At 43.5% G+C, this 72,089-nt stretch overlaps 1 protein-coding gene across 1 annotated transcript; it reads left to right on the forward strand.

The window, feature by feature from the left end:
* Window positions 1-1,616: 1,616 nt before the first annotated feature.
* On the forward strand, window positions 1,617-35,964 carry LOC125303519 (zinc finger protein aebp2-like). The gene is made up of 9 exons (XM_048257300.1): window positions 1,617-2,282; window positions 3,354-3,564; window positions 6,097-6,204; window positions 6,791-6,977; window positions 8,989-9,113; window positions 16,442-16,509; window positions 27,759-27,872; window positions 31,844-31,873; window positions 34,610-35,964. Exons 1-9 carry the CDS (start codon window positions 1,738-1,740, stop codon window positions 34,620-34,622), a joined length of 1,401 nt encoding a protein of 466 aa, XP_048113257.1. The 5' UTR covers window positions 1,617-1,737; the 3' UTR covers window positions 34,623-35,964.
* The last annotated feature ends 36,125 nt before the right edge of the window (window positions 35,965-72,089 follow it).

Genomic DNA, 72,089 nt, shown 5'->3' on the forward strand with positions numbered 1-72,089 from the left:
GTACTGTATGTAATGTATGTGAGTGATGACAGTGAAGATGTGTGTGTGGGCGGGAGGGGAGTGGAGCAGTGACTGAAAGGCTAGGCAATCAAGGACATGGGTAGATGGAGGAGAAATCAAAATAATAAATAAAAACTGTGCAAAAGTTGGAGAAAGTCAGATATGTGTGTGTGTGTGTGTGTGTGTGTGTGTGTGTGTGTGTGTGTGTTTTGACGTGTGATGAAATAAGAAAATAAATAAAAGGTCTGTAGCATAGGGAGAGGGATGTAAAAGTGCTAAAAGTCTTGTAGGTGTGTGTGGGTGTGTGTGTGTGTGTGTGGGGGGGTCATGAGTGCTGAGGAGTGAATGAGTGCAAAGTCAGTATAGTGTGAGTTCAGAGTTGGGAAATGTTTGAGAGTGCTGAGGAGTGAATGTGTGCAAAGTCAGTATAGTGTGAGTTCAGAGTTCGGATGGCCTGGGGATAAAAACTTCTCCTGAGTCTCTCAGTTCTGGCTTTGTGACTACATAGGCGTCTTCTTGATTTCAGCGGTAGGAATAATCCATTGTTAGGATGAGAAGAGTCCTTCAGAATCTTTTGGGCTCTTAGGAGTACTCTTCTGGAATAGATATCTTGTAGAGCAGGGAGTTGAGTTCTTATCGTACGTTCAGCTGAGCGCACTACTCTCTGCAGAGTACTACAATCTCTAACTGTGGAGTTCCCATACCAGGTGATGATGCTACTAGTTAGAACACTCTCAACCGCTGAAGTGTAGAAGGCCTTCATGATGGATGTAGAAACTTTGAATTTCCTTAGCTGACGAAGGAAGTAGAGTCGTTGTCTGGACTTCTTCAGAACATATTGAGTGTTAACAGTATGACATGGGCTATATTCTAATTCGCATACTTTTGTAGCCTACTTACAATACCTAATATGTATGCACAAGTGTCCAGTGAGGATTGTTAACGCACTCAGACAGACCCATCATAAATCTTAGACTAAGAATTGTACTTGTTGTTAATGTGCTATATTATCCATTCTTATTTCACGTTTATAGCTTTTATGTCTTTTTTTATTTTTATTACATACAAAAATCACCATACAAATGATCACAAACAGGGGTACAAAAATTCAACACAAAGAGGACATAACATCAGAACATATACATACAGTTCTGTCAGCTTTTCGGCTGTTGAGTCCAACAATAGTGTCCATGTAGAATTTGACTTCATTTTTGAAGGCTGCAAAAACAAGGTTTCCCTCCCCCCCATTCACGTTTATGAATATGACATTTTCCCAATAACAAAAGCAAATTTATCGTAAAGACACTATTTCTATTAATGTCTGCATTTTCATAAAAAAAATGTTTTATTCTTTTCATTCTTTTTTTTGAAAAGTAACATTGCACAACCACACAGCACTACACATATTTTCTAATTCTATCCAAAAAAACCTTGAGTAGATACATTCGTAAAATAAATGACAGTTTCAAGCGCACAACGTATTTTCAGCTTCTGCTCATGTAGAAGTCAAGTTCGTGCCGCTCATATTTTGCGCTTGAGCCTACCACTTTTGCGACATTACGTCAATGCGTCAGTCTCCGCCCCTAGCGTCAGTTTTGGTTCAACCCACCTAGTAGTTTAGCCTACCTGGTGGTGAGTCGGTATACTGTAGGCAGCAATGGCGATCATCAAGTGATTTTTAATGTATAGGTGCTCGGGCTACTGAGTCGCTGCCAAATTAGAGTTTAAGCTGACATAATGCCTTCAACATCAGCCGACAGTAATGGTGAAGATGCCCCAGCGGTCGACGATCCAACTGGCGAGCTACATTCAGAGTTGGTAACGTTAGAGGGGGTTTCGGGCCTGAAATCAGACGATAAGTCGTGCGTCACCGAGGACGGGGAAAGAGTTGAAGCTGATGGCGGGCAGGAAAAACATGAGGATGACAAGAAACCTTCACCTGAGCATGCCGTCGTTAATGACGAACAGATAACGGTGGACTGCAAAAGTGAAATGATAGCTGCTATCAATGAAAACGAAAACAATGTTTCGACGACGCTCGAAAATGACAGTAGTGGTCCTGAACGCGAAGATGCGACACTGAAGGCAGTGAAACAACAGGTATCAGATGAAAATGACTCTCCTGCAAATAAACAGTGCACTGGATGTAAACCAAACGATGATAGTAATGTTACAGACAAAACTGTGAACGAGGGCAGCGAAGATGACAACAAGAGACGAGTTAGCATAGAAATGTCGTCTTCTGATGGAGAGCCACTCAGTCGCATGGACTCCGAAGACAGGTTTGTGTCATTTTATTGGCCCTTTGAGACTCATCACTAGCTACACAGAAAAAATCATGGTCAATGCTGATTCGAGGCCAGCAGCTAGTGTTAGGCCTACTGTAATACACCGTAGGCTATGTCATGTTACATGTGTGAAATAATTGGACTCGAATGGCATACTGTGCAACGAGCTAAAGCATAATACCCGTAATCTCTCATTAAGATTAAGAAAAACGTAGCTTTCAAGCTAACATGAACTAATATCTCAGACTGCAGCTTGACTGCATAGTGGGCCTGTCAAAGTGAAGCAGTGTTATCCAACACATCTGGAATCACCGCAGCTGGATAGCCAAGAGCAGCACGTCAGGTCTTCATCTTTAACATAGACCTTTTTGTCATTAGGGGAATTCCCAGCACGTACCGTAGGCCTAATCATGAACTCTCGTACACCTCTGAGTGGAGTACATTGTCTTTACAGCCAGGATATCATCCACTCTGAATGTTCCTATGTGTGAAAGAGTTTAACCTACCTCTGCCCACCGGACTAACCTCCTAATGAGTTAAGATCTTCATCTGGGTTGATCAGTTGACCACCAGCACCTCCCAATTTTCCTCTCTCTCTCGAAGTTAGGCTTTATGTGTCCACTGTGTTCATTCATAATTTGACGCCATCACTGGCTCCTCATTCACAAAGTTCAATCTTGCCTCAGCTACACACCAAGTTCAGCAGACTCCTGTGTGTTTTCCCCAGGGACTGGTATTTTTTTTCTTCAGTCCATATTGTGCTCTGCATTCAGATTAACGTTAATGTTGCTTGTTTTTGGCAGTAATGTTGTTTTTTTTGACATAGTCTAATTAATGTAGCTAGCAAACTAATCCTATATCGTGAAATCCACCACAGCTGTTCATATTTAGGCTAATGCATATTTAAAGTATTTGTATTATGTTGTGTGTTTTAAAATGTGTTGTCTGATATATTGTCAGTCACACATAAACCACTCAACCATGATCTGCACTAAATAACACACATTTTTCCATCCATCCATCCCTCCATCCATCCCTCCCTCCTCTCTCCTCCCTCTCTCTCAGCATCAGCAGCACGCTGATGGACATGGAGAGCACGGCGTCCAGCGGTCGCTCCACGCCGGCCATGATGAATGGCCAGGGCAGCCTCACACCCACCTTGGGCAAGAGCGTGGCCTACGCCTGCTGCTGGGACCACTGCCTGGACCACCATGGCTCCAGCCCCGACCTGGCGGAACACATCCGCACTGTACACGTGGACGACCAGCAGGGAGGGGTGAGCACACACACACACACACACACACACATGCGCACACACATGCACACACACACATGCACACACACACACAAACATACATACACACACACACATACACACACATGCATGCACACACACACACACACACACACACACACACACACACACACACACACACACACACACACACACAGGTACAGGATTTAAGCATACTTTATTTATTTATTTATTTATTTGTTTGTTTGTTTGTTTGTAAAGCACATTTTCATTAACCTGACCCTAGCCAGATGAATTTCGTTGCGCTTAGTTCCGCCTAGCTTCACTCATCCATCTGGGACCTCTTCCATTGAGAGTGATTTCTGCAACCGACTTCATGGTTCAGCCAATCAGGACGCAGGGCGGGAGTTTCATAGATGTGATATAGCGTAGAAGCGACTGTGAGACTGTTATTAGCGTCACGGGTTGGCTTCGATGTGAGTGGTTGAAGTAGCACGTTAATAGATGACGGACGAGTGGCTTATTCAATCATATGCAAGCATTTTTTGATTAGGCCCATGTAGCCCAGTGCATAAAGGGTTAACTTCTAAAAGCTAGCTGGCCAATGAGAGCACGACCCCTGCGTCTCCACAGCAACCACAGAAAAACTTTTGAATGAAATCAAACGAAAGACACGAACTAACACGAACCAACGAGAATAATCTATCAATAAGAACTCAATAAGAAGAGAAAAGAAACCTGAACGAGAACATAAACCTGACCGGAGGGAAAACGATTGACAGGACTAACGTTAAATCGAATGGATTGAAGACATCCAGAAGACAAAACTTCAAACAGAACTGCAACTTTCTGAACTGCCTGTACTGCATCGAATGCTGGCTTCGGTCAGGTTTTTTTTATAGTGGATAAAAGATCTGAATTGATGGCGAGCCTCCCAGAATCCCGAATCTGAACTTCCCTTCACCTTTCATTTCCCCTCACACCACTGTGGTAGGACTGTAAGACTGACCCAGACTGACCTTTTGACTATTCCCTGACTTAACCATTCCTGATAACTTCTGAATGAACTGAATTAATTGATTGTGACACATTGATCGTTGATATTGATAATACATTTTGTTGAATTGATACACATACATACTATAATACACTGAATATTTATTGTATATATTTTTATTTTCTTGTACCATTGAAAGATCACATTGAATATTTTAGAACTTAGGTAAGATAAGGGTGCACCCGAATATAGAACCGTATAGAACATCTGATATTGTTATTTATTGCACTGCACTTTGTATTCTATTTATTTCAACCTATTCATTGTACTTATTGTTATTTATACCATTGTATTCATTCACTCCTTTTACTTATTAAATGTCATCATTATTCTAACATAAACTTTAGCTTGTTGCATCCATCTACCTCCAGTAGTCTTATCTAGAAACTTCTGATTCTGGTCCAAGTAACTAGACATAACCTAGAATATAGTAAATTGAGCCGAGTGCTACACCCAGCCTTCTGAAGCAACACTTTAATGGATCGGTTCCAGATGGATGAGTGGAGCTAGGCGGAGCGAAATTCATCTGGCTAGGGTCAGGTTACATTTTCATACCCAAAGCAACTACTTGATGTTCAGTCCACTGGATGAGTGGTGTGTGTGTGTTCTGCTATCCATGATTGTCCTGTGAGATGTCTTCTGCAAACTGCACAGGAAGCTGCACGCTTGCAGTATGTAGGCTTAGTGCTTTCCTCCTGTTGGAGCTGATTCGTCATTTCTTGATGTATCATCTTTTCAGTTGATCTAAAGGAACCTCAGAGGTAGAATTTAATGTACTCCAGATGGTTAGGAAACTGATATTATTAGTTTAAAGGTATATTATGCAGTTTCAGGTATTTTTGGTGACTGTAGAGCTCCCCTGATATATTTACATTTTACTCTGCTGTTGTAAATAGCCTACTTCTCGTGGCTTGTTCCCCCTGTACACAATGAAAATGCTTTTGTTGTGAAGGTGAAGGATTAACAGCAGAAAAAAAATATATCTCCAAAGAGCTATATCTACTGACAAGGTAATGTTTAACGATTTTCGCAAGATGTCTTGGGGTCGACTATCTTTTTGAAGTTGCACTTGTTCTCTTGTTAGCAACTCGCTACTGCTATGCTGTATGGCTATGCTAGGTGAACAATTCCCCTATTACAAGTTTGTTTACCAGCAAAAAAAGGCTTGGTAAAGGTTATATTAAAGTCAAAATCTTGCATAGTGTACGTTTAACACAGTGTCTCAACATGTATGCCAAGGCCGTATGCCGTGTGAGTGTGGCTGTGAGTGTGGCTGTGAGTGTGAGTGTGAGTGTGTGTGTGTGTGTGTGTGTGTGAGTGAGAGTATGAAAGTAATAATCTTCATTGGGAATGCTTTTCCGGACAAACTGGCAATTGCTGTGAAGCTATCAGAACTTCATTGACGCAATGCCATCCCATTCCCCCGTGTTCCACTAGAAGAAATGTGCTGTGTTGTGTTTTGAACTGCTCTCTGGTGTTTTGTATTGTCCCCCCAGGAGTTCAGGTGTCTGTGGAAGGGCTGTAAGGTGTACAACACACCATCCACCAGTCAGAGCTGGCTGCAAAGACACATGCTGACCCACAGCGGAGACAAGCCCTTCAAAGTAAGACAGGGCTCACACATACACTGCTCACACACACACTTCTCACACACACACTTCTCACACACACATGGTTCTCACACACACTGTCTGCCTTTCAAAGTAAGACACGGCTCTCACACACACACACACACACACTGTACGATACGGCTCTCACACACACACACACACACACTGTACGATACGGCTCTCACACACACATACACTGTACGAAATGGCTCTCACACACACACACACACTGTATGATACGGCTCTCTCTCACACACACACACACACACACACACAGTATCCATCTTTCAAAGTTAGACACGACTCTCACACACATTGGCCGTACTTATATACTGTGGTGTAGATGGAACTAAGTTTGGAGTACAAGCTGATTAATGAACTGAAGTAGGTAATGTGTGAATCTGCTCTCTCTCTCTTTTTCTTTCTTGCACTCTCTCTCTCTGTCTATCTCTTTCACGCTCTCTCTCATTCTCTCTCTCTCTCTCACTTTCACACTTTTTTTTCTCTCCATCCTGTCTCTCTTTCTCTCTGTCTCTGTCTCTCTACCCCCTCTCTCTACCCTGCGTTCCATGGCTCATAGTGTGTGGTAGGAGGCTGCACTGCGAGCTTCGCCTCTCAGGGTGGGCTGGCGAGACATGTGCCCACCCACTTCAGCCAGCTGAGCTCATCCAAGGTGTCCAGTCAGGGCAAGCTGAAGGAAGAGTCCCCGTCCAAGGCTGGCATCAACAAGAGACGCAAGCTGAAGATCAAGCGGAGGAGATCTCTGCGTAAGTATCGGATGGTCCCGTGTGTGAACAGTGTGTTTGTTTTGGTCATACACACTCACATGCGCACGCACACGCACACGCACACGCACACGCACACGCACACGCACACACACACACACACAAACAGACAGACAGACAAACATACACACTCACACACATACCAGACTCTCTCTCTCACACACACACACACACTCACACACAAATTCTCTCTCTCACACACACACACACACAACCATTCTCAGTAGTGCAGTGCCTGTAATGTTAGGCCCCGATGCCCTTGATTAGGCGGGGGATTCTTAGCCTCTGTCCCCTGGCTTTGGATCCTCGGACAGGGCTCATATTTGACCTTGAAAGCGGAACCATCCCCACGCATTATTTTGAAAGGTGATTCATTCATGTGGCCTCCACGGGTATTGGTGTCAATCTTACAGGCATGTCTGTCATCTACAGTATATACTGAAAGGCTCTTTTATCAGGGAATTTCCCCGTCTCTCGGTGCTAACGTCTGCATTAGCAGGTCCCCAGAGAGCTGCCAGCCCGCACAAACTGAGATGCGGATGTCTGTGCAGAGCAGTTCTGTTACTGGAGCCTTCTGTAGCAGCAGCCTTCTGCTGATAGATTTAAAACAAACATGGTTGGTGTTAAAGTCAGCCAAAAGTTTAGTAAATCAGCTCTGAGTGATTCCTGCCTACGTAAAAGTCACTGGACTGGGAAGATCCATTTCAAGAATGTTGGAATATTTCTTTGCGGGGCCCCAATATCCCCGAGTCCTCTTTAGAGATTGCCATGGCTGACAAAATACCAGACAGTTGAGCACATAATATATGGGTGTACAGTAAACAGAAGTTCAGATTAATTTCAGGCTTGTCGGCATTGATTGGATTGTCTTTGTGGATGTCGTGCCTTTTGGTGATTGCTGCTATAAACTGTGAAAGGCTTTGGGTAAGATTAAATGGCTTTCCTGACTCTGCAGAAAGTTCCGGACAGCGTCTAGACGAAGGTGCAACCCTATCTGCCATGTGATACGCCCCGTCACACGGGGACACATGTTGCTGTACCAGATGCACCAAATGTTCCTTCCTTGCGTCCATAGTTATTTGACATTTTTGTTGTATAATTGCTGAATGAAGTATTTTGGAGGCTTTTGATGTGATAGTAGTCTGCTGTGCAAGGATAAGCAAGTTTCACCCGATTTATGGAAATCCATTGTACAGTGTACATCAAACACACAGTGTGCACGACACTTATAGAGTTTGGCCAAATAATTCACTTTCCCTCTGTTGTCTGAGATGGTGCATGGGGAATCTAGACACAAAAGTGACCGCTGCATTGTGTAGGCTGTGTATTCTGGGGTGAACACAGTTGCTGCGGCGATGATTCTCTCCACGTAATGTACAGTGTGTGTGTGCACTGGTCAGGGTTTGTCCCTACATTGCTTTAAATTCATGCTAAGATGGCTCCATTTTCTCAGAGAGGGGCTGGTGTACAGTAAGTGGGAATCGGAAAAACAAAATTCTTCACAATAAGTTTTGTTTGACTGTACCTGATTAATAGCAGAGCGTAAGAACTCTGATGAGCAATTCCATCTCATTCGTGACTGAATGAAGTTATTTCTAACCTACGAGTCCACAAACAAAAAGCCACTTCACAGATGAGCGTGGTTGTGCACATCTCTACTTTCTCTCTCACACAAGAGTAACCCTAGAGGGACAGCTTTTAAGCATGATTCAGTCTTGCATGGATGAGCTCGACATTATGGAACAGACCTCAAAATTGTGTAGTTGAGAGCAGAGCCAGAGATTGTCATCTGGGCGGCGCAGTTCAAACTGTCGTCTTTGTGGTCTGATGATACTCCTCATTTGCGTCATTTGCCGTATCCATTTTATTTCCGTAAGTACCCAGGCAGGATTTTTCTTTCTTTTTCATACCAAATAGCATTGTCTTTTTTCCCCTTCTCTTCACTTCTAATGCTTGTCCACCCCCCCCCCCCTCCCTCTCTCTCTGTCCTCAGCCCGGCCGCACGACTTCTTCGACGCGCAGACCATGGACACCATCCGGCACCGAGCCATCTGCTTTAATCTGGCGACCCACATGGAGAGCCTGGGTAGTGGGCATAGTGTGGTCTTCCACAGCACGGTGAGTATGCGCGCCTGGCAGCCTCCGAGTCGCCTGTGGGCGGGCGCGTGGTCCTCCCTCCGCGCTCTCCCGCCACGGCTGCCTGCCTCGCAACACCCCCTCAGGGGTTTTTCCGTGGTGCGCCCACAGCCACAGCCGCAACCACGCAGCCCCTCTGGGCCCCTGGAAGAGCGAGAGAGAGACAACAAGTAAGAGTTTCACACTGGAGGGGTGCCACTCCGTGTCACACTTAACAACCCACGTTAGACGGGTCGAGGTGGACGGGTGCGCTCTGCTCCGACCACAGCCAGGGAAGAGGGAGGCTTTTTCTGCAGCTGACGTACAAAAGGGCTTACGCTGCACTCAGCGTTATTGCTGCCGCTGGAAACAAATCCTCCTCGTCCTTTTTGACTTTCACTAGTGCAAAAGGGGGCTCTATATGTCCGGTTTGAAGTTTCGAGTTCTAGGCAATGTGCGTATCTTTTTTTTAGAGAACATTCCCTTAACTGGAATGCATTACTCAAATCAAACAGCAGGTGTCGTCTATGCTGGATAGACCTCTGTGCATAACTGCATGCCATACCCTTGTTTACAGTGGTATACTCCACCTAATGTGTCCACTTATACTCCATACTCCATGTGTATACTGTGACGATAGCCCTTAATCTAATTCAAACCTTAGTTCTGATTAGCCCTTAATCTAATTCAAACCTTAGTTCTGATTAGCCCATAATGTAATTCAAACCTTAGTTCTGATTAGGACATCAACATTATCTCAGCTCTTATGAAGTACAGTACTGTATATTTGATGGTGTATGAAGAAATAATGAATTAGAATCATATAATCATAATCATCTACAGAATCGTAATCATCTACACTGATACATTCTGTATATTTAATCCCTCAATACACGTTCAGAACTGAAGAATTTCAACTGTGTGTTTTATTGTTGTCATGTTTATGTCGCCATGCTGATTTACGGCAGTCTATATAACAGAAGTGAAGCTAAGGGTCATGTGCTCCAGCTTATATAATGCCTCCCTGTGCAGGGCATTCAAAGGGCACCTGCGTTCATGATGAAGGGAAAATTCTGAATATGGGAAGTCTTTGGGTTAAAATACCTTTCTGCAGGGGTGTTTGTTGTTCTTCTTGTTGTTGTTTATTGGTCACATTAGTAGTCCCTCATGTGGCCCGTCTCAGGTGTTACGTGTTAGCCGCTAGTCTCTGACCGTGGTGGTGTGTGAATGAATACTGTCCAACAAGAGGCCGGCGCTCTCGCCTGTGAATGGCTTTTTGAGCACAGGGTTTTTTTTTCTCCCTTTCGTTTTTTCTGAATGGCTTGTAATTTCCCATTAGGACAGCAGAGGGCAGTATGTCACAAGTCGGAGACGATACAGTACAGGGAACAGCAGAGCCTCCAACACCCCCCCACCCCCTCTCTTTTTTCATTAAAGAGGATCAGTGCTCCTTGGTTCTCCCGCTTCTTCTCCTCCTACTCCTCCCTGGATGTGCACTGATATGCTGCAATCCTGTCCTCAATTCACTATTTTCTTTATCTGGATGAGAAGCACATGCTGCTGCTTAGTCGTGTGTGTGTGTGTGTGTGTGTGGTGGGGGTACATGCTTCTGTTTGTTCATTAGTGTGCATGCATGTGAGTAACAGAGTGTATTTGAAGGTCCCTGTTATTGGTGTGTGTGTCTGTGTGTTTAGGGTGGGGGGTGTATGTTTATGTTTGTTCATTAGTGCGCATGCATGTGAGTAACAGAGTGTATTTGCAAGTCCCTGTTATTGGTGTGTGTGTGCATGAGTTGGGGGTGGGGTTAACACGTGCCTTAGTGTCAGCATGCATGCATGATTGTGTGTGTTTGTGTGTGTGTGTGTGTGTTTGTAAATTAATGAATGTGTGTGTGCAGGAGGCAGCAGCTAATGATAATTCTAGCTCTGTGCTCTTTAGCAAGGTGCCAGTGTCCCACGTGGGACAGTGCTGGCAGGATGTCTCTGGGTGTTCTTTTCTCCAAATGGGGGTATGGTGTGTATTTGCATGTGTGTGTGTGTGTGTGTGTGTGTGTGTGTGTGCGTGTGTGTGCGTGTGTAGTTGCATGTGTGTAGATGTGTGTGTGTGTGTGTGTGTGTGTGTGTGTGTTTGAGCGCAGTAGGACTGCGGGTGGAGAGCTCCCATATTGACTGGAGAGCATGTTAGAGACTAGAGTGAGGAGAGAGCTCAGACGGGAGGCTTTGAAGGTGACAGCGGTTTTGTTTGAGTTTCTCTCCCTCCTCTGCTTTTTCTCCCTCTGTCTGTCTTTATTTATTTATTATGCTGCTGCTGCTGCTGCTGCACATACACACACACACACACACACACACACACACACACACACACGCTGCTGCTGCTGCTGCACACATACACACACACACACACATACACACACTGCTGCTGCTGCACACACACACACACACTGCTGCTGCTGCTGCTGCACACACACACACTGCTGCTGCTGCTGCTGCACACACACACACACACACACACACACACACACACACACACACACTGCTGCTGCTGCTGCTGCTGCGTGACTCACACACAGCGCTGTGACTCATCAGCTCAGCCGACGTACATGCAGAATGGAATCTCTCTTCTAGAGGACAGGAGTGCACGTACACACACACACACGCGCGCGCGCACGCGCACACACACACTTACACACATAGGTATAATAGGCAAATAGAGGTAGCATGATGCCTATCAAGTCTGTCGTATGAGGCTGCTTGTCTATTGTTTGTCCCAGCCACGATGAGACAGATGGGGAGACACTGCAGAGCTGCAGCCTGCTTTGCAGAGGGAAGCCTCCAACCCCCCACACACACACACACACACACACACCACCACCACAACCATCATGGGGGGTGTGTGTGTGTGTGGGGGGGGGGTTGGAGGCTTGGGGGTATTAGCGCTATGGCTGTCTCCCTTGAGCTTTGCCTGTGGTATTTCTCCACTGCTCTCTCTCTCTCTCTCTCTCTCTCTCTCCCTCTCTCTCTCTTTCTCTTTCCCTCTCTCTCTCTCTCTCTGTTTTCCATCTCTACCGCTTCCCTTTCTTTTCCCTCTCTCTTTTGTTCAACCTCTTCATTTTTTCTCTCTCTATCCTTCCCCTCTACCTCTTTCTTGTCTTTTTCCCCTCTTTTCCCTGTCTCTCTTGCTCTCCCTCTTTCTTTTATTTCCCCCCTCTCTCTTGCTCTCTATTTTCCCTCTCTCTGTCCTTCCCTTCATCTGTGCTCTAGTTCTGGCATGCTTGCAGCACACTGCAGTCCAAGAATTTTTAAAGGGGATTGGGTGGGGGGTGTGGGTGAGAGAAACCCATGAAGATGAAGCTTAGGAAGAGGTTAGGAGAGGTGAGCACGCTCTTGGCCAGGAGAGGGGAGGAGTGGAGCATGCCAAAGGGGGGTCGGCTTTAGGTGAAGTCTGAAGGTGAGCGATTGGTCAGGTGATGGCAAAATGGAAGTCCGCCCCTTCCCTCTCAACTGTTGCTAACCCTCAGGGCTGTCGTCGGTTGGGGAGAGATATAACAGAGCTGCTCACTTTTGTGCTGTGCGGAGAGATATATTCAGCTTGGGGCAGGCTGAAGATGGGGTCGGTGTTGGTGTTGGTGTTGGTATTGATGTTGGTGTTGTTGCTGTTGCTTAAAGAAGACAGCCAGTCCACTTGATGAGATCAGTGGAAGGTGACGCCGCTTCCACACGCGGCAAGGTTCTGACGACGTGCCCAAGTGCGTCATCATCGCGCTCACGTCTGTCACAGTGCCAGGAGTCCCAATTTAGACATTTCTCATGGTTTGTCTGCATCACCTCTCCTACCTTGTGCGCTCGTTCACCTTTTCTGTTTTTTATTCTTTCTGCTGCAGCATGGCTTTCTTCCCCTTTTCTTTTTTCACTTTCAAAATGGCGTGCCTTTGATGTGCTCAAGTAGTTTGACGTCTCACTCATTTGCCCCAGACAACACACACACACACACACACACACACACACACACACACACACACACACACATACACACACAGACACACACAGAGCAGCAGTAGTATGTACCCTCCTTGGAAGTGTGTTAGTGTGTGTTTGTCCCTGTATGTAGCCATATATGTGTGCTTGCACGTGGAACATATATGATTGCACAATGATATGTCGTAGACGTTGTTTGTAGACTTGTAAGTGCTGTGATTTTCCGTCTATTAACCGAGGTTTATACATTGATTTTGCAAAATTTCTTCAGCTATGAGGTTAACACACAGGGGCAGGCTATACATGGGAATGCATTACTTTTCTTCATTCTTCTGTATGATTAAAGCACAATCTGATTTGATTCACTGGGCTATTGGGCACTGCGGTTAATACACGGGTGTGCTTAATACATGGCTTTGTTGTGGTGTGGGTGTCTTAAGTTGTCACCTCTGGGTGTGGCGTTGGCTCTTTGAGGGCAGTGGACGCAAATTAGCGGCGCTGTGCTGTGCTGCCGAGCCCCCCAGGCTGAAGACGGACTCTCAGGCCTCGCTAATTAAAAGGGCGCTGCAGCAGCTGCCAGCGTGCCGCAGCCCAGCTGTACGCTGCTGACGTACGTGCCGCGGCCAGAGTGCTGCTGGGCCTGTTGTTTTTGGCCGGCCGCGCCAAACAGACCGCCTCTCTTCCTCTCCACACATAGCTGGAGTTCCTCGGCACCGTAGCCAAACACAGAGAAGTGAGAGGCCTTAACCGAGAGAGGTAACCACTGCGAGAGCCGTCGACCCAAGCTAAACAACACTTCACTCTGACAGGAGGAGACAGGAAGCAAAAAGAAAATGAGGGAGAGGGGGAACGAGAGAGGAGGTGGGAGAGAGAGCTAGACGGAGGGAGAGGGGGAACGAGAGAGGAGGTGGGAGAGAGAGCTAGACGGAGGGAGAGGGGGAACGAGAGAGGAGGTGGGAGAGAGAGCTAGACGGAGGGAGAGGGGGAACGAGAGAGGAGGTGGGAGAGAAAGCTAGATGGAGGGAGAGGGGGAACGAGAGAGGAGGTGAGAGAGAGAGCTAGACGGAGGGAGAGGGGGAACGAGAGAGGAGGTGGGAGAGAGAGCTAGACGGAGGGAGAGGGGGAACGAGAGAGGAGGTGGGAGAGAGAGCTAGACGGAAAGGAAATGTGTTTGTTTTTGGTAGGATATCTAAGCGATATCCTTGTTTTTCAAAAAAAGGAGGTTGTCCCTCCTCTCGTATGCAATCAGCTGTTGCAGAGTGACCCCCCCCATCCTGTTTATACAACACATATTTTGATGGGAGAAATTCCAGGCATGTGTGTGTTCGTGTTTGTTAAAGTCCAAATGAAAGCCTCCTCCCACATGTCATACAGTCGTCCGTTATTTCATCCATCAATCCTAGAAGGCATGACACCACAACAAATTTGAAAAGCTAGCAGGAAGTGTGTGCACGTCGGATAAGTGTTTTGTTTACTGTCTGTTCTCCGCAGTCCAGAATGTACTGTGCTAACAGAGTCTTTGATGGAACGATCGGCACCAGAGCAATGGATCCCCCAAATAAGGCTCAAGTGTGACAGTGTTACTGTAAGTCCGACAAGTGGACTGCAGGTTGCGGTGTCCTAGAGTTAACCCAAAAGACAGTGCTCTGCGCACCATTGCTCAGATACCCAGAGACAGAGAAAATAAGAAAAACAAACAAAACGGGCTTGTAACCGTGTCTCCTCCACAGTAAGGCCAGGAGAAAGTTCCAGAAGGGATGGCAAACATAAATAAATGAGGAGTCAGGCAGTAGAGCGGTAGGAAGTGTTTAATGAGCCTGGATCTGGGAATGAGGGCACAGGCCACCTACAGCATCTACTGGAAACTCCACTGCATTGACAGCATTTTCCAGACCATTTTAATTGGTATGTTTTAAAACCACTATATCCGTGTCTGTACCCAAAACTGTGTCCGTGAATAGGTGCTCAGCCACATTTATGGCTGAAATAGCTTATAAAATTTGCCACAAAGTCAGTTTGTGTAACATGAGAGTAAAATCCTCCTGACTAATTTGCATGACTGTTTTTTTTCCCCTCTTCAGTGTGTATGTGTTTGCACATTTCAGGTTTTTCTATGTACGCTGTCAGAAATGAGTGGGAACCATTCTGGAGGTTATTATTGTTGCCATTTGTGTACTTGTGAAAGTAGCCGATTTCTCAGGCTGTTGTGCGTATTTACTGTGGTGGCCCATAAGCAGGGCCTGTGGTGGCCCAACGGTCCCATAAGTAGACGGTCTCCCAAGAGTCTTTAGATAAGGGCTTCTTCACACTGAAGAATCTAGAAGTAGTTATAAACAAGCACAGGACATGTAATTATGTTGCATTTTGAATACGTTGAGTCTTGTTACATGTACATGGATGATGTTTGTTGTTTTAAGCTGAAGTTGAAAAAGCACACAATCCATGTGTTTTGTGTAGGTACTTAAAAGTGTTGTTACATTGTGTCTGAGTGTTAATGTATGCTTTATTTGTGTTCCTGCGCTCCTAAAAAGTACAAAAGTTTATTATTCACTGGTCTCAGGATGCTAACAAAAACATCAGCACTTGCAGCCTAGCATTCAGTAGACAAGTGCTGCCACCACTAATTGTCAGCCAATGTTTTGTCGCCTCTTTTGAGAGGTTTGTACTCTGACATGTGAAGAGCGTGCCTCTAGGGAAACGACAATTCCGACTGCAAGGTCCCTAAATATATAGCCTTAACTCAAATCAGCTGTTAGTCTTATGCCATTTTGATCTGTAAAAAATGTCACATGCAGCCATGCTTAAATTCTGCTCACTGCACATTTATTATAATGTATTATAATATAATATTCAGTATTCATTATTGAATGCTTAGCTGGAATTATGTTTTTCCCTATCATCCTATTTTTAAAGCATGTCGACCTACGGGCATGTAATTGAGCTACGGGTTTTCTACAGGAATAGCATGTCTGAACGGGCACTGCACTAGTCCCAAATTAAAAGCATTCAGCTCTCACTGGAATCTTGGCCTGTAGTTAGCCTGCATGGAGTTCTTTACCATTGCTAAGATGATATACTTTATCGTTACATACTTTATATACTGTAAATATTTTTCAAATAAATACTTTATATAGTAACTTACATAATTTACTATGATATACAGTATTATGTGCATATATATTGCCAATACCTCCATCACTGAGAGGATACTGTGACCGGACACACCTTTGCTAGTCTGGTAAACATTAGTTGGCTGGTTTGAAAGTTTTTTAAAATCCTGTCTATGCCCTTGAAAGTTGTTTGAAATTCCTGTTTATCCCCAAATGTGTCCCTTAACCCACTTTGCTTCATTTGCAGGTAACAGCCAGACGGAAAGAGGATTCCGGCAAGGTGAAAGTTCTGTTGCACTGGACGCCAGAGGACATGTGAGTTCTACTCTGATCTTTTTTGGGTGGGTTTTTGGGGACAGCTACCTGATGTTGACTGTCTTTATTCTCTAAATGCAGAGTCTTGCTCAGATCTTCGGTTCTTTTTCTACATGAATGCTTCCAACTGTGATGACCGCAGTTTTGATAGTTGAAGGCGTGTTAGTGTGTCGTTCTTAACTGATGATCACAGCAGTGAGAACCAGCTGCGCTGTAACAATTCATAATACATTTTATGTGAGTTTATAGTGTTGACTATTGCTCTGCGTTGACTATTTCTCAGCACATTTATCATGGTTTATGGAACTTTTTAATTGGCTGTAACTTCTAGGTGACACCTGAACACAGTTTGACGTATGAAGATCTTCCCTTGTTGGTGAGATGGGCAGTACAGGGCTGAGTTGTAAAATCTTTCTGGAACTACCAGCAGAATGTATCGGTCTGACTGCAGACATCTTCAACCATTTTGCAGGGTAGGAGGAGTCTGGCAGGAAGGTTTTTTAACGATTCACATCATCCGTTCTGTTTGACATGACAAGCTCTGGTCTACTCCCCGTAACCTCGTCCAGCTCTCCTCCTGCCAGCCTTTTTCATCCGCAGTTGTGCAAATATTTGTGATGGACGGATCCCAGTCTACAGGACTCAGTCCCTGTTTCTCTTGCGTGTGAATGGGGCTCGTAGACTTCTGACCTGGTTCCTCATGCCAGAGTCCATCTCCCTGCATACTGGGATCACAGCATTGTTGCTTTCCTCAGATCACATTTTCCTTAGATTCGACCGACTGTTTTCACAACCCAGACACCAGGGTGTCGACGTTACTGTTGAAATTGGTGTGGAATTGGCCGCACCTGTCTGGTGAGTTTAGACGGGCAAAAACAGTGTCGAGTTTCAGTGCCTCCCCTTCACCTTCACGTCTGTGGAGAGGGACTTAAGAGTTTGTTGTAGTACAAGCAGATCCAAATGAACAGGCTTTCAAACCACAGCTTATAAAGTTCGAACAGCATATTCACACAGCGCATACCCATAATGTTAAAAACTCTTTTTTAACAACATTTTCAAAAGCTATTCAAAAAGTGCTAAACTAAATGGGGGAGAGAAATGTAGAGAATTGCTTGAGTGTGCACTTGCTAGTGAGGTGCTGGACGCTGGGCTTCTCTGCCTGAGCCACTCTGAGAGAGTTACTCTAATGAGATTGCCCCGTAACCAGTATGGAGAATCTTCTCTCTGTGGAGCCTCATTGCTGTAGCCTGGGGGGAGACCTCCTCCATGACGCACCCGTAGACACAACTCCGCGTCTCTTCCCTTTCATGAGAGAGGGGGGGGGGGGGTAGAAGGGTAGAAGGAGAGTTTCAGCAGCACTCCTCTCTGGAGGGAAAAAAAACAGGGGGTTGATGCAGCATGAGCAATATTGCACCTGACAGCTTCCAATGAATGGATGGGTCCACTCCCTTCCACCCACGCCTAATATCCCCTCCTCCAGCAGCCCCTTCCTCCCTGATTAGAAGAGATGAACTGTGAGCCCAGAGAGAGAGAGGGAGAGAGATAGAATTAGAATTCAGTGATGGAGATGAAACAGTTTGCGTTGATGGAGGAAGCTGCAGATTAAAAATGTCAGCCATTGTTAAACGCGAAGGAGGCAATCACTGGCGCTTGTGTAGAAATTGCTATTGTAAATACATAGAACAAGGAAGTCTGGGCGAAAAAGCATGCATTGCTGTAGCCTTTCAGATGTACAGTAAGTGATCATAGTACTGAAAGTGTTTGAACGTAATTCAGTAGTACATAGTGACCGTGTTCTGTCGGCTGCATATGGCTGATATGGATAAAGAACAGAAGAGCTCTTTGTGACTAGCTCATAAAAAGTAGTTCCAAAACTGGGGGGTGATGGATAAGTCATGGGCTCGATGAGGGGTGCACTTCAAGACAGATTGTTATTGCTGTGCAATTCTGTGTGTCAGTGTAGCTTCATGAAGATTGTTGACAACAGATAGGCCTGTGTAAACTAGGGTTGGCACAAAATATCGGCACATCAATTTATCATACAGTATATTGACTTTTTGTGATAAGCTGATGCCAAATTTTACTGAAATAAATATATTATAAACAGACTCGTATGACAGTTTGACTTACCAGATTGAGTGAATTATCAAATGGATGATGATAATCCTCTACATGGTCAAATTAGTTTTTATATTTTTAAGAACCACTAAGCTAAAACTATGCACTTTAAACACTTTCAGTTCAGTTTTAAAATGTTGTGAATAAATACATAATTTAAGCTTTTTGCCTTTTTTCTTTTACTTCATTTACACAGATACACACATGTATCGTAGATTAATCTTTATATATTGAGTATTGCTGCATTGTGATATTATCGTTGTTGTGGACAAAGTATTGTGACATTCTGTTGATCAGCTTTTACAAACAGTCAGCATGATCAATCGGCTAATCACTGATGGCTAGGTAGTTCAACAAGCTACTGAATTGTTTAAAAGAAGACTGAATGCAAACAACATGTTTGAGCAGATGGTCAGGAAGTTGCCATTTAAGTTGTAGGTCTGAGTGCAATAACCGATGTCCCGATTTGAGAAGTCATTGTGTGAGTGAGATGCGAAGAGCAAAGCTGCTGTGCTGGACATGGAGAGCACAAGAATAAATCTCCCTAGAGAAGTCACTAATCACTGTATGAGAAGTTATTACTGTAAAGATTTAATATAATAAAGATGTTAATGTTTGTAAAACTATTTCCAAGAAAGTGGCGCAGTGTTAAAATCCTGTGAAGATTTCGCCTGACTCTTGAACCCATTCTCTGGAAATGCCTCACATTCCTGTTGTTCATCAAAAACCCAGCAGTCTGTGTTAAAAGCTCCGTCGGATTTCCTGTGTTGAATGATGTGCCATTCATCCACATGTGACATCCTTCTCCTAAGAGGTGGGATTGGTGTCCATGGGGCTCCATACTGGCCTTCTTGATCCCTCGATTACTACACCGAGCCTTGCAAATAGCTCAAGTGAAGAGGAAAGGTTATATTAATTATACTAAAATATTATATTAAATGAAACTAAAAGGTAATATTAAAGGTTGTGTTATTAAAACAACCAGATTAGGCTATTGGAACTGTAAGAATAATGTTTGCACTGGCACATGTGAGCTGGGGTACATTTTCTTGCACTGATGTAGTTAGAAGTAAGCTGGACATCTTGCCGAGATGTTTCCTGTTGCACACAAGACGGACGCAGTGCTCAGTCTCGTATTTATCCTCGTTACATGAAAGCATGTGTTTTCCCCTTAACAGTGCCTTTTTGAAGGCATGAAGCAGGCCTTGTGGTGTTCTACCTCATGCTTTTCCAGTTCATGTAGGGACTGACTGATTGATAGGTACTTTATTTTTATCGTACGGGAAACTGTTTGTCAGTGGGTAAAACATGTCAGGTCTTTGTTGGAATGACAACACAAGCAGGATAAACACATAAGACTCTTTGAGCATTCCACATATATGCACCAATCATATCATAGCGTTAGTATTGCACTTAATCCGACTTGATTGAAAAGTGTAGGTTCCACCATGTTTTGCCTTTTGTTTTGAGAGAACTTGGAACAGGAAAAGAAAGCAGATATCACTGGTGTGATGTTGCCTGTTCGCCGAAGTCGCATCTGGAACATTTCTTCTAGCAGGCACTTATCCATTCTGGTTTCAAAGGAATGGTGTGTCAGAAATGTGGGGTGTTTTGGAGTCCATTAAAAAGCAGTCACACTTGTACAACGAAGTCACAACATGGTGTGTTACTTTTTGTCTATGTCTGAGAAAGTGTGTGTTTTTCATGTTTGTTTATTTCAGAGACAGAGAGAGTGTGTGTCTGTGTGTTTGTGTGTGTGTGTGTGTGTGGAGAAAGAAGGCTGAACACAGATCACAGATGAGCAGTTCTTTGTTGGCTCCCCATCAAGCAAGCAAATGGATGTCTTGTTTGGTGAGCGCTTGCCGGTTTTGGACTCCGGTTGAGTGCACTTCTGCTATCAGCCTCTCTGTGCATGAGCCCATCCTGGTCTACTGGTCTGTGCATGAGTTTAGCCTGGTCTACTGGTCTGTGCATGAGCCCATCCTGGTCTACTGGTCTGTGCATGAGTTTAGCCTGGTCTACTGGTCTTTGGGCCTAATGAATGTGATCAGGCTTTAGTGGGTAACCAGAGCCCACAGTCGGTTTACTATGACACATGCAAAATGATGAGGGGTGTGGCTGTGTGTGTGTGTGAATTTTAGGACGTCACGCATCCTGTCCCCACATACATACTCTCTGTATCTGGTTCTGTGTTCGTGGTGTTGTCTTCTCATGATTCATCTGGACGGTCCTCCCAGTCTGGCAGTGTCATGACTCTGAGATTACTGTGAAAGAGTAAAGTGTGTGTGTGTGTGTGTGTGTGTGTGTGTATACTGTGTGCCTGGAACTGTTTGCTTCATCTTGTCGTCACTCTTACCAAGAAACGACAATTCATTAAATCCCCCACGTAATTACAGAGGCTAGAGAAGCATTGGACTTTCCTGCTGTCAAGTTTAGTTGAGTTGAGTTGAGTTGAGTTGAGTTGAGTTGAGTTGAGTTTAGTTCAGTTCAGTTCAGTCGGGCTGAGGGTGACCCAGATCTGTTTGCTTGTTGCCATTTAATCACCATTAGCTGCCTCATGGATGGGGGACTATTTAGAGAGCATTAGCAAAGGTGTTAGACCCGTGTTTTAATTAACATGCAGTGTATGGCTGGACACAGCAGGAACCCATTGAAGCAGCAGTCCATTAGGTCCTCTCACCCTCACAGTTCCTCATCCCCCACTGTCCCCACTCCCTCCAGTGATCCTCATCCACTCCTCGGAACAGTACGGAACGCCAGCTAATCACTTCAAAAGCTACGACAGCCATGCTGTGGCTAGACTCATGGGGTAGGATGCAACTTAGGTCATTGATAATAACAGGTGTGGTGGGGCAGTGGTTACGTCACCGACTGACAGGTGGTCCACCTGGGTTCCATTATCGCTTTCGTTTTTGAGGCCATGTCGCTTTGGATAAAAACACCTGTTAAATATCAGTCAACTTTTAACTTTATAAAGATGTAGTCAAAACAAACAAATCTGGCTCCTTGTTTGGAACGTACCCACATTTCACAAATGTACGCTGTTTAAATTTGGCTGCGCTTGGCCTTCACATTACATTGGTTCGGATTCTCTCATATTAACTCATATCAAATTAACTGAAGAATTAGCATAAGTAGAGTCACTGACAAAGGTAAAGTATCACACATGAATTTCTTTCTTGAAAAGTGGCACATGCTGAAATGTTTTACCTGAGAAAAATCATTCCTATAGACTGTTTCAATGACGTAAACAATAACAAAGCTTCTACCAAAGAGGGTTGATAAAGCTAGGCAATCTTTGCTTCTACTGTATGTTTGGTCCCAGAATACTTCCAGTGGCACAGGAAGTTAACGGTAACTTGGTTGTAAACAACAGGCTAGGCTATCTTGTAATTTCAACAGATTAGATATGAACATAAGTTATCAGTAATTGGACTGCATGCTACACAAGTTTCATGACAGTTGAGACTTCATAGTCAACAGCAAGTGAAGTGTACATCCATGTAAAATCAATAATTATCTGGAAAAAATAGATAGATCTGGATTTTGTCCAGATAATTACAGATTATACATGGGCTGTAACTTTTGCATTTTGTACTATTGAATAACCTACATTTGGTCTGACGTTAGTGATTGTTTTGATTGGAGTGGGATAGCACCTGCAGAGACATATTTACTCCTTTCCCAGAGCAGAAGGGGCTTTGACTGAAGTCCAAAATGGATGTCAGTTACACATAATTTTAAAAATCTATTATAGGATTTTTTTAATGAAACATGGCTAATTGAAGGCAGTTCTTGAATCATCTTTCTTCCCTCTGAAGAACACACAAGGAGAATCCAGAAGCTAAGGCAATTATTCTGTGTCTCCAGTAATACTCCAAAATGGAAAAGGGACATAGTCCAAGTGTTTGTCAGCCAGCACCAGTAAACTGTCCGCTGTTATCTTTACCCAGTGGATATGGTAGGAGAGGCCTTGCCAAATCTCCCCCGTTGTGCATTCAGTGCTCTCGATTTGGAACATAATTTACATGTGATTTGATCAGTGCTCTCAAGAGAGTCGCAGAGTGTGAATTGTGTGCCCACGGAAATGTGTGCACTTTGTGTGAAAAACACACAGAGTTTATTTGTTTTGGTTGAGGAGCTTTCACACATTCTGTGTGTGCGTGTGCATGTGTGTTTGTGTGTATGTGTGTGTGTGTGTGAGTGTGTGAGAGAGTCTGGCTGTGCACAACCCCATACTAAGTAGGAGATACCCCCTCAAAGTTAAAGGTCGATGAATCATTCTTAGGAGGACATTGTTAGCCGACTAATCACATTATTAATGCCATTGTTTGTTTATTTATTTATTTCCCTCCATTAAATACACGGCAGCAGTTAATCCACAAATTGACAGACGTAGCAACTCTATTTAAAACTAATCTCCATTGTTCTTTCCTGACCCATAATATGAATCATGCAACATGCTGGCGGCTCCTTGAAGCATATGGTAGAGCACATTCATGCTTCAGAAATGCTGAGAAAATCCTTCACATGGAAGTTCTTAGGAATTGATGAACACACAGTCCTTAGAGGTTTAAGAGGTTTGAAACTCGGTGAGTGTCTGAGCTCAACATCCTGTGTGCCGTTTTAAGACCATGACCGATGAAAGTCCACTGAAGCTAACCTTCCAGAATTCTAAGGTGTTTTTGTGCTAGCCTGGTTCTACCCACCTTTTGTGTGTGTGTGTGTGTGTGTGTGTGTGTGTGTGTGTGTGTGTGTGTGTGTGTGTGTGTGTGTGTGTGTACGAGCTAGCCTCGGTCTACCCATCTATCTCTTTCATCTCAGGTCTTGCTGTGATAATACAATTTTGATAATCTATTAGATTATTTTTTTTTTTCATTCTATATACGTAAATTATACCAAGATCTAAGGCAGGGGTCTCAAACTCCCTTTATCTGATATTTATTTTATCATTATTTTATTTATAAGCTAAGGTTGCTATCACAGGTGTCTAAAAATAGATTAAAAGACTTGCACTTTCTGTTTGTAGTTTTGTGTTTGAAAATACAGTATTTGAAAAAAAAACCATTGCATTTTAGGAACATTTTTTTGTATTATTCTTTAATACTGACGTGGCCCTCCAATCAGATGACATTGGCAGAAGTGGCCCCCAGCTCATTTGAGTTTGAGACCCCTGATCTAAGGTTTGTGTAATAGCCATCTTTTTTCGTAAGCAGTCATGGCTCACTGGGTTGCTGACCGTAAACTTTTTTTAATCAGATTTTGAGCTAAAGCCTTGCTTCCTTTTCTGATGTCAGTAGTAGCCTACACTATAGCAGATGAACTCGCATGCAGGTCAACTTCGCTGCATTGCAACGCAGGTGGAGTCCATCTTAGCATAGAGCAGACTCTAGTGCAATGTGCATATATGTTTTTGGTCATGCTGTCGTTGCACCGTCATTTTTAGATTTTCATTTGTTTTCTTTCATTACATCAAAGTGACATACTCAAGCTACCCAATTAGATAAAAAACGCTTTGTCTGAGCTAGTTAATGTGTGCAAGTTCAACAACGTGTTTAATGACGCAAGCAACTAATCCTCTCTTCCACTAATCCTCTCTTTATAAAGTATTAGAAAGCCAAATTTTGTTGATTAGTTTGATGCGTTTTGGCAACCCTTGTAAACCTTGAAGAATTGCAGCCGGAGCAAAACGAATATGTATAATTATTCATCAAGGGCAAAGACAATGATCAGGGTTTTATGAAAGCCTAATATATCAGCTAGCATAGTTAGCGGCGATGAAGGAAGTATAGGAATCCTATAGTGGTCAACGCCCATTAGGGTGAAACAATGGGAAACGATCCCCAATACAGCAGGCTATTTTGGTGCATGGTGCAGACTAAACGCTCCCCAATACAACAGGCTATTTTGGTGCCCGGTGCAGACTAGATTGTGTGGTAAAAGCCGTCACTCAGGGTGATTTGGTGGGATGGCTGGTTCGGTCTGCCATCAGACTTAATTTGATGATGTTGCACACAGTTATGAACACCACACAGAGCTGCTTTAAGAGGACTGGCACAGGAATACTACCTGGAACTAGGCTGGCGTGAAAATGGTAAAAACATCTTCTATATTCAAAAGCATGTTCTGTGAATTATTCTGGATTTCATACCTTGTTTCTGTAGAACTGTAAGTAAATATACGTGAGTGTGAATTTGTTGAAAGCCAGGGCTTCTGATCAGCTGAGAAAATTCTTTGTCAAGGGATGCTCTTGCAACCGATGGGGTGATGGGAATGTATGCAGTGTATTTTCCCACTTTGTGCGTGTGTGTGCGTGTGTGTGTGCGCATATGTGTGTGCGCATATGTGTGAGAACTGTGTACCTGGCTGCAGAGGCTGCAGCAGCTGAAAGGCTGTAAGGCGTGAACTGGCTGCCTGCCCACCGCCCTGCTGAGGGAGCGGTCCAGAGATGGAGGGGGGCGGGCGGAGTGTGTGTGTGTGTGTGTGTGTGTGTGTGTGTGTGTCTCGGGGGCTCCAGGAATGACGCACACAGTGACGGGGGAAGTGAGGGGGAGACGGGCGGAGGGAAGGGGCTCAGACTCATGCAGGTCCTTGTGCCAGCACTCCTCTCTCCCTCTCTCCTCCTCCTCCCCTCTCCCTCTCCCTCCCTCTCTCTCTCTCGCTCTCCCTCTAACATACCCGCTCTCCTCTCTCTCTTTCTTTCTCTTTCCCCTTCTCTTTGTCTTCTCTCCTCAGTTTTTCAGACATGTTCTCACTTTGTCACTTTATTTCTCTCTCTCCCTCTCTCTCTGTCCATCTCTCCCCCCCCTCCATCCCTTATTTCTCTTTTTATTTGCGGCAGTGTGAGCGCATGCTGGCTAAAAGGATTAGAGGTTCAAACCTCTGCACTTCCCATTGTTCTCCCCCATTTTGTTTCTTTTCATTTTGCCAGCGTGTTCTGTGGCTGAAAGGGCATGGGAGTGGTTTGGTCGGAGGCAGACAGGGGACATGGTGGGGATGGAGAAGTTCCGCTGGCCAGGTGTGAACGCTGGAACCCTCTCTCTTTCTCTCACCCTCTCTTTCTCTGGAACCCTCTCTCTTTCTCACTTTCTCTCTTTCTCTGGAACCCTCTCTCTTTCTCACTTTCTCTCTTTCCACTCGGCTCTGTTTGTTTAGTCTCTCTCTAACTTGGCCCTCTACCCCCCTTCCTCCCCATCTCTGTCTCTCCCTCTCTCCCTCTCTCTCCATCTCTCTCTGTCTATCTTTCTCTCCATCTCTCTGTCCACTTCTCCATATCCCCACTTCAGGCTTTCCCTTGGGACACCTCTGCCAGGATTCGAACATTGCAGCATTTTCTTTAGAATTTTGGCTTTAAAAAACACCCGTCTCCTCAGTATTGAGTAACAGGCCATGTGGAAAAGATAAAAAAACGGCGTTCCAGCCCGACGCAAGATGTTTTCGGTTATGTGTCAGTTAGCCGTCCGATGAGTCACACAGCCCCACTGTCCTGTCCTGGTGCACTCCGCGTGGCCCGCTAAGCAGATCGGCAGCTCGGCAGCTCGCACAGCGGAAAGGCTTCTGGCCGGGGCTTGGGTCAACTTTCTCTGTCTCTCTTTCTCTCACTCCCTCTCTCCCTATCGCTCTTTCTCTGTCTCTCCTTCTCTCTCTCTGTCTACCTCACCCTTTTCTCTCTTTCTCACTGTCTCTCCCTGTCCCTCTCTCTCTCAGACACTGTCTGTCTGTCTCGCTCCCTCGCTTTCTCTGTTTCTCCCTGTCTGTCTCACACACTCTCTCTGTCTCCCTCTCTCTCTTTCTCTCCCTCTCTCTCTCTCTGTCTCCCTCTCTCTCTTTCTCTTTCTCTCTCTCTCTCTCTCTCTCTCTCCCTCTCCCGCCCTTTCTGGGCCTCTGGTCTGCTGTGGCCAGGAGAAGTGCCTCTTGTGGAAATGCACCCACACGTTGAGGGAGGCAAGGCGTTAACATGTGTGCTGGGCTGTCTGCCTGCTCTCAATGAGCCTCTTTGTCCATCATTAACCCTCGCTCTGCCTCTTACACTCTCTCTCTCTCTCTATCTCTATCTCTATCTCTCTCTCTCTCTCTTTCTCTCTCTCTCTATCTCTATCTCTATCTCTATCTCTGTCTCTCTCTCACACATACTCTCTCTCTCAATTCAATTCGATTTCCAAAGAAGCTTTATTAACATGACAAGAGTGCTTGTGTTTTCAAAGCATGTACAAACATTCAGTATCAGTATGTATGTATCAAGTATTCATCATGTATGAAAAAGGTAAATATAGAAGACAAACAAAGCAATGTTGATTAAATAATAATAATTGCAATTATAATACAATAAAATGAAAAATATGTTTGATTAGTTGAGACTAGGATTAAGGTATCTGCAATCTGCACTTTGTCCATAATGTATCTTCTCTTAGTTTGTGACACTGGGCTGCAAGCTCTAAGGTTTGTTCCTCTTCACCTAAGAGGGATTTCATTTTAGAATGAGAATCTAGAGATTGAAATTGTGTGTTTTGTCCTTGAAATTTTGGGTTAAAGTTGTTCTTCACTAAAATAAAATATACCTCACCTCTCTCTCTCTCTCTCTCTCTCTCTCTCTCTCTCTCTCTCTCTCTCTCTCTCTCTCTAAGGGGATTCATTTGTTCACCCATGTTTTCTTTACTTCTGTTTACCTCTGTAAAAACACCCACCTGCCCGTCTGTCACGCAGACGCATGTTTGCACACAGCCACACACACACTCTCACACACCTCAGTGCATTGGACCGTCTGTTGCATCTCCAGAGGTGTGGTAATAATATTAACCTTGCTCAAAGTCTTTCTTGCTCTTGAAACTCCCATTCCAGGTGACTGTCCACTCGTGTCGCACATTCGACATTCACACTAACGCCGAAATTTGATGAGAGCTTGACATGCCGCAGCTTTTGTTACGGCTGACAGTTGACCGCTTTGGGACACCTGGCACCTTATTGTGACAGCAAACCAATCAAACAAACAGTACAATCCAACCACAAATCACTGAGAGCCCTGGAATTGATGCAGCGTTTTTGTCTGTTTTTGTGTGTATGTGTGTGTGTTGTATGATGTGTGTTTGTGTTTGTGTTTGTGTGTGTGTGTGTGTGTGTGTGTGTGTATGTAGCCTGCCAGATGTGTGGGTGAACGAGACTGAGCGAGGCCAGCTGAAGACCAAAGCGGTGCACTTATCCCAGCTGCCCCGGGACACAGCCGTGTTGCTGGACCCCAACATCTACCGGTGAGTGAGTGGACCACCCACGGGCCATCACACACATGTACGCATACAGACACACACACAGGTGTACTCATACACACACACACACACACACACACACACACACACACACATATATGAACACACGCACATGCTCACAGACACACATGTACACACACACACACACACACACACACACACACACACACACACACACAGAGACAGTATCTTGGAAAAGCTTGGGCAGTATTAGTGTGTCCTCCACTCATCTGCCAGTAAGTTGATTTTGGCAAAAGGCGAGCTGGTGGGGGCCCCTCTGGTAGCCTACAGAAGGCCCCTGTACATCAAAATATGTTTTTAGATATTATTGCATGTGTGTAACCACAGGGTATCTTGACCATGCACTGCGTTACAAAAACATTGTCACTGCTCTCACACATAAATTAAGGTTTTATGTGTTGAATTGTAATTTTTAAGGAGAGCAAGGCGCTAAACGATGAGGTGCGCCTTTAATACAATATTGTACAAAAATGACCGTCACAAGTTTCGGTTACACTTTACTTGACAGTATCGACATAAGAGTGACATGACACTGTCATGAACATGTCATAAACAAGTCATAAACGTTTATGATATAACGCTTCTGTTATTAAGTGACATTCGGTTTTTGTCATAACAAGTTAGGGTTAGAGTTAGAGTTAGGGTAAGGGTTAAGGCCCATTCACACCAAGAACGATAACGATAACTATAAATAAATATCGTTCTCGTTAATATGAATGACCACGTTCACACATAAACTATAACGACATGAAGAACGATATCTTTGGGGATCACTAAAAAAACAGAGCGATTTTCAGAACGATAAAAAGCTAATAGCCAATCAGAACCCATCGAATTTTAAAGCAACACCAAAGAACTTTTCCTCTGTCGCACGCACGCTCCAGCAGGCTTTGCAAATAACGATGTCAGAAAGGTAGAATATGTTGCATGATTTTATGAAAGTACGATGTATTGCGACATCAGATGCAAGTCAAATTTGTAGTTTCTTATGTCTCATTCCATCGAACTACAGATCCGCTACCCGATCTGGCAAACTTACATAGTGCGGTTATAGCCGATAGAGGGCCGCTGTTTAATGCAGAAGTGCCGTTCACCCTGTTACGAGTTGATTAACCACTGAAACGATTTTGGAAACATTATTTTAAGGTACAAAAAACTTTTTGGTGTTGCTTTAACCGTCACATTCATTAACACAAGGAGGGAGTTTGTTTATCGTTGTTCAGTGTAAACGCTTTTATCGTTATGGTTATAGTTATCGTTCTTGGTGTGAATAGGCCTTTAGGGTTCATGTGTCATGACGGTGTCATGTCACTCTTATATCGATACTGTCAAGTAAAGTGTTACCCAAGTTTCATAGAACTTGATGGAGAAGCAAAAGCCAAGCAAAAAAGCCATTAATGTTTGGAAAATATCCGACAGGGGGGCACCTCAAACAAAGCATTTTCTTGTACTGATAACAAAAGTGAAACCTGCACATTCCGACTCAGAGTGCACTAATTTAAACAAAGAATCTTTGTGTAAAGTATTAAATAAGGTATTCATAACCTGATATCAGATATGACCATTCGTGATGGCCTAGGCTATGATAATAATAATAATAATAATCATTTTATATATAATAATTTGTATAGCACCTTTCATACACAGAATGCAGCTCAAAGTGCTTTACATTTGAAGCATGTAACACAATAATAGTCAGTCAGTCATTATCAATCACTTTTCTTCATTGCTGCGGCCGTTTATGATCCACTTAGCAACATATCAAAAATATATAAAATAACATGTCGTGAGAATAACACTCAAATAGTCTTCTGCTCACTCTCGCTTAGAAACTTCACCTCGCTCTCAGTGTATTTTTTCCAACCTAAAACATGTCATGGCTTAAGGCTTGATCATTCATTTTTTAAAATGAATCCATGTTTTAAAAGTTCTCTTCAGAGGTCCTACTGTATCATGCTGGGGAGGCCTGTTATCCTTCTCACTGAATCATCTAGGAACTTCAAAATACTCATCAAAGTATTTGAGTATCCACGTATAGTACTGTAATTAAACCAATCAGCAGGCAATTGATGCAGTTGAATAAGTCTGACTGAAGAGTCACATATGGGCATACTGTACGTAGTTTCATAGTCTAAAAGTCATTAAGAGTGTGACACCTTCACTATTTTGTGTTTAAGTACTATTGATGTTTATTTTTTGTTGATGTTTATTTTGATGAGTTTATTAGTCATGCAGCTCTTTAGGCCAGGTGCTGAAGCATCATCAGTGAACTGACACTGATGACGTAATGACTGAATAGCTGGGCTAGCACGCAGTAGCCAGAAAGGTTGCGTTCAATTCCCGACTGCCACCATTGTGCTCTTGAGCAAGACACTTAACCTGAACTAGCTCTGGGGAGACTGGCCCTTGCAATAATTGACATGTAAGTCACTTTGGACAAACATGTCAGCCAAATGAAATGAAGTAAGCAAGCACTTGTCAGATGCAGAATTAAAACTCACAGTAGGCAGATCCCAGTAGACCGAAACAGCATTCACTCCTAATTTTTTCTCAGAGAATTCTGGCCCATGTGGCTCAGGCTGATTAGCATTTCACAGATTTTTTTTTAGAATTTACAGGGAAATCCGTGCTGATCGCTATTGACGTGTAATTGAAGCCAATGGAAAGATATGACCTCCTTAAATCCAACACTTGAAAAGTCCGAAACCGGACATCCAAGCTATGATTGTCCCTGCCAAAAGTCCAGGAGAGACAGGCGGACTCTGAGAAGTGCATCCGCTGCGCTGCAAGCCATTTGTGCTGCGTTGCAGTGAGAAAGCACATCGGCCTGTCGTACAAGCATTTCAACATCCAGCTAATAAATGTCAAAGACTTCCTTGTCCAGGAAATGAGAAAATGAATGCGAATAACTTGGCTTTTGTCGTAAGCCGATTGTGCCACGGCCGGGGCTGGAGCTGGATCTGGACTGGGACTCACGCTGCGTACAGGGAGCACGCGGAGGTCGGCCGGCAGGCACGGAAGAAAGAGCCCTGGAAAGTTAGGACGAGACGCTAGAGGGATGGAGACTGTGTGTGTGTGCGTGTGCTGTGCATGCGTGAGTGCGTGTGTGCTGGTGTGTGTGAGTGTGCGTGTCTGTCTGTGCGTGCGTGCGTGCATGTGTGTAGGTGTGTGCGTGTGCATGTGTGATTGTGTATGCATGTGTACATGTGTTCCTGCTGGTGTGTGTGTGTGTGTGTGTGTGTGTGCGTGTGCATGCGTGTGTGTGCACGCATGTGTGTGTGTGCGGGTGCGTGTGGGGTAGGGTACAGTTGAAGTACCCATTTATGCCGTTCACCTCGGTCTAAGGACGAGGGGCAGGAGGGAGGCTGAGGGTGATGGGAGAGAGAGGGGGGGAAGAGAGCGATGAGAGAGGTAGAGAAAGTTGGGAAAAAGAGAGGGAGAGAGGAGAGAGACGTTTGACAGATGATGATGATGCCCCTGAGAGAGAGATGCGTTTTGGCAAGACTACAGTGCAGCCTCTGGTCTCATGGATCATTACACAAAAGCCTTTTGGTTAAAGTCGGGGAGGGGGGTGTATGTGGGGTGGGGTTTAAGAAGGTGTTGGAAGAACTCCCAGCCCCACGCACATGTGTGTGTGTGTGTCTGTCTGTGTGTGTGTGTGTGTGTGTGTGTGTGTGTGTGTGTGTGTGTGTGTGTGTGTGTGTGTGTGTGTGTCTGAGTGTGTCTGTACCACTGCTGTAGACGAGGAGCAGGACCTGGTGGAGGCTCTCCTGGGCGACTCAATGCTCAGATTGTCAATTTAGTTTCCTTTGAGGGTTTTTCCAAACACACACACACACACACATACTCCTTCACTAAGTTATGAGTGCACACACACACACACGCTCATACACCCAGACACACACTTCATTGGCATTTTTCTATTGTCTCCTCAGAACTCTTCCCCAGAAGCGACTGAAGCAGAGGTAAGTTAAGCCCACCACTGCACGTCCAGGGCTTTCCAGACTTGTCACTCTCTTACTTCAGTGCTGCTGACCATCCCTCGCTCTGTCAGTTCAGTTCAGTTCAATTCAATTCAATTATTAGCATGACTTAAAGCAGTGATACGGAGCCTCCTCTCACTAATCGCTTTCAGACATACGTGTAAGACCGGAGGTTCTGCCGATGTTAAACGGTGGGGCCGAATATCTGAACGACATAAACGGTCATATGGAAGTCCGAATTTAGCCGGTTGTTCTACTACTCCCCCCCTAGTATTTCCTCCGGACATTATGTAAATGTGCTGTGTCTGAACGACGCGTAGAACATGCGGTTAAAATTCACACCTAGTGAGAGGGCGTGTTGGTGACGTTTCTTTTGTGCGTCCATGTGGTTAGATCTGACTTAAATGCCATTGTTATGAAGGAGTGGCATAGTGCTGTCCAGAAAATCTCCGACCTGGAAAGATGCAGACATCACGGAGCTACTGTCCATGAGGGCATACAACATTTTGATAGAACACATGAAGGGAACGGCACCTTGTAGCCTACAACTGCATGGCAAGGCCAAACAAATTCAAAAGACTGTGCGAGATAAGCAGAAGGCGCTGAAAAGGCAGTAGCCTAAAGCGACGTCGTTGACGACAATAAGTAGGAGTATTTAATAAATTGTTAGCCAACACGGTTTTCTGTTCATTGATAGCCTCCTCATGACCTGCTGAGCTCGCAGATATTTGTTGAGCATATATGCATAGAGAAAATGAAAACGAAGAAAACCCAACTTTGTTCCAAGCTCCTTACGTAAATGCAATAGACACATGGGGAGAGGATGCTTTTGGAAAAAATAAACCATGAAAAAACGAACAACTTCACTGTTATGTTAGTACTTTGTTTGTTGCTTAAAAACGTTGTATGATGGCCTTGAAGTCTTGAGTTAGCCTGCTGAATTGGCTGGTAGCCTACCATAAAGTTTGTGCATGCTCTCTCTCTCAACATAAAACCAGATTTGGGGTTCTATAGCCAAGTAATTCTGGTAGGCTACATAACGTTGAAAACAGATAAATGTGTTTATTCGAAGCACACATAAAAATACTTTAGGTCAATTCCAAGTGCGCACGTGACTAGACTACTCAGCCTACGCACAATAGATTTCTCTTCTTTAGCCTACATAATGCATAGGCTACACTTTGTAAACAAAAAGCAGCTGTGACAGGCAGCGGCCGCATATATTCTGCGTCATGTCTCGCATCTTGTGAACTCTACAAGCCCCCACCCCTCACTCGACAACCACACAGAGATTCTGTTATGTGCGTGTATGTCGTTCACACATACGTCCGTATAAAGTCAGTATAAGGCCCGCAGGTTAGCATCATATCTGAATCATCCGAAGGGTAGGACCTCCGTTTGACAAACCTCCGCATATACTCTGGAGGTTATATCTGAAAGCGCTTACTGTCACACACAACCACACTTATAGGGACATGTTTTCTAAAGGGACATGTGTAACGGATGCTAGCTTAGCTTAGCTGTGCGTGTGGAATGTTGGTAAACCTCACTCTGCCTCAAGAGTGCTGCTGGCATGAAAGCTAGTAGCCAGCCATGCCGACTCCCGACCCGAGGTGCTGCTGTTTCGCTGTTTCGCGGGTTCGAGTCTGGGCGTGTGCAGGTTACACATGTACACACAACGCAGGTTACACATGTAGACACACACACACACACACAACCACACTTATAGGGACATGTTATCTAAAGACACATGTACCGTACACACACACACACACACACACAGCCACACTTATAGGGACACGTTTTCTAAAGATTTGCTTATCAGAATAGTGCAGGACATCATGCCACTGGTGCTGTGTAATTACCTGGCCAGGCCAGTATAAACATTATGAAATGTATTGTGCATGTGGTCAGAAAACAGCACCAGAGGACAAAATGCCACACTATCACTACTTAAATATAAATACATAATATTAATTCAGAAATATAAACTAGTGTTTACAGTTCAATATAAAATATTGACATGAAGTTAATGAAACAAGAATAGGCCTGTGTAGTAGATAAAATTATAGAAAAAATGCACCATGGTTAATTGCAGAATATATTTGATGATTTTAATCGTCACACAAAATCATATAAAAATTATATTGTTAAATGTCAAGTCACTTTATTTATATAGCACATTTAAAAACAACAGAAGTTGATCCAAAGTGTTTGACAAGTAAGGCAGAGAGGTACATTGACTGTACACAAATATCGAAGTGGAGCCCAGAGTTATGACATAAAAGATAAAAACAACGTGAAATATAAAATTCAAGATGAAGGATAAACATATGAATTCAAGTAAAATAAGGATAAGAATATTCAAATAAATAACAATAATAAAAATAAAAGTAAAGCATAACAACATAAGAAATACTAAAATGCAGTTCAGAAAAATGAATAAAAAGGATAGAAGAGCAGAATATTATCATATAATAATCATCTGCAATTACAATAGCTTTGTATAGCAGTCAATATTTAAGGAATAATGCAGGTCTAGCACCGGTCCTTCCTTATTAATGGGTAGAGTTTGTATTTTGTTTAGTTTGTACATGGAATTTCATATTTTGTCTACAGTTTGTACATGGAATTTTGTGTTGAGGTTGTATATAGAATGTCACTGTTGAAGGTATGATACAGGGTGCAGGTAAAGCTGAAGGCCTCCTTTCTTTCCAGGATGCTTCTCTAGCCAGAGGAAGATGCTGCATCAGCTCACCGCAGCCCTTAAGTATACCGGGTGTGGAAGAGCTTCTTCTCTCCGCGTCTCCATCGCCGTATCTATCTTCTCAAACACACATTATTTTGGTTAAACACATTGTTCAAGATGTCCAGAATATGAAAAGTCAGAATTTTTATAACAATTATAATATTTTTTGTCTTCTTTGGTACTTCAGTACTTTCTTCAATATGTGTGTGATCCAGTGGTTGTGTTTTATGAAAGCATGTATGAATGTGTTGCTCATGAACATTTAAAAAATTTATTGTTTAATTTATTTTTCTAACTTGGACTTTGTCATTTCTAAATGATGTTAACTTTCATTTTGATCCGAGAGCTGCTCAAGATAGATCATAAGGGCTTGTTAGAAGCCATACCACAACTCCGGGGCTCTCAGAGGAACCTTGATGGTTCTCCTCCACATGGTTGTGGTGGTGGTGGCAGTAGGGGTGATGACAATAGTGACATACAGATTCTTACAGTCAGTGACATGGTCGTAAAAGATTGCAGGTTAATGTACCTGTGTTTAAAACAAGGCTGACGGCATCTGTCTTGAAACACTGTCTTGTCTGATGTGCCCAACAGGGAGTTTGAGAAGATCTGAGGAGGGGTAATGGCATCATGTAGCTGTGCTTGAAAGTATGCCAGTCGGCTTTCACTGAAAGTTTAAATATGTGTGATATACTTTGTACAGAAGAAAGACAGAATGTTTAATCTAAATGTTAATGCCTACAGACAGCAAAGCTGCCTTAATGTATGTCGCAGCAGTTGGTGTGAAATCTCTCATCTCACCACACTGATCTGTTATCAAGCAAAGGTGAAAAACAACATAGATGAACCTATATGCTATGAATATTTACATCTTATATTTATGATGAAAATTGCAATAACAATGCTACATAAATAATGATGAAGAAAATGTTTTGCTAACAAATTCTCTCTTTATACATACTATTAACGGCTGAACTGGAATGGATGTAAACGCCCATTTTGAATTTGTTTTGGTCAAGGAGAAGTACCCACTTTCAGTATTCCAGATATCTTGACAACATTAACATTCTTATACACAGAGAGGGGGTGTCTTACTACTGATGTAAAATATGAGATTAGAGGTTTTTCACCGGCAACGATATGTTGGTTTCCCAAAACCGAATATCTGTGACCTTTTAAGAAAGTTTGTTCCTCTTTTCAGTCAAAAGGCATATGGCTTCACTGTGCATTAAATGCACCAAAGGGAACCATGTTTAAGATCTGTAAGAAGATTAGTACCCACTGTGGTTCCAATGAGTTGGAATAAAAATGGATGAGTCAAGTATTACAGCCTTGTGTTTTTGTGTGTGTGTGTGTGTGTGAGAACTATGCTCTGGCCAATGTGCTTTCCATCATCAAGTTTGTGAAACGTGGCTGTGAAGCAGTCAAAGAGCACTATCCAGTTTATACACCAAGCAGAGAGAGCGAGAGAGAGAGCACAATGCTAATTGCCCAGTTTTCCACGGAAGCCAACGGCATGTGTGTAAAAGCCGCACTTCCTCCCCCACCAGCGCAGGAGTGTCCAGCACAGGCAGTGGGCATCTGGCAGCGCTCGGCCGACAGATCCCTAATCATCCCATGAAGGAGACAGTGCAGCGCTGCCAGCAGAGCCCTCACTCTCAGCTGCTACGTGCTAATCCTCCTGAAAACACTCTGCCTAGAAAACAGGCTGCCAACTCCTTTGCCCTTCCAAAATATGGGTAGGAAAGAAAAGTTTTTAAAACGCATTAAAGGGTTTCAAGAGTTCTGAAGGAGGTGAGATGTTCTACATTATACAATGACTTGTACATCACTCACAGTTGACTTTGCTTTGTCTTTACATGTTGATGCATAATTAAGTGATGGGATTTGTTAGATGATGTCAGTGATGTTCTTGGCAAGCTTTGCATTTGCTGCTATATTAGCTCTTAGCTATTAGGTCACGTAACAGGAGGTTTGTTTTGAGTTTTTGGGGGATGTGTCGTCCAAATCCTTCTACTTGTGTATGTGCAGTCAGTTACATCTCAGATATGCTACAGTATGTATCAGGCCCAATGATGAGCAGTCACGCTCACACCGAACACACACACACACACTCCCCTACACATGTATCAGGCCTATGATGAGCAGAGCGGGTTTGCATGTGAAGATGCTTTAGATAACAGGTCTAAGAATAAAGAAGCCTGCGTGAAGCTCAAACTGGCATGATGGCGTCAGCTTTCATCTTCCTGCAAAAATTACTTCAGTGTTGGAATGACCTTATGAGCTATGTATATACTTAACGTCTGAAAATACAGTCAGTGTTTCTCGGAAATTGCAATGGTGTAGAAACCGGTGTGTGTGTGGGAGTGTGCGTGTGAATAGAGGTATGCATGATCTCTTTGAAGAAGCAGTTAAACTTATTATCCGTACAAGTAGCCACTGCAGGTTATTATTTACTCATTGTGTTGCAGCTTGAACAAATAAAACACTACAAGACGTCAACACTGATTAAAAAAAACAAAAAAAAACACCTGCCGTTTGAAAAGGGGAATAATTTAATGGCACCATTAATCCACCTCTGATGCAATTATTCAAAGCAGGGTTAATGGCAGCCCACGGTTATTCAAAGAACAGTATGAAACTGACCACTTTTAAACCTCCAAGATTGTTATCATCCTCAAAGGAGGGAAAGCAGCGGTGCATTTCAAGTCAAGCGTGAGCCGAGTTTGTGGAAAATGTGGAGTGTCACGGCACAGGATGCTTTGTTTGGGGCACACAGCTGGAACTTTCCAAAGCAAAGTGGGGTCATGGCCTGAATCTTAGTTGTCGCTGCGAGGAAGACCGAGCCACTCTTCTCTTCAACCCCCCCAAACTGGGAGTAATGTGTGTGTGTGTGTGCACTTGCTGTGGATGTTTGGTTACCAGTCACAGGAAGGGCACGCACAGGCATCCAGCTCGACCACAGAGATGAGAGTAGCAGACGTGATAAGCAGCATCTGCTGTCTTTTCCAATGCTGTTTGTTTCAAACTAAACACCAAGTGTCCTGTCTCACAGCAAGATAGGTTTAAAGTTTATCATAATCTATAACTCGGATGCTATAACATTGCAAACTGTTGTTCAAGGCACAAATGGCACATTACTTAACCTCTACTTCAGAGCAATCTATTAAGCAAGCCTCACTTTTCTTATTGCCACCAGTAGATATTGGCATTGCAAAACAAATGCCTGTATCCAAGGGTGCATTCATGTAAAATAAAAAATAACACATATCCAGTTATATTTTTGGTGTCGATTTGTTCTACTTCTTTAAATAAAGGCTTCAGTTGTATTAGATTCTAAATAGCGGCTGTCAGCAGGGACAATAAAATGAGAGCGCCAAGAGACACTTCCTCTGAAAGTAGACCAGAGTCTGAACTTAGTTCTGTGTGGAGAGAATGAGATCAAGGCGTAGTCAACATGTAAGCTGACTTTTCTGGAACATTTATCCTTTAATCATCAGGTCTAACAAGGTGTTTCCTAGTGAACATACATGTGAAGAGCTGGGTTTGCAGAATCTTCTTTTCACCACTGGACAGAGCTGTTGGGTGATAATGGAACACTAAAAATAGTTATGACCGTCGTGCAAGGCCCCACATGGATGACACTTGCCTCTATCAGCCTCTATTCGATTATATTGGTGTGGAAATATTGTCTGATGAAAAAATGAATAAATATCTTAACTGCTTTTAGTGTCTTCTCTCAGCACTTTCAAATCTCCTTCACATGGCCCAAACCATATGTGACCATGGCTTACATCCAGATTCATCTATGATGTTTAAGACCTCACATTCATGTCCTTACATTATTCATATGGGCACATGATTTATTCAGGGGCCTACAGGCCTGGCACAAACGTGTTTTGACAGTATTTTATTTTCTCAGCCATTATGGGATCCCCTACTCTGTACTGCAGGGCAGTGGGCTTTCTTTGGCTTCTAAGTATAATTATAAGTATATATACTCTTGATCCCGTGAGGGAAATTTGGTCTCTGCATTTATCCTAATTTGTGAATTAGTGAAACACACTCAGCACACAGTGAGCACATAGTGAGGTGAAGCACACACTAATCCCGGCGCAGTGAGCTGCCTGCTACAACAGCGGCGCTCGGGGAGCAGTGAGGGGTTAGGTGCCTTGCTCAAGGGCACTTCAGCTGTTCCTACTGGTCGGTGTTTGAACCGGAAACCCTCTGGTTACAAGTCCGAAGTGCTAACCAGTAGGCCATGGCTGCCCACAGCTCTTCAGAGGTGCTTGCAGTTCTCTGGTCATGTTTCTTTTTAAAAAATATTATTATATTATATTTTTGGGCTTTTTTGCCTTTATATCTATAGGTGGGTGAGAGAGAGATGGGGTGGGATCGGGACATGACCGCAGGCCAGAATCGAACCTGGGTCCCTGTGGTCACGGAGACCCAAGTGTGGTATGGTGCTGCCGCTTGCACCACAGGCCCCCCTCTCTGGTCATGTTTGCCGCTGCGCTGAGACCCCGGCCTGTGCTGACCACCATGGCTCTGCAGATGGACTGACCTGGACTTGGACTTCACTACACGCAGTACAATCGCATAAGCATGGGTCATGAAAAACAGACGATTAAAAAGTGCATGAATTCAGTTGATCCATGTCAGACCTTCTTAGGATTTGGGTCTATGTTTCTTTTTCATGCATCATGTGTTGGATGGCTTCTTAAACGTGTGACTGGAGAAGCAGTTACGGATTACATAAGTAACTGTCCACTGGGTCACGGAGCCCCATTCAGAATCCAGCCAAGATCTTTTACATTGTGGCTGTTAACATACAGTAACCAGATTATGGGGCAAACATTAGGGGCAGTAAAAATGCGTAGACATGAAGTTCTACTCTATTAAAGGACCAGACTTCTATGAAGCACATTTTCAAAAGGCTCACATTTAGATGTGCCAGATTTAGGAGGCCTTTGATGTTCCTTGGAGTTGCGGTCTCTCAGTCATCTTGATGGCATTGCCCATGTGTATGCACAGGACACATTAATATATAAAGGGTTCAAGCCTGTTCATCAGGAAACAACAGAGAGAGTTGCAACTGAGTGAGAGGGCTAAGCAACTCATTGACCAAACAAGGTCATTTGAATCTGTTGTCATTCAGAACTGACTCACTGTTTCTTCCTCTAGTTCTTTCTAGATTTAGTGGAAAATTGCAGTAAGGTTTACACTTATCTTTTAATGTTGAGACATCAGTAAATATGTCTAATCAATGCTTGTTCATTTTTCAGTTGGCAATGCATTATAACGACTGCACAGTAAGTTTAAAATTGTATAGATTGTGTTTTTTAATGTGATACCCTATTAAATGAATACATGAATAATAGGTCAGGTATCCATATATTTGTTGCCTCAACATTGCTATTCTGCAAAAGTCCCGTGGGTTCCAATTACCAGCAGAAAACAACATAGCAAAATAGCTGAACATGGTCAACAATAATAATAATAATAATAATAAAACAACAACAACATAAACAGACCCCAAACAAGACCTTATGTCCGAGCTTGCATTATCAGCCAGGCCGGACAAGCTTGTTTTGTTCTTTTGGTACTGAAAAAAAAACAGACAAAATAGCATCCACAGTTTACAAGCCCAAAATAGATGAGGAGCTAATGAATGAGAACGCTAGCCCAGCTCAGGGCAGCAAGTCATCACCATAGCTGCAGGGCCCAAGAGGAAGAGACTGGGCTTTGGTATTTACAGCATGGCTGAACAGGACCCTCAGATACAATCACATACATCATTTTCACAAAAATCTCCACTCAGTGTGCAGTTCACAAGCAACATAATGAACATATGCACAAAACAAAGCTGTAGACATCCGCTATTTGTGTATACACAGTAGGATATTTCATCAGTGACATCTATATCATGGATCACATCACGGACCACAAGATGCATGAGAGTAGGCTGGAGAGGCAGCAACTGTACTGGTCCACTTGCTGACTTTTGTTGCCATTGCCCAACAAACAAGTTGTCTAACTCAGTCTAACTCTATAGAAGAAGCAGCGGTGGTGTTTCAAACAGGACACACTCAGTCAATACATTTTAGATTTTCAGAATCCATTGCTAGACTGTGTAGACGCACACAGGTAATGACTTCATGACAATATGGGGCTACCAATGCATTTGATTTTTTTTTTTACATGTTTATGTTCAAAATCATAAGCATATGAAGCTTTCCTTATGTTTATGTCTAAAAGTAGGAGGGCCTAGGCCAGTGGTTCTCAAACTGGGGGTCGGCAAAAATATTGGAGGGGTCGCGAAATGATTTGCAGTCTGGATTAAAGACATTTTTGTAGAGATTTTTAGTCAAAGGCTGCCATTGACATAATGCCTTTGATGTTGACATAGCCTACCTACGAGAGAAGACATTTTCATCCTCTGCCTCCAATGCCCATCTCACAACATTTCAAAACCAAATTCCGCAGGTTAGACAGAAAGGGGGTCGCAAGACTTGGCCCATGTTTTTTGGGGGGGTCACCCGACAAAAAGTTTAAGAACCACTGGCCTAGGCCCTACCACTTCTTTGGTCCATCAATGTGGTTCATTGGTATGAATTACATAAAAGGGGGTGAGAAGAAAGAGTGAAAGAAAGAAAGCCAGTTCCATCATCTGAAGACCAAGATCAAAACCTTGCCAGGGCAATTGCGAGGAGGCAGCGATGATGAAAGAGCAGGCATGAGAGGGTGTGCTAGGAGAGCACCCAGGCTGGCTGAGAGGGGAAAGCCATCAAGGAGCGATATCTGACCAGGGGGCCTCACACCCACCAGATCCATTTGGAGCGCCAGAATCTGGAAAGCTGATTGGTTATCCCCCATGGTAAGGCAACGCAATGCATCTTGCCTCACCTCACCTGGGGCAGCTCGCCTCAGCATCTCCCTCAGAACTCAAGAGATCCTCTGTGGCTAGCGCCCAGACGCAGACAGAGCTCAGTGGAGGATCCCACACTCTTAAAACGAATGTGCTGAAAAAAACAACGCAACTTGTGTTGTTTTAACACATCTCTGTGTCCAGATGGGGACCACACAAGTTTGTGTTATTTCTTTTTTAAATTTGTTGCACAAAATGTGTTGAAAATAGCACAACTTGCGTTGAATCAACACAACTTTTTGCATTGTCTTTTTAACACATCTCTGTGTCCAGATAGGGACAACACATTCGTTTTAAGAGTGTAGTGCCCGATAACAGTCCCAAGTTGAGGCCCAGATGACAGGGCCTAAGGGAGACCGCTTATGATGCAGCGGCTGAAGCCCCTCATGCAAAGCTTTTCAAACTGAAACAGTTTTGAGTAACCTAATATGATGTGGACCTCAAGAGCTAAGAAGAGTTCATTAAAGGTGCAGTCAGAGGTTTTTTCCCGCAATTTCAGGACAGCATAGGATCCTGAAGGGGCTCAGAGAAAACAATAACTCTTTGGTCAGATTAGGTAAACAGTTTTTAAGAAACAACCTTTGCCATGATTGTCTAACACTTAATAAAAGTAAACACACAAAAAATAAAAGTTAGCTTTAAAAGTAGCTTTGCTGTCTCCGAACATCATGAATCTAATGCATTGTGGTGTTTTTTTCTGCCCATACCTTATGACTAGCTACTAGTGGCTAACAGTTAATAATCTCAGTACATTCCTAATGAAACAATTACTTGGCTAATACCTGCTAACAGTTAATAACCTCAATACATTCCTAATGAAAGCATCACATGGCTAATGCCTGTAATTCCTTGCGGTTGTTCCTCCCTTTCACCCTGTACCAGCGGTTAAATCAAGGCTCAGGGAGGCTTCCAGAGGAGGCGCGGTGGTGTTTTCCTTCAGTAAGCCCTTCAAGTGAACAACATGAAGCATGAGCACAGTACTTTGCTAAAAGCGTGTCATTTAGTTTTCTTTTCAAAAGCACTCCCTGGCATGCATCGCATCATTGTATCTGGTAAAGAGAACATCTAAGCACATTTAATCCAACATAAGCAAAATCTAATCTCTCTTATCCCTCTCAGGGTTTGGAGTAGAGCACGGAAATGCATCAGTCTCTCGTCTCTGACCTGACTCCAGCCAAAGGAATTGCTGTAAATGCCTCTAATAGGGAGGAATGGTGCTGCATTGCCGTTCAAAAGTTCCGTCAGCCCAGCCAGTGTTGATGCATTGGTGTGTTGGTTAATGGCACTGTGCCAAACTGTACATTTATGTGCACGAGTGGGGGAAGGAGCCTTGAGAGAAATGTCTCGATGCTTTTTGTTTGGGGTCGTAAATATGTGTGTGAGAGAGAGCAAGGGAGAGAATGTGTGTGTGTGTGAGAACATTAAAGACAGCCTGACTGAGTGTGTGTGTATATGTGTTTGTGTAAAGTTGTGTGTTGTGTGTTATTACAATCTCTTATTCGGTCCTGTGTCTTATCATCAGAGGGACTGAGGCTGGATGTGTCACGCTAACCCCCTGATTCAAAATGCCCGCACCCCCCCACACACACCCTCCCTCCCTTTCATCTCACACACTCACTGATCATCCTCCACATTCTCATCCACATGAGAATGACACGTCCAAGTCATAGACCTCTGTGTGTGTATGTGTGTGTGTCTGTGTGTGTGTGTAAGTGAGAGAGAGACAGTGTGTGTGTGTGTGTGTGTGTGTGTTAGTGAGAGAGAGAGAGAGAGGGAGACAGTGTGTGTGTGTGTGTGTGCGCGTGTGTGTATGTGTGTGTATGTGTGTATGCATGTGAGACAATATCATTTGCCTTATACTTAAGCCTTAAAGCAACACCAAAGAGTTTTTGTTTCCAAAATTGTTTCAGTGGTTCATTAACTCGTAACATGGTGAACGGCACTTCTGCATTCGCTTCGCGGCCCTCTATCGGCTATAACCGCACTATGTAAGTTTGCCAGATCGGGTAGCGGATCTGTAGTTCGATGGAATGAGACATAAGAAAATACAAATTTGACTTGCATCTGAAGTCACAATACATCGTACTTTCATAAAATCATGCAACATATTCTACCTTGTCTGTGGACATTGTTATTTGCAAAGCTGGTGCTGGATAAACAAATAGTGCGTTTGACAGAGGAAAAGTTCTTTGGTGTTGCTTTAAGGAGAAGGTCAGGCTCTAGACAATGAGAAGGCAGAGATCCTGAGCCAGAGAGGCGGAGGTTTCCAGACAGCACTAACAGATGCCGATTTCCTTGTCAGAATGAGTAACAGTGAGTAGTTCTTGCTCAGGAGGAATGAGATCCCACCCATCTTATGTTCTCGCCTGAGAGAGGCCTGGAGGTCTCCTATACTTTCTCAACTACTGGGTCTCCGATGGAGCATTTTGTTTCCCTTAGTGAATCACTGTAAACAGGTATGTGAGTAGAAGTAACTGAACTTCATCCCTAATAGCTCATTACAAGCATTTCCCGCTGACGTCATGTTGACGTTTCTCTGTTCAGTAGGTCTAGATGGTGATTTTTTATGTCTTTTTTTCCCTGATTTTTCTAGTATTTGTATTAATTTTTTGTTTTTAATCTGTAACTCACCAATGGCCTCTGTGTAACACTGGGGCACTGTGGACTGACAATGTTGTACAGAAGAGAGAAAGTTTTCCTACAGGCACAATAAAGTGTGCCTAAATAAATATTTACTAAATAACCTAAATAGAAATATGTATTTCTTTATGTGAATATAGGGTGCAATTAGGGAATGTTAAATATCGTTGCCAGGAAGATTTTAGTTAATGTAGTTTCGAATTTTGAATGTATATTTGTTCGGACCTGTAACCGCAGGGTTGCCAGTTCGAATCCGGCACCTAACCCCTCACTGCTCCTCGAGCGCCGCTGTTGTTGCAGGCAGCTCACTGCGCCGGGATTAGTGTGTGCTTCACCTCACTGTGTGCTCACTGTGTGCCGAGTGTGTTTCACTAATTCACGGATTGGGATAAATGCAGAGACTAAAATTTCCCTCACGGGATCAAAAGAGTATATATACTTATACTTGTGAAGATGGCCGTGTAGTGTATGTGAACAAATAAGAGAGATCGAGGGGACGTGGGTTCCTGAGCTCTGTGAGGAACAGAGTCAGAACAAGCCGCACGCTCCCAACGCTCCCACGAGGGGCAGGTTACGCTGCTCCTGCGCTCACAGCGGGAGCTGACGCGCAGCCCGTCCTGGGTCAGAGCCCTGCTGGGTTATTAATGTGCCATTTGTGGGTGCGCTGCCGGGGCTCCTGTCTCGAGCTGTTCTCGTTTTCATTGCACTCCCTCTGTTGTCGTTGGCTCATAATTGATGAGCGGGGTGAATAAGAGATGAGCTGGAGTGCGTGGGCAGTGACGCAGGCAGCAGCGCGATCAGCGGCACGGGCCACGGCGGACTGAAGCTCTCCCTGTGAACGTCTGTCTGGTCGGCTGTAGTTTTACATCTCTGATGAAAAGGACTGGCTGGTGATTTTATACCTGCCTGACGTCCGTCTCTCGCTGCCCGCGCCTCCTGAGGTGCATGGGGGCAGTTGGAGGGCACAGTAGTGGGGGCAGTTGGAGGGGGCAGTTGGAGGGCGCAGTAGTGGGGACAGTTGGAGGGGGCAGTAGTGGGGGCAGTTGGAGGGCACAGTAGTGGGGGTAGTTGGAGGGCACAGTAGTGGGGGCAGTAGTAGGGCAGTTGGAGGGCACAGTAGTGGGGGCAGTTGGAGGGCGCAGTAGTGGGGGCAGTTGGAGGGGGCAGTTGGAGGGCGCAGTAGTGGGGGCAGTAGTGGGGGCAGTTGGAGGGCACAGTAGTGGGGGCAGTTGGAGGGGGGCACTAGTAGAGGCAGTTGGAGGGGGCAGTAGTGGCGAAGGATCGCAAAGGGACATGCTGGTTGCCATGCTGTGTATCAGTGATGTGTCACAGGACATTGAAGATTGAAAAAAGCTTTCAATCCGACATGAACCCACATTTTGTCCGTTCACCTCGCTTTTTCTCCTCCTGTCTTTCTTGACACCCCCCCCACCCCCACATTATATCTTGAAGTGCATTATGTCAGGATAGGTTAGGCCCAGTAGGGAACGCACTGACTTACAGGCAGGGCTTCAGTGATGTCAGGAAAGGAAAAGTGAACGACAAAGGAAAACTGATGCTTGCGTTGGCCATAGCGCACGTTTGGTTCAAGAGCCTCCGGGTCCTGGGAGCCGCAGGTGCATAAGTGACCTCTCACTGGCCTATGCCACGCTGACACGCACACATACAGTACACCTACACGGTAGATCCTACTTTCATGCAAAAAACTACATTGTATTTGGGGAAAGCAGAAGGTATCAGTTTTACATTTATTTATTTATTTATTAACAAACAAAACAATCCCTGTCATTTCCATGCAGTTTTCAACAGCTATCAAGAAGAGAGGTCATGCCATGGATTTTTGTGAATGTTTCTTCTTCTACATATGCACGATTTTAGTCATCTTTAGTTCATATGATATTCAACTTTACTGTCAATGCACAAATTAAATAGGCCTACCAATAGTCTAAAACGAAATGCAGTTTTACATCTAACCAGTGGTAGAAATAACGGACATATCCAAAAGGGCCTTCATGAAATGCATCGCTAGACTGTTCACATTTTAACGGGCCAAGTTGACAGCTGCGTCCGTTATTGTTTGTGGGAAAAATACTGATTTCCACATTGCAAATACTGAATCCATGGTCAGGGACCACCAGCAATGTCCTCACGGACCACAAGTGGGCCACGGATCACTGGTTGAAAACACCTGACTTAGTATCAAGCGGACTTAAAGCGATGGTTCGGAGGAATTTCACCCTAGGGTCCTTTGCACCATGACCCCGAGCCAAACACCCTCCCAGAACCTGTTTTCCCTTGGTCGAACCCTGGTCGAGTAGCGCTGTCAGAAACGAATAAGTTTCTGCAGGTGTAATGGAACCAACTTTTATCTCGTAAATTACACCAAACAATGATAACACTTTTATTATGGCTGCTTTAGCAGTGGGTCCCATTTAGAAGTTGCCACTTCTTTCGCGCTTCTTCACGAAACTTTTACTCATAAAACGAGGCATTGAAAAGTTTGTAGGTACACCAGGAGTTTATTTAAAATAACACTTGCCTGATGGATGCTACTATCTGCTACTATACCGCTGCGACGTTACTTTCGTGATTTAGGAAAAAGCCCGTAAAAGTCCTGGCAGGAAGCAATTTTCATCAACTTTTTTTGGTATATCCAGTTTTTAATATATATTTTTCCGAAGTGTTTACAACTTAGTGTTAACTAATAATTGTTGCAAACTGGTACTACGAACAAAATATTAGTGCATTCCTGGATCTACATCCTTATGCATGCTTCCTGCCAGGACTTTTACGGGCTTTTCCCAAATCACGGAAGTAACGTCGACGCAGCGGTTTAGTAGCAGATAATAGCATCCATCAGGCAAGTGTTATTTAAATAAACTCCTGGTGTACTTCCAAACTTTTCAATGCCTCGTTTTATGAGTAAAGAACATACCGTAGACGTTTCGTACCATTCAGGGCATTATTAGTGGAATAATTTACAAGATAAAAGTTGGTTCCATTAGCCTGCAGAAACTCATTAGTTTCTGACAGGGCTACTCGACCAGGGTTCGACCAAGGGAAAACAGATTCTGGGAGGGTGTTTGGCTCGGGGTCATGGTGCAAAGGACCCTAGGGTGAAATTACTCCGAACCATCGCTTTAAGCTGCCACCTCTTGGCAAAAAGTTGTAATACATTTCACCCAGCTGCGTGAATCACAGAAACCGCGAATGAAGTGGCAACTTCTAAATGGGACCCACTGCTAAAGCAGCCATAATAAAAGTGTTATCATTGTTTGGATACTTCCCACACACACATGCTTTTTAATCGCATAGACTACAACTACCAAGCTGGAATCAAAGCACATCGATTCACCTCTCACAGTCACACCCTAAACAAGCACTTCAAACAAACAAACAAGTGTCTCAGTCTCACGTATGTATAGCCATAGGCAAAACTGTATCAGACGTAACGATAGTAAATCATCCATCGCACAGAATGATTTTTGTAGCACGGGCAACAGGTACAGCCCTACATCTCTCAAAGTGCGCTCTAAAACATTTGGTTTAAATGGAGATGTAGCCTAGATCATCACTGGTGCGTTAATAAATCTACATTGTGACGAGTTGACACAAATAATTCACTTTGACGAATTTATTTAGCCTAGTCAATTACGTCGTCTCAGCCCTAGTTACTTTACTTTGAGCCATGCTCTTCCTTAACGTTACTTGAAACACCTTTGAAAATAGAGGATTGTTTGGGAATGAACGCTAGCTCAGATGTTTTTTGAGACTTTTTGTGGTCTTACTGTAATGCAACATTTTACAAAGCTCTGACAGGGCCACCAAGGACTGTGAGCGAATCAACAGCAGAAAAACCTATTTAGCAAGCAGAAATGTCCCAGCCTGTTTAGGATGCTTCATAGACAGGTTATCTTTCAGGTAGGCTAGGCCTACATTTTCCATTAGAAAACCGTCACGTTAGCGAACGCGCTGTGACTAACTCACTTAGCTCCTGTAGGCTATATGGACAGAAAAGAAGATGACAGTCAAAAGATACAATTACAGCGCTGATATCAATTTGCTTGGTAACCGCATTTATGGTTTTCTACAAATACACTGGTCAAAAATAAAATTGCCCTCCATCACTCAACCAATGCTAACGGTAGGCCTAACATTATTTTACCTAGGTCGTAGGTATACAACTTGTATAAAATTAACGTACCTGCAGTTAAAACCAAGCATGTCCGATAAACATTCTCAGATTTATTACGGCTTCAAGAAGAAATGGGAATTACATTTCATGTGAAAATCATCCTACCCTTATTAGACGTTCTCTGTGGTAAACTACAGTGTTAGGAAGCGTCTTTCCAACCCACTTTAGATTATCTTCCAACAAAATTACGTCTCACTGCAACGATGCGCCATCTGGTGGACAAACGACTACGTAATGCCAATATTGGAAATGCAGCCAAATGATGATGAATATTTGGTTTTCCTTTAATCCTACTGAATTTGTAATTATGTATCGGCCGTTCTAATTGCCGATACCGATAGTACGTGCGTGCCTGTCATGAGTGTACAGTCACTAAATGCACACATAACCCCCAGAGAATGTCAGGTTAATCATATACAAACAATTTGGTGCAGTTCTGAACATCTTAACTGAAGAGAGGGGCAATTAAAGCAGAATGATATTGCATTTTCATTTTTTACCGGGGGGGGTGCAAATCACAAATGAGTGATTATGGGCTAGGTTGATGTGGGCCCTTGAGACCAACATACCATAAAAATTTCTTCATCCTCTGTGCTACGGTTCAGGTAGTTATTTAGGAAAAACTGAATTTTTTGGTTTCAGGGGGCCCAGCGTGGGGGGGTGGCCCCCGGGGACCAAACAAAATTTTTCCGTAAAAGTCTAGAGGGGCTACATACCCACCAAATTTCATGTGCCCCGATGTTTCGGTGTCCCGGGTCGTTGACCAAAAATTCAGGAAGTAGATGAAAAAAAAAAAACTTTGACAATCCCTATTATACCACAGTCACTGCAGTATGTGTAAAAGATGTGTTTGGGTAAGGGTCCAGCCATTGCATTATATGTAGGCTAGGCCATGTAGTGGTCCTGTTGTACCATCATCAACCGTTTTTTATTCAGGGAGAAATTGCCTGAGCATCAAGCTCTTTTACAGCAATGCCCTGAGTTTACAAAACATACAACAATACAACAACAATAATCAAACTAACAAAAAAAGAACAACAAAATGATACAAAAGCCAAATAAAAATAATAATATAGTATGTACAGTATGTATGGTGTGTTCAAGTGTTTTGGCATCAGCAGTTCAGTAACCTAATGGCTTGAAGGTAAAAACTGCAGAAGAGAGGATCTGCTGTGGCTTCCTCCTGGATGGATGGAGGCTCAGGCCTGGTGATGCAGCTCTCACCTCTGACGACAAAAGTTAATTGATGTCATAAAGAATGCCTCACAATAGGAATCCTATCAAACCATGGTACAAGTAATGTAAACTGCCGTTACTAGTTCTAAATGGATGGTTGCTACGGCCAAAGGCCAGTCGTTAGTTCTATCTCTCCCGTTGTCAAGCGGGCGTATCCCAAGATTCTGATGAACTTTAGCTTTGAAACATTGCTTTTACTTAGCCTGCTGTCATCCATCTAGCTAAAAGCCACCTCCGTCATATGCTACAATGTTGCAATGTTCTGAACGTCTGCATTTTACAGCTCGGATGCAACGTGACAGTTCATTTAAATTTCACAACGAGTTCGGCGAATTAATATACAAGTGTGATACGGCCAAAAAAATGGATCTACTTCATAGGTGTGCAGATAACATACGGTTAATGGTCGTTCTAAATTACGTAGGACAATGGGAAATTCAACCAAGCAGTGGAATAAGACGTAGGTATTTGCTGTATAGGCCTATAGCGTTTTTTTCATGCACAAATTGTAACACAAATCTCTTAACACATTGAAAATGAAAACATAACAAACAATATAACACAAAACAGTTACATTAGTCCATTGGTTAAATTTAACCAGCTGAAAAATGTCAATAGACAATGATGACTGTGTGAACAGGGTTGAATTTTGGAATAATACTGGCACAACTCAGGATCGTGGTCTTTCGCTGGTTTTGAAAACGAATGAAAACAAGCACACCCATATCTTCTTCATGAGATATTTTAAAATTTAAAACTACAAGCCATCCCAGCTGTTTCTATTTTTACGCAGCATCAGACGGAAATAGAAAATGGGCAAACAAAATCACAACAGAGCTATGCCAGTGCTGTGCTGATGTTCTAATTCGTCAGGGATATCACAGGTTGTTACCACTGTAATGGCATCCCCTGGCTGGAGTTATCCAGGAACAGATGGAAATTCAACCCCTATTTCTATTTGTGCATTTCATTTATTCTTATTTTTACAAAAAATTTAGGGCCATCACCTTTGCTCCGACTGGCAAATGCCATTTCTAAACATACAACATACTTCTACACATACAACTACAATCTGACAGTGCTGAGGAAAAAAGGGGGCCCTGCACAGATTTCAGAATTCACAAAACGTTGTAAATTAAAAAAAACTATTAGGTTAACCTCTGTGGATTAAGACAGCCATGGTGCATTCATCTCCCAGTTTCACTGAATATAATACTGACTGAGGAAAGCCAGGCCTTTCTCATGGAGATTGAGAATATTAATGATCCTCAAAGGTAGGGACAAAAAAAAACTAGATAGAATTGGAACTGCTTTGAGTTTGGTTGATACAGGAATCCACAGAGATGCTAGATATTACTGTCTCTCTCTCTCTCTCTCTCCCTCTGCCTCTTTCTTTCTCTCCTGGTCTCTATGGCTCTCTTTCTCTCTCTCCCCATACACTAGCCTACTTTGAATATCCTTTTTCTGGGGCCTTCTGGGAGTTGTCTGGTTTGGATGGATTTCATCATTTAAGACAGTCAGTGGTTGAGGCACATTTCTTAGAAGACGAATGCTAAATATCAATTTCAAATTAATTCCAAAACTTCTTGATGAAAGTGCTTGTGTCGATGCTCAACTCACAGTAGTTTTGGACATGGGTGGACTGTATATGATGCAGATGAATAAATCTAAACAAACAAAATAACACTGCAGACATGAAGTGACAAACGGAACAGGAGTGGCACTGTTGCCAAAGGAGCCATGCCCATCCTTATATAATAACACCTGCTGTGCAAATAAATATCTGATAAGTTACCTTGGTTCAGTACTCCAGATATTACCTCACACATGTCATAGTTTATACTAAAAGGGATGATGAGCCAATCAGCATTCTAGCGCGTTGTGTAATCCCAATGAGCCAGTGACTTCCTTGAGGCAAAGTTCAGACTGGTGATAGGTCAAGTGCTCAAAAATAGCAGCACCAAGCCACAGAACAGGAGATGGAGGTGCCTGTGCTATCACACTGCATGTAGTTCTGTTCAAGGCCAACCTTGGTTTTCATCGCGACTGTGTGCCAGATCTTTGTTGGTTGTCTCAGATGTTGGGGGAACACTTCTCATCCTAATCAGTTTAATATTCATTGAAGATATGTTATTGTAGCGTGTAACACCAGATCAACTCTCATATCATAACTGAGACTGAAAGTGCGTCTGGGGACCTTCCATTAACTTCCTTTGTTCAAAGGGCATAACCAGCAGTGAAATTAAACTTACATTGGAACATTAAACTCTTACTAAATCTTTTCGGAAGAATAGCCACCACATCTTTCTTGTAAACAAAGGTTTGAATTGCAGTCGTTTACTCAGTGCCAAAGAAAATAAATGTTATTTAACACTGACACCATCACATGGTTGAGTTGAACAGCATTGCTAACTGTACTCATCTTTCTTTCTTTCTTTCTTTTGTTTTTGTCTTTTCTTTTCTTTGCTTTTTCTTTTTCTTTTGCTAAGTGTGTTTAATTTAATGACAACTCCCCACTCAAAGCACATTGTGTATGTATGCCATATGAAATGCTATACAAATAAACTGACTTGACTTGACTTGATTCCTTCCTGGTTGTTTAGGGATTCTCTGCAAAGCATATTAGAATTCGCTAACAGGTTTGTCTGGGTTCACTCAGCCTATTATCTTTGCATTTTGAAAAATTTGAAATTATGAGCTAACTTTGTGAATTTTGCTTTGCTTTGTGAGTATTTAACTTGAAAGGACAATATCAGTGGTTTTGGCAACATTTTCTTAACAAACACTTTCTTGTTTAGACCAAAGGTATTTTTGCATTTTCGTCTAATTCCATAAGAAAAGAATTGACATTTATATCAGTTGACATTTAAAGACGTACCATATTTTTATTGCTGTGGTATTTGTTTATCATTTTACAGACAGCAACCTCTCACTGTTTTCAGTTGTGTGCTGTAGTTCCTCGCTCATACAGGTCTGTTGAAACAGTGGCGTCATGCCCATTGAAGTTAAGGGGGCATGTGCCCCCTCGGATTTTTCGTCCCTGATAATTTTTTTGATCTTAACTTTGTTCCTATTATGCTCCATAATAAGCCAGAGCCTTTAACGACTAAAATGTATTCTTCTAGATGTGTAATAAACTGTAGCAAAATAGCTGAAGACCAGTCAACAGGCCTTTTCCTAAAATTGGTGTCTGTGTATGTTCCCGTAACAACTCACACGTGCATTGAGCTCGCAATGTTTTGCTTGTGTTGAACTGTTACAGTTAACTTTAGGCTACAGTTTGAACAGTTGAACTGTTACAGTTACAAAACAGATACAGTCAATGGTGTTGAAGTGGTAAGTAGTCTAGCTAAGCAATACAAAGTAGTGGAATTACTTGTAGTTGACCAGGAAATGTTGACTTGATGATCAAATAGTTAGAACTATGGATCTGATGTTGGCCGCGAATTCAGAGCATTACGTTGACGTTAGCCTAGGCTACATGGTGTCAGTATAACGTAGCCTAGGCTACTCTTACAAATATTACACATATTTGGCAAAGTCTCCTGGTTCAATTGTTTCCAGTTTTATAAACGAGGGTGTTAGATTTACAGTGACTACAAAATCCAACCTAATAACATTAGGCCTACAAAGGCATTGCGTTGGATGTTTCTCCACTTGTTCTCTTCACGTATCTGGCTCTAGGCTACCCGTTCAAAAGGAGGCTTAGAGTTGTTTTATATAGGATCGCTATGACCGCGATGTAGAGGGCAAGAAAGTATAATAGTCTCTCTCGTGCTCATAACTTAGGTTATTATCAGGTCACTTGCTCATGATTTGCAGATAGCAACTTACAAATGAGGTAGCCTATTGCTTGCCATAATGGTCATGAAAAATATATTACTAGTAAAATATTCAAATATTTAGGGTTAACCTTACTCAGCACTGAAACCTGTCATTAAACTTCTTTCAAAGTCCTTCATCACATGAATTAAGATTAAAATAATTTAATTTCTGAGCACCACAAAGTCAGACCTCAGCAACGTTTTTCAATGTAAGATTGTTCTTAGGTCACATATCAATCAAATCATAACAACTGCAATGATACTGTTTTTAAAATCATGTGTAGTAGGCCCAAGTGTAAATGTGTGTGTCTAAACAAAATTTGCCTGATTGTGCCCCCTCTGAATTTTGCCTTGCATGACGCCCCTGCGTTGAAATATCACCCTAGTTTGTCTTGTATTGTTTAAGCTTTCAATACTTCATTTGTGCTTGTTACACATGTATGGGGTCAAATGCTAGCAGGGTTTCCATACTCATTGGTAGAATGTAACTCTCCCACTGAGTTGAACTCAGTTGAAAAAACATTACTGTATGCAACAAGACCACCTAAGGCACAGCATTTGTCCTCTTATACGTACTGTAGCGTCGGTGGATGTACATGTTTAACGTTGAATGAGTGTCTCCCAGAATGCAGTGCGAGTGAATGCTAGAATGTGTAATGTCGGTTATAATAGTTGTAGTTACGTTTACCATGTTGTGTATTTGTTAGCGTGTTAGTCTCTTTGGTTGTACCTCATGTGTTTATCCTCGTGTTGATGTGTGTGGTAAACCCTTATTGTGTGTAGCATGTGCGGCTGAGACTACCCCTGTGTTGCCCTCTCCTAGTATGTCTGACTGTGTCTGAGTCTTCCTGTCCCAATAAATGGCCATTCTGGCCAAAGGTGAATCTTGTGTGAGGGTGAGATTGCTACATTGGTGCCAGAAGTGAGATGGGCCCTCCCGGGGCGCGAAGATCTATGCCAGATCAAGATGGAGAAGAAGGCTGAAGACCAGATCAGCAAGATGGCGGCGAAGCTCAGCAGATATTCCAATGATCCTTTTAAGGACTAGCCAGCTCGCTGAGCTCGCCACTGCGGAGGATGGAGGACCTTCCGGCCCGGCGCGGGACCTGTGCAGGCGACTAGCGGGACCAGCCCTGCACAGCCGACGAGAGCTGCCAGCGCTGGAGGAGGCGGCCCCGGCTGATGATGCAGAAGTGTCCGCGGCTGGCAAGAAGTTTCCGGCTCGACACCGATGCTGCCGTCATCCGAGGATCTCATCCATAGAGAGCGCGAACTCTCTGACGACCTTGGAACACGACCGCAGCGGCCGGGTTTACACCGCCTACTGAAGAACTTCCAGAGCGTCAGCTGCCGGTCGAGAGTGTGATGGATTCATAGCTGCTAGTTCGGGAGCTTGCGGTGCTCCAGCTAGTGACCAAGAGGGTAAAGTCGACCTGTAGAGCCTTGGGAGCTATCGCTTTGTGGACTGTTTGAAGTTTGAAGTGCGCCGCTCGACACAAGTCTGCGCAATGTTTTGCACATTTTGTGTGAGTTCCTGTGTGTCCCGAGCCTGCTGGGAGGGTCGGGGCTCCATTTCCCGCCACAGTGGAGCATCAAGTGCTTTCGAGACAGCCGACAAACGCTTCTAAAGAGGGCAGCGGTGGAGGGACCTCGACGTGGACTGCTGACCGCCTGAGATCGGCACACTGTGGACAGGTGGCAACGCCACGAGCTGTCACAGTAGCCAGAGGGGGCTACCGAACGCCCAGGGGTTCCAGCGCATCTGGGGGTTCGGCTTGCAGTGGACTGTTTGCTGCTGTTTGAGGTAGCGCAGCTGCACAGCTGGAAACCGAGGGGCCCAAGCGACACCACGACCCACGCCTGGCCGGGTTCTGGTGCTTGTTCGGGGAGAACTGACGTGACAGAGGGCAGCCGAGAGCCCTTCCAGTCCGGAGGGGTTATCGTGCAGCCGGAGGCTTTCCGGTCACTTGACTAAGCACTGGGACTGACACCCACGCGAGCGCTGAAGCGGTGAGCTGAGCTGTCATTGCTGGGGACGACAATGGCTCGGGAGGGGGTTATGTAGCGTCTGTGGATGTTCATGTTTAGCGTTGAATGAGTGTCTCCCAGAATGCAGTGCGAGTGAATGCTAGAATGTGTAATGTCGGTTATAATAGTTGTAGTTATGTTTACCATGTTGTGTATTTGTTAGCGTGTTAGTCTCTTTGGTTGTACCTCATGTGTTATCCTCGTGTTGATGTGTGTGGTAAACCCTTATTGTGTGTAGCATGTGCGGCTGAGTCTACCCCTGTGTTGCCCTGTGTATGTCTGATTGTGTCTGAGTCTTCCTGTTCCAATAAATGGCCGTCCTGGCCAAAGGTGAATCTTGTCTGAGGGTGAGATCGCTACAGTACAGTACATCTGGGTGTGCGGGTAAATTCCCAACCTGGCTCATTCAATCTGGCCCCCTAATCAACCCCCAGTGTAATTAGCTCATTCACTACCTCACTCTCCACCTCAAGCTGGTGTGTGGTGAGCGTTCTGGAGAATAACGGCTGCCGCGCATCACCCAGGTGGGGGCTACCCATTGGTGGTGGTTAGTGAGGTTCCCCTTTTCTGGAAAGCTTTTTGAGTGTTGAGAAAAGCGCTATAGAAATGTAACTTGTTGTGCAGGTAAAATAAGAGGACTAGCCTGGTTGCCAGCCAAACTTAGCCCCGCCCACAACATTTGAGGTTGGGAAGTTCGGTCTGGACTTGTTCCATTGTGGAGTAACTATGCCCGTACCAATCAAATTGGGCTTTGTACGATGATAGACAGATGAGCAACAGTTCCTCGTCCATCGCGTCATCTGAGCACGCTTCGGTTGATTTTGTTTGCAACAAAAACTAGCAGGCAGCTAGCGGATGGTGAGGTGATTTTTGCTGTATGTGACAAAAAATGTTTTAGCTTAGTAACATTAACCTGACTCTCGCCAGATGAATTTTGTTCCGCCTAGCTCCACTCACATCCATCTGGGATCGGTTCCGTTGAGAGTGATTTCGGCACCAGATTGTATGGTAGAGCCAATTAGGATGCAGGGCAGGAGTTTCATAGATGTGACGTAGCGTAGAAGCGACTGTGAGACTGTTCTCAGCGTCATGGGTTGGCTTCGATATGAGTGGTTGAAGTAGCACGTCAATAGATGACGGACAAGTGGCTTATCCAATCATATGCAAGGATTTTTTGATAAGGCCCAGCCTTCTGAAGCACCACTCCAATAGATCGATCCCAGATGGATGAGTGGAGCTAGGCGGAACGAAATTAATCTAGCGTAAAATTGCTTCGAGTAACTTTAAGGCAGTTGGCAGTTGTGGAGAAGAAGGATGGCTTGGGTGTTGTTCCTACAGCTCACGGTAAGCTATTTTGTTGCTCTGATTGGTTACAGTAGGTCTATCCAATTGAGTGCAGATGCATTTTCCTCACTGTATCGGTTGAAACACGACCCATAATCACGTCCCAATGGACCAGTATCAGACTCAAATTCTGACTAGAATTGATGACATCAGGCTATAAGAGGACTAAAATGTGCATCACAATTAAAGGTTGCACAGTGGGCCTTAAACCGAAGCCCATGAATAAATTAGGATCTAAGTTATCGATCGGTTCACATGGAGCATCCAGAGGAAGCACGGAAGTGAGTCTGGAGAATCATTTTCACATGCACTGGGAGGTTCATTAAGAGGCTCAGAGATTCATTAGAGGTCCATTAAGAGATGTCATCAGGGGCCAGTCCAACTTTAAGGTCTAATGTCAATTAGAGCAAAGTGCCTAACATAGTGCCTAACAGTGATTTCCAAACTGCCTTCACTGAGACAATGCCCTCACAACTGGTTGGTATTTTCATTAGACACAACGTTGCTCTTGTAACTGGACAGAATTGTGGGAAAAACGAGCCTTTACTAGTTACAGTGCTACACTCTGGGGGACGTGAGCTCCCATGTTTATGCCCCCAGAGTGTACATTGTAGCTGCATGGCTGCTTTAGCTGTTGAAACTAGCAACTTGACGGCCTGAAAGAAAAAAAGCCAAGGCAGTCAGTGCCCACCCGCCGCAACGCTGCCCCCCAACATTCCTCCCATTAATAACGCACTGTAGATGACGACATAAGGAAGGATGTGGCCGACTCTAATACACTGGCATGACCACACAAACATCTCACTCCGTCAAAGAGAGAGAGAGAGGGAGGGAAGGGGAGGGAAGGAGAGATGGAGGGATGGAGGGAAGAAAGGAGACTTCTTGGATGGGGCTTTTATGTTGAAGCCCAGTGCGGCTCCATGCAGGAGAGAGGGGATTCAAAAGGCAGAGGTCAGGGGTCACAGGGTCAGAGGGCACGTGTGCATCAAAGCCGGGAGGAGAATGCTGAGTAAAGGCTGCTGTAGGGTCGGAGCAGGTCTGGACGGCCGAGATGAAGAATGCTCTCTGTGTCATTGACACACTTTCTTTTGGAGTTAGAGGAGGAGAGTGGTGTTTCGGCTGAGTCGGCTGTTTCCTCCGATCTCTCTGATGACTCCCAGATGTTTAATAAAGCGAGGAAGAGGACTACTTTGCCATTAGCCACGCTTACTCTATCTCTATTTACTTTTTTTCCCTGTCCCTGTCTGCCGACCTCTCTCTTTCTTTTTGTCTTTCTTTTGTTTCTCTCTTTCTCTCTGCCACTCTGTGTATCTGGCTAGATTCCTCAATTTTCTTTCCTAGTCCTTATCCCTCTTTCTCTCTCTCTTTTTGTCTTTCTTTCTTTCTCTCTCTCTTTCTCTCTGTTATTCCGACTCCCCCTGTCTTTCACAGTATTCCCTCATTTCTCTTTCTTAACCAGGCCTTCACCCCCAGCGTCCCTCTGCAGATTAGCCTTTATCTCTCTCTCCCTCTCCTTCTCTCTCAGTCTCCCTCTCTCTCCCTCTGTCTCTCTCTTTCTCCCTCTCTCCCTCTCTCTCTCCCTCCCTCTGTCTCTCCCTCTCTCTCTCCCTCCCTCTGTCTCTCTCTCTCTCTCTCTCTCCTTTGTTCTCCCGCTCTGTCTCTGTCTCTGTTTTTCCCTCCAGGCTTCACACCTCTGCTCCTCTGCTGACCCCTTCGCGTCAGATCGTAATCGCCTCCACTAAAATAAATGCAGCTCCTGCTTCGGCCCTCACTCTCTGCCTCCCTGGAGCGAGTGGAGGCTTGTCCTTCAGCACTCTGGCTAATGGGGCAGCTTCCTGCTCCAGTCATGTTTCACAGTGCAGTTGTGTGTTCATGAAACCAAAAGATAAACGCCTGAGTTGATACCGGAGGGACAGCTACCATGGATGGCTGGAGGGAAGAGCCAACTGAGAGCAGACTCTGGTCTGGATTAGGGTGATGTGCAGCATCAGGTTAGCACATTAAAGCTATTTCTGTCTTTTATAGTACATTCTAGCACATTAAAACAATTTCAGTCTTTATCCCTATCTTTATCTTATCTCTTTTTTGTTTATTTGTTTGTTCAGGTCCTATTTTATTTCATCAGTGACAAGCCTGTTTCCCTGAGTGAGTGCTCGGCTTTGCTTCCCGTTCTCCTCTAGCGCTGAGCTACTGAGAACTCTGGGTGACCTGCTTCACCACTCTCCAGGGACTCCAAAACACTGACTTCACTCCAGTGAATGAAAACAACATGCTTAATGAGGGGCTCGTAGACAGGGGTGGGTTTCGCTATGCCCCCCTTCACACATTCACAACCCCACAACATTTGTTTGGGTTTTGATGGGGGTGTCAGGGGGAGGAGGAAATTGAATCTAATCTTTGAGTGGTTGTACCATGAGTCAACATGGGTTTTGTTAAGTGATGTCTGACAGTAATTGTGTTTTCAGTTTTCCTCTAGTTGACCACTTCTTCTTGCATGCCTGAAGGACCTCCAGGAGACCCTGTTTAGAGAACATGGAATGTGGTGTCCACCCGATATAAACATTTCAAATGGACTGCACTTACAGGATATAGCGCTTTTCTACTCTGAGCACTCAAAGCGCTTTACAGTTTCAAGTTCACGGTTACAGTGTCCTGACACTCTCCACATACACACTCATACACTGATGGTGGAGCATTCTCCCATTCACACACACACCCATACACTGATGGTGGAGGCTTGACAATGCCACACCATCTCCACTCACAACTGCGACAACACTTTTGCTTTTAAAGCAGAAGTCTGAAAACAGAGAAACTGTGATGCTCAGTGTCACGTAATGGTTTCCTTCATGTGTTGTGTGCAACCCAAAAAAAAAACGTTCACACCATTCCTTTGCAGAGAGAGAGAAAGGAGCAACCGCCACATTAGCCACTCTGTTTCTGTCTGATCAGTTTTGCACTCTCAGCACATTTGATCAAATCTGACAAAATGGAAGCTACCATCTCTTAGCTGCAGAATTACAAGGACAAAAACCTGTCCATTGCTCCTGATATGGGGACTGTATAGCTTGGGTGGACATGTAGTCTTCTAGGAAAGTCTCCTTTCGGGATAAAATCTAGCAACCAGAGAGCCAGATGAGTGTTAATTAGTTCAGAGTTTTGCGATGTCCTACACAGAGCGTATAGATAATGCAGATGGATTCTGTGAGATGCATCAATACGTCTAGTTTTGACCTTCAACATGTCTGATCCCTGCTCTTATGGGAGTTAAGATCAGTCTTTAGTGTCAAATAAAGCCAGACTGCTACAGTCATGGTCTGGAGGCTGTGACGACAATCAATGAATCTGCACTCATCAATTTGTCCACTATTGACATAGCAGCTCTTGGCAGGCGAAGAGATAGGGACGTCTAGTCGCACATTCCCACTTAGACATACGGGAATAGGGACTTATGAATAACCGGATATCAAGTTTAATGTTCACTCACAAGAGTGGAGAGTTTCAAACCATGTCATTCGTACTTCCGCCATGTTTGTTCTATTTTATTCCACTTTTAAAAAAGCAATTTTTACAAACTATCAGCATCATAATGCTAAACTATCAGCATCAGCAGCCCTTTGCTTCGGACACACCTAATGCATGTGAATAGATGCTAAACTATCAGCATCATTATGCTAAACTATCAGCATCAGCCCTTTGCTTCAGACACACCTAATGCATGTGAGTACGTGCTAAACTATCAGCATCAGGATTGTCATGTCTTACTGAGGCGCAGTCTTGGAGGAGAAATCAATATGTCCTCCCTAGACTTTCTGTACCATAGTGGGCCAAGATTAAATAGCACTTGTCTGTGTTAATGGGGCATAATGAGGACCTCTCTGGTTTAGTAGTGTGTTTACTGGCCCATCCCAGTATAATAAATTCAGATTGACCTGGAGCTTCATAGACTCTTTTCCTCAATTGACTCCCTCTGTGACGGTACACTTTCTCAGAACCTTCCTCTCTCTGCAGCATTATCCAGTTGGTCTCTCTATTCCATCCGTCCATATTCTTTTCTTACTCTCTCTCTCTCTCTCTCTCTCTCTCTCCCCCTTTTCTGCCTGTGTTCTCTCTCCTCCGTCTCTCCACTCCCTGTTAGTCTCCTTATCTCCCTCCATTCCCCACCCCTCATTAAAAAGCCCATTCTCTGATGAGTGTCTCAAGTCCACTGGCCCTAATCCCACTGTAAATGGTCTCCAGCATCCTGCAGGCATTTCTGTCTTGCGCGAGCGTGACGCACGGCCCTGCTGTGTGTGAGAGATAGCAGGCCCGGACCGAGCCGTGACGTCTGAGGTTATCTCTCCTGCTCTCCGCAGCCTGGAGCTCCAGCCACTGATGTGCCAGCCAGGGCAACCTGACTACCAGGCCACATGTGTGTGTGTGTGTGTGTGTGTGTGTGTGTGTGTGTGTGTGTGTGTGTGTGTGTGTGTGTATGTGCCTGTGCGTATGAGGTGCATGTGTGTGTGAGTGTGCAGCTGGGACCCATCTCTCCAGCCTGTACGTCACAAGCCAAAAAAAATGCTGTCAAGCGTGATTTGAGCGGCTTGACCTTGTGTGATGGCTGAATGTTAGGGAGGGGCTGTTGCAATTGTATGAACATGCCTGAGGTCCCTCCCTCTTTTGAAATGGGACTTCTATGAATTCCAGTGCACACTCAATTACATTGGTTGAACTATATAGCAAAAACTCATACAGATATCATCAACCCACTGCTGAAAGTCTGCCTTTCCCCCCACAAATATGTTTAAAGATATAGTATGCATGTATGAAAAGATAAACTCCTGTAATGTCACTGCTGTAGTTCACAGTTGTAGGATATAGCTGTGTACCGCAAGATACAGTTCAGACCTAGAATTCTGACCTAGAAAAAAGTCTGACTAAATCCTATCAATACATTCTGAAGCTACTTCAAGCTGAACTTGTCACTTAAAATATCCCTTTCTTTATTGGTTGTTTATTGCCATCAGCAAATAGCCTATATTACATTAATTGTGTCAAAAATAGTGCTAAACTGACTTCCCTGAAAAACCTGAATTCTGCATATGAAATTGAATAAGAACTCAATTGTTAAACTCTTCCACAGCAGGAAGCTCACATGTGAAGCTCAGTGTGTCTAAGGAGAAGCGTATTGATACACTAGATTTGTATGTTGTGCCTGATTCTAGTTTGCACCTCATGGGAAGAGTAGTACGACTGAAGCTGTGACTGAGACATGGAGAAAAAAGAGCAAAAATTCTTTGAAGTGGAAAAATGGGCACACACACACACACACACACACACACACAGTTCAGAGGGGTTTTTGGATTGGGAGGACAGGACACCAGAGCAGGGCTGCACACACACACACACACACTCTCTCTCTCCACTCAGGCTTTCATTAATTCCAGATCCAATCACTGGCGCCAAAAGCACAGCCGCCAAATCTTAGAAGTGCCACAGTGTTTTTGGTAGAGCTAGCTAAGGCTGTGCAGAAAGCAGCTCTCTCTGCTTGTCTCTCTCTAAAGAGGCAGCACTGGCACAGGCTGCCCGGGCACAGGCCCAGTGGCGATTCTAGACATTTTTAACAAGGATGGCACTGGTTAGGCACTGATTAATTCAAGGGTGACATGGGGCAAAACATCCAGATAAACAGAAACAGGCTCAAGATGTGAAATTAGCACAAATACATTAGGGAAACCAGACACAAACACCATACTCATAAATTGAAAGAAAAAAACCCCCACAAATACCGGTAACACTCCAAATAAGGTGCCATAATAAATAGCAAACTAGTAATTACCTAACCCTTTGTTAATATTTGTTAATTGTTACTAAAATATCTATTTGGCACAAGTTAATAGTTTTTTCATCATTAATTAAATATTAGTTGTTTGCATAAAATCTGTATGTTAATGTTTTAACAAATCTATTAACTAATATTGTATTAATATATGTTAATAGTTAACTAAATATATTTTTGGCACTAATTAACAGTTATTTCTTACATCATTTAAATGTTAAATGTTTATTTACAAACTATATGCTAATATAAAAGTTAATGACATATTATTATTTATCTAGCTTTTCTGATTAGCTTTGTGGATAATTTATGGAATTTATGGTTTATGGCTTTATGGTCTTGTGGGGTGTATAAGGCACCCTACTGCCAGTGGTTGGTTGTGTGAGAGTTTTTGCCCTCTTCTTCCACTTCATCCTTATTGGATACCTCTGTGGTTGCCTGTCCTGTAATTGGTGACTCTCTGTCTAGTGTTTGAAAGTAGTGTACTCTTTGCCTTTGGAAGTACTATTTGGTTGCTGCTTGAATTTGGTGAAATTCAGGGGAGGGGGTGTAACAGTGTTAGAAATGTAGTTTAGTGTTTGTATGTGATTTTCGCCGTAATTAAGCAGCTTTATTGAGATTGGTGTTTTAGAGCCCCCTTTGGAGAAACGCTATACTGCAGATCTGCTGCGTTTTGTCCTTGTATTGTTGCCATAGCCGTTCAGAAGCGGTATGCAATATTATTCTGCTTTAATCGCCCCTATCTTCAGTTAAGATGTTCAGAACTGCACCAAATTTTATGTGTATGATTGACCTGGCATTCTCTGGGGGTATGCCAAGTTTTGTAGAATTTCATCCATGGGGGGTCTAAAAAAAATTAGGTTATGTGTACATTTAGTGACTGTACACTCATTGGCCTGTAGATGGCAGTGCACACATATACACATGCACACACACACACAGGCACCCACATACTATCGGTATTAGAACGGCCGATACATAATTACAAATTCAGTAGGATTAAAAGAAAGCCAAAATAAATATTCATCATCATCATCATGGCTGCATTTCCAGTATTGGCGATAAGTAGTCGTTTGTCCACTAGATGGCGCATCGTTGCAGTGAGACGTAATTTTGTTGATTGCATTGATTGCATTTATAGAAAACTATAAATGCGGTTATACCAAGCAAATTGATAGCAGCACTGTAGGCTAATTGTATCTTTCAACTGTCATTTGTTGCACGTGCTACAAAAATCATTCTGTGCAATGGAAGATTTACCAACGTTACACCAGTCTGATACAGTTTTGCCTATACATGCATGAGACTGAGACGCCTGTTTATTTTGTTTTAAGTGCGTGCAGGGTGTGTGTGAGAGGGGAATCGAATCGATGTTTCCACTAATTGTCGTATATATGGGAGGGGGGGTTTGAACATTTTTAATTTGTTTGATGGGATTTCCTGTATTCTGGTGCATTTTGGGGATGGCCAATACTAAATACAATCAGATTTATAGCCTACATCCTTATTTGTCGATATTGAGGCAATGATTCCATGCAAAGGCTTGGGCTTCAGGGCCCACTGACCCTTTGGGCCCCTGGGCCTGGGCCCGGTAGGCCCGTGCAGTAATCCATCCCTGCAAACAATGACACCTTCATTTCATTATGGCTGCTTTAGCAACACACCTTAAGATACTGTGTGGCTCCCATTTAGAAGTGGCTACTTCATTCGCGCTTTCCTTGACTCATGGAGCTGCGTGAATTTTATTACAACTTTTCGCCACAATATGGCAGTTTAAGTCCGCTTGAGACTGTAAGGCGTAAGCCATTGGTTTCCAAAGGAGATTTTATTTGTGTCGCCAGCATAGCCTATTGACAATTTATGTTGTAAATAGGCCTACCTTATAAGCCTACCTGTAGCTTAGGGAAGCTAACATCTATCATCTATACATTCTATTAGGATCTAGTTTGTTAGTTACAGTTTTGTCATAACTCCCTGATGCATTTTTGCATTTAGAATAGCCAGAGCGTGGATATCTCAATCGGAAAATTAAACAATATCGGGTGCCTAGGCTGGGTGAACCCAGCCTGATCTGCCCGCTATTTATTTTTTGATTTTTTGATGGTCTGGTGTGGTGAAAGCCAGACTAGCCATGGACCTCAGTTACACAATGCAAGGGAACATGAATCAGCCTATATTTGCACGAACAATAACGGACAACAGCTCTTCAACTTTGGCCCGTTAAAATGTGTATGAACAGTCTAGCTTAATGATTTCATCAAGGCCCATTTGGACATGTCAGTTATTTGCACCACTGGTTAGATGTAAAACAGCATTTCGTTTCAGACTACTTAATTTGTGCATTAACAATAACGTTTCAGACTACTGTTACTTAATTTGTGCATTGACAATAAAGTATTACATGAACTAAAGATGACTAAAATCTTATGTAGAAGAAGAAACATTCACAAAAAATCCATCCATCCAAAAATGACCTTTGTTTTTGATAGATGTTTTTGTTTATAAATAAATAAATAAATAAATAACATTATGCTGATACCTTTTGCTTTTCCCAAATACAATGTAGCCTACAGGTGTCAGTGACCTTTCATCAATCGAGTTGCAATGGATGAACTGTGATGAACTGCCCTACTTGTGATTGTTTAGAGATTTTAAAGGTTTTATAACAATGCTACATCTTCTTTGGCTATTCTACAATCTATTCACCTTTTCTGATCACAACTCTGGGCAAATTACAAGTCAGCACCAGTGCTGCATTCATTGTTTTGCACTTTTATAATCACATCACCAAAAGTAGGTTATTGGTTTTACCAAAAGTATTTTTAAACTACAAACCTATAAAGTATTTTGATACAAAATATGATGCCATTTTTGTCCAACTAAATAAAATACAAATGACAACATACTATTTTGTATTTTAAATACATGTATCAGACATGCCTATCCCTGGCTTTTGGCTGCAGCAACTCAAGCTAGATAGTACTGATTGTTTTGTGTTTGTTTTGTGTTATGTTTTGATCCAATTTGACAGCTTTTCTATGTTGCCCACCCAACATTTCTACCAGCCCACCCAAATATAGTAGCCTAGCCTAGGTTAGAACCAGCCCTGTCCTGCATGGAGACATATTTTACAATAATAATAGAGAAAATGTTAGCAAAACTTTAGTTTTTTGTTAATGGAATCTCCCTCCCTCATTTATCTATTTGCGCAACAGCCCACATTCTGCGTTCAATCCAGCGAGACAAGTGAAATAAATGTTTTTTTTTAAGCGGACATCGCCATAGGCACGATATTTAGGTTACCTCTGTTAGCATGGGCGGATTATGAATTTTCGGGCCCCTGGGCCCAGATGTATTAAGGGCCCCCCACTTATTGTCATATATGTGGGAGGGGAGGTTTGGGGGTCCTCCCCCAGAAAAAAAATAATTTGTTTGATGTGATTTCCTGTATTCTGGTGCATTTTGGGGATGGCCAATACTAAATTCAATCAGATTCATAGCCTACATCCTGATTTGTTGATATTGAGGCAATGATATATTGTTGATACTGAGGCCTGAAGCCCATGCAAAGGCTTGGGCTTCAGGGCCCCCTGACCCCTTGGGCCCTTGGGCCTGGGCCCGGTAGGCCCGTGCAGTAATCCATCCCTGTCTGTTAGGCCTACAAAAAGTTTCGAAGGAGTATTTCCTGATCGGGGAAACCTTTCGGTTCCACGGTTCTATAATATCATTCAATTGTGCCGCAAATTGTGAAGAAGTGGGGCGTAATTTAAATTCATGGCTCCGTAGACCAGCAATCTACTCATCGAGGAGGCTCATAATTTGAGAAACGCTGCAGATCATAGACAGAGAAAGCTCTGGGAACAGAACGCAGGCATATGATTTTGTTGTCACGCGTTACTAGGAAAATGAACTTTATAAAGCCTGGCTTTATAAAAGAAAAAAGTATGCCAGATGGCCAGTCCAGCCCTGCGTACAGGAATTATTTAAGCAAAAGTGGAACGTGCGCAATGTTTCATTTATCCCTCCTGTTTGGGACGAATAAAACGGCATGGGGGACGAAAGAAACAGTTTAGCCTAAGCTACGTAAACTTCCCATAATTTCAATATTTTACAACAAATGCTTGTCTGGTTGAATGGTCATACATGTCATCAGAATATCGCTACCTGTAGCCTCGATGCGACAAGTGTTTAGTGACGTCTGATACTTCAAACTGCTGCAAGTGCATCAAGAAAGGTCCTGCCTTAGACCATGTTAATAATAACCAATCGTAGACTAATATTTGGGGTGGCACCTGGGGTGGCCAATCGAATCTCAAGGGTGGCCTGTGGCTCTCTGGCTCCGCCCCTGCACAGGCCTGAGTGGCGTTGTTGGTGTGTGACTGCTGCGGCTGTTTGGCGTCGACCGCAAGTCACTCCCAGCACTCAACCTGACCTCACCTGACAGCTACCGCCACTCTCGAGCTGACCTTGGCCCAGAGGTGTTCAAATTCTTTCTGTTTTTTCAGGTTGACTTTCTGCCACCACATGCAAACAAGAGTGTGCGTACAGTACGTGTACGTGTGCATGTGCATGTGCGTGTGTGTGTATGAGTGAGAGAGTGTGTCACAACCTCCTGGTCAGGATGTGACCCATCCAGTTTAAGCATTTTTGTAAGTGTTACAAACTATCCAAATCACCGTCTTCAACTCTCACTTTCTGTAATTCCGATACACCACAGTCATCTCAAACTAAAACACCTTGGTTGTCTGGATATGAAAACCTCAGGGCGGTCACGTTATGGTCCAGTTTTCATCTTTATTTAACTGGGTTTGTCTGAAAGGAAAATGAGCAGTGTTTCTTGGAATCTGTTTGGTAGTCCTCTTTAATAGTTGGAGGTAGACTCTCAGTTGGTCTTGAAAACCCTTCTCTCATCTTCACTGATCATGTTTTGCAGCTAAAAATACCTCTACACTCTTAAAACGAATGTGTTGTCCCTATCTGGACACAGAGACACAATGCATGTTGTGTGGTTTTCAACACATTCGTTTTAAGAGTGTAAGCACATTGGCCACACCTTAGAATTCCAAACACTTTTACTTGATATTATATATATATAAAATAAATTGGATCTGTTCCTCAAAACTTAACATTCAATTTTCAGGTATTATCTTGCAATATCATGTACTCTAAACTGCATATACTGTATTGTCTCTCATACTATAAACTGCATAATGTAAATACACCACCGATATATAGGATTTCAGTTGCTCAACAGTATAAGGTATTCTTAATCATGTTTTTCATTCCATGGTGCATGATGCACCTAATTTGACAGGTCTGGACTGCATGCAGGCCATTTTGTCACCTTTTTGACTCTTTGGAAATACTGTTTAAAGTTTTCTCAGTCACTTTGGTGTTTTTCTCACATCACTATTAACATTTGCACAGCAGTTAGTGCATTTCTCAAAACAATTAGTGCAACTGCAAAACCTAGTGGATGACCTGCAAAAGCATGTCACTTGCTCAAAATGGATAGTCCATTCCTCAAAAGCAAGTATTCATGTCAATGAAACTGCCAGTGTCATCAAAATGAGAAGTCTTGACACCATTGTTTATGAACAAGATAGTCAAGTGGCTTTGTCATGTTTTACAGTTTTTCTCAGTCGCTTTGGTGCTTTTCTCACATCACTATTAACATTTGCACAGAAGTTAGTGCAATTCTCAAAACAATTAGTGCAAACTGCAAAACCTAGTGGATGACCTGCAAAAGCACGTCACTTGCTCAAAATGGATAGTCCATTCCTCAAAAGCAGGTATTCATGTCAATGAAACTGCCAGTGTCATCAAAATGAGAAGTCTTGACACCATCGTTTATGAACAAGATAGTCAAATGGCTTTGTCATGTTTTCATTATAACAGTTCTCTCAGTGTTTTCCAATGCAAAAAAAGGTCAGAACTCGGTGACACTACCTGAACATGCTCAATACAGCACTATACAGTACTTGTACAGCCATTTGAAAACTACAGTAAAGTTACACATTGCTGTAGTTAGGTGAGTAAGTGAATACAAGACACTGAATACGTACATTTTTACTGTATGCTCTTTGCCATTCTACAGCACTGTGACAGAATTTGATAACTAGTTCAACAATTTTGTATGTAATGACTCAAGCAATGAAATGAAGACTATTAGTTTTATTGGGAACGACTATTCAGCATTCATAAGTATAGTTCATTTTGACTGACATGACATAAGCAAATGATAATGTTAAAAAACAGCAGAGAATTGTATGAAAGCAACTGATACATGTCCAAAAGTATTTGCAATTTGTTCAGAGGAAGGAGAAATTGCTACTATGATGTGCACAAATGACTAAATGTTGTGGAGGTTGAACTAATAGTTATGAGAATTTTCATTCTGATCTGAAAAAAGCACCAAAGCGACTGAGAAAAACTGTAATTATGACAGTTTATTCTCTGTGTTTTCCAATGCAAAAAAAGGTCAGAACTTGGTGACCCTACCTGCTCAAGACAGCACTATTCACTACTTGTACAGCCATTTGAAAACTACAGTAAAGTTACACATTGCTGTAGTTAGAGGAGTAAGTGAGTACAAGACACTGAATATGTACGTTTCACATTTTTACTGTATATGCTCTTTGCAATTCTACAGCATTGTGACAGAATTTGATAACTAGTTCAACAATTTTGTATGTAATGACTCAAGCAATGAAATGAAAACTATTAGTTTTATTGGGAACGACTATTCAGCATCCATAAGTATAGTTCATTTTGAATGATATGACAAGCAAATGAAAATGTTATAAAACAGCAGAGCATTGTATGAAAGCAACTGATACATGTCCAAAAGCATTTGCAATTTGTTCAGAGGAAGGAGAAATACTATGATGTGCAAAACTGACTTAGGGCTCTATGTGTAACTTTACTCGCTGACATGGGAATCTCCGGTTCTGCTCTCTCCTGGTTTGAATCCTACCTCACAGGACGCTCGTTTAATGTATCATGGCTTGGTCAGCTATCTGCACCTCACCATCTCACCACAGGGGTCCCCCAGGGCTCAGTGCTGGGCCCCCTCCTCTTTGCTATCTACACCACCTCCTTGGGACAGATTATCCGTTCAAGACGGCTTCTCATACCACTGCTATGCAGACGACACACAGCTCTATCTGTCCTTTCCACCTGATGACCCCTTGGTTTCAGCACGGATCTCGGATTGCCTTTCAGACATAGCTACATGGATGAAGGCACACCACCTCCAGCTGAACCTCTCAAAGACTGAACTGCTGGTCATCCCAGCTAAACCTACCATACACCACGACATCAACATCAAATTTGACTCCCTGTCTGTTTCACTGACCAGGACTGCAAGAAATCTAGGAGTTGTTCTCGACAACCAACTAAACTTCTCAGATCATGTTGCCTCAGTCGCCCGGTCATGCCGTTTCGCACTCTACAACATACGGAAAATCAGGACTTACTTGACTCAAGATGCTACCCAACTTCTGGTTCAGGCAATAGTCATCTCAATGACTTCGACTACTGCAATGCCCTCCTGACAGGTCTCCCAGCCTGCGCAGTGAAACCACTTGAGATGATCCAGAACGCGGGCGCACGCCTGGTCTACAACCAACCCAAAAGGGCACATGTTACCCCCGCTGCTCATCCAGCTACACTGGCTACCTATGGCGGCCCGCATCAAATTCAAGTCTCTAACGCTTGCCTACAAAGTAGTCTCGGTTCTGCTCCCACCTACTTGAATGCCCTCATACAGACTTACACTACCTCCAGACCGCTGCGCCCTCTGATCTAACGACGCCTAGCTCTACCACCCGCACGCTCAAGCCAATCCAAACTTTTCTCATCTGTTGTTCCTCGTTGGTGGAACACACTGCCAGTTCCTACAAGGGCAGGGACATCCTTCTCCACTTTCAAAAAACTCCTGAAGACCCAACTCTTTAGAGAACATCTACTCTCATAGCAACACTTACAACAAGTCTTACTGATCCTAGCACTCACCAGCCGTTTTAAACTGACAAGTAACTGTTAAAAACAGCACTCACCGACGACTTATTCTTACTGTACTGTAATGTTTTTAAACTGTCCTAAAATTGTGAGAATTGTTCTAAAACTTACTGTTTACCATGTTGTTAGTCGCTTTGGTTAAAAAAGCGTCAGCCAAATGTAATGTAATGTAATGTAATGTAATCTTGCACTCCAGCGCAATTGATTTTGCGCAAATCGTTTTGCAGACCTTGGGCGCTGTTGCTATTTTACCGGTGGGATAATGACTGTTGTGCCCGACGCAAATCTAAAATGAGGTGGTCTGTAGTAGCTACATTACTCATGGGTGTGGTTTGGGCGTAACGTGCAAAAAAAACAATCAGAGCGGCATCTCACATTCCCTTTAACAACAGGCACGCTTGTTCCATAGCGGATTGCTATTATGATAGCGGATTTGCCAGGCGCAGTCAGGAACGGTTCACAGCGCTATAGTCATTTGGGAACAGTTTGCTATTGATTTTTCCTCTTGACAAAATGTAATACAGAAATGTCACTTTCCGATGTTTTGGGATCACTCTCACTGAATCACGAGGTTATGAATGCATGGTGATATTTTTGCAATGTAATCTAACATTACCTTACTATAGACAATGCAGATCTTCTGTCAAATAAGCTCTCCTCTCCATGCATGGTGATATTTTTGCAATGTAATCTAACATTACCTCACTATAGACAATGCAGATCTTCTGTCAGATAAGCTCTCCTCTCCCGTGCTGCTGCTGGGGCATTTGGGTTAAATGGCATCGGCATGCAGTTTAACATCACGGGCCCTATCATGACATTCTAAAGCGCATCGTCACCCGTCAAAAGCTTATTCAAATTTAGTAGGATGTCCAGTCCACATTGGGAGGGGTTTCGTTATCAAACGTCGAACGCATGGTGCAGCAAGGTGTTCCTAGGTTTTTTAATCAGTCATATGGGTGTGTTTGGGGCGTAACATCATTTAAACCAATGAGAATGACATCTGTCACTCCTTAACGGTGCAAAGCGCGATGTCAAATAAATGTATCGGTATTTTGCATAGACTGTATATATAGTTCTATATATACAGTCTATGGTATTTTGACATTCAACGGCACATTTGAAGGAGGCTGTTTGTGAGACCGTATGGAATAGTCATTCCACTAAACCATGCTTTATTAAAACCTAGCATAGCCTTCACGCATTTGCACTCGTCTATTATTTGAAGTCATTGGCAAAGTGAAACTAACTTCACCAAGGTGTCAGTCAATGACAAGACAGTTATATGCAGTTACTTTCACTATTGACTGACAATGTGTTACCATCGAAAACATAGGCTACAACAAGGTAGGCAAAATTGTGGTGCTTGTCAAAACCTTAGCGCAGCTGGATAATGCTTATAGGCTGATGTTAA

The sequence above is a fragment of the Alosa alosa genome, chromosome 11 (assembly GCF_017589495.1).
Source record: "Alosa alosa isolate M-15738 ecotype Scorff River chromosome 11, AALO_Geno_1.1, whole genome shotgun sequence".
Taxonomy (NCBI): Eukaryota; Metazoa; Chordata; class Actinopteri; order Clupeiformes; family Clupeidae; genus Alosa; species Alosa alosa.

What these genes read in the sequence shown, in the direction of transcription:
- LOC125303519 (XM_048257300.1), top strand. Translation starts at nt 1,738, where the DNA reads ATGCCTTCAACATCAGCCGACAGTAATGGTGAAGATGCCCCAGCGGTC. An exon ending in TGGACGACCAGCAGGGAGGG is followed by an intron (nt 3,565 to 6,096) that starts GTGAGCACACAC and finishes TTGTCCCCCCAG; the next exon opens with GAGTTCAGGTGTCTGTGGAA. An exon ending in GTGTGGTCTTCCACAGCACG is followed by an intron (nt 9,114 to 16,441) that starts GTGAGTATGCGC and finishes CTTCATTTGCAG; the next exon opens with GTAACAGCCAGACGGAAAGA.